This window comes from Pyxicephalus adspersus, chromosome 9, assembly GCF_032062135.1.
Source record: "Pyxicephalus adspersus chromosome 9, UCB_Pads_2.0, whole genome shotgun sequence".
In the NCBI taxonomy this organism is placed as follows: domain Eukaryota; kingdom Metazoa; phylum Chordata; class Amphibia; order Anura; family Pyxicephalidae; genus Pyxicephalus; species Pyxicephalus adspersus.
Window position 1 is genome coordinate 45,673,810 of NC_092866.1, and position 72,089 is coordinate 45,745,898.

The 72,089-nt window shown below is 38.5% G+C and overlaps 1 protein-coding gene across 1 annotated transcript; it reads right to left on the reverse strand.

Annotated features, from left to right (window-relative positions):
* Positions 1–12,967: 12,967 nt before the first annotated feature.
* VWCE (von Willebrand factor C and EGF domains) lies at positions 12,968–55,952 on the reverse strand. The gene is made up of 29 exons (XM_072421534.1): positions 55,422–55,952; positions 53,202–53,296; positions 52,336–52,425; positions 49,495–49,497; positions 44,588–44,713; positions 44,380–44,496; positions 43,295–43,417; positions 42,224–42,352; positions 40,627–40,657; positions 39,813–40,236; positions 37,125–37,215; positions 36,962–37,044; positions 36,354–36,441; positions 35,186–35,271; positions 34,487–34,604; positions 32,333–32,418; positions 31,413–31,509; positions 30,095–30,177; positions 28,730–28,820; positions 28,579–28,661; positions 27,817–27,907; positions 26,962–27,044; positions 24,717–24,792; positions 23,844–24,641; positions 21,566–21,648; positions 21,054–21,152; positions 19,789–19,912; positions 16,868–17,040; positions 12,968–16,121 (listed from the first exon to the last, which is right to left on the reverse strand). The coding sequence occupies exons 1-28, from the start codon at positions 55,526–55,528 to the stop codon at positions 16,961–16,963; spliced, it is 3,585 nt and encodes a 1,194-aa protein (XP_072277635.1). The 5' UTR covers positions 55,529–55,952; the 3' UTR covers positions 12,968–16,121; positions 16,868–16,960.
* Positions 55,953–72,089: the final 16,137 nt, after the last annotated feature.

Sequence of the window (72,089 nt, forward strand, 5' to 3'; positions counted from 1 at the left end):
CGAGTTCAACTCCTCTCCATAGGCGCCTACATAAAAGCTTCTGATGCCTGATCGGAGAAGCCGCTCGCGTGTAAATCCCACGACTATCTTGCGACTGACCGCGCGCGAAGCCATCGGACTAGATTTTCCCACAAAAGTCACAAGCACACACACGTTCTTTTGTTTGCTTATGTATACGTGTGTGTGTATATATATATATGAGTACAATGTAACCTAAAAAAGTAGCACTTACCCAAAAGAAGATGAAGCATTAAAAATTCTAATTGACCTGTAATGGACTGTAGATACGCACAGAACAGAGAGCAGGTGTGCGCTATTTAATTGCTATGATCTCACCATTGACAGCTTAACAGATCCTCCTTAATCGCGCAGCTGAAATCTTATCGCCTTAATTGGCAGATTCGCGCCCCCTATTGCTCATTATTATCAAGGCAGGAATCCGGCTGGCAGTGAGGGGGCGAGTGTACGAGTGCACTCGACTCCGGACCGCGGAAAACTGGGTCGCTGGAAGCGCGAACGTATGCGCGTCAAGCGAGCGCGGATTTTATTGATGAATCAGGGCCAATGTGTCTTATAGATGGGGCCATCCTTTTCACCTATTGATTTTTAAAGTTGGTAGCACATTTTTCTTACATAACGCCCAGCAGCTGCCGGAATTATTTACTTTCCTTGGTGCAGATCCTATCCCTATACCAAATTGGCTGGAGTTTCCAACGGAAATGAGAACACTGCAATGTAGCTCTATTCGCCGCACCTTTCCCAGACCTCCACAACCACCTAGGAGCCTTTGCAGGCCACCCAGGATTTCCTTTGCATCATCAGAAAGCTGAAGTGTTCCTTTGCCAATTCTAGTGTTTACTACGCTGGTCCCTTATGGCCACAAGTGGCCTCAACCACGTTTACCTCTTTTTTTCAAGTGGAACGGTAGTTCTGTGCCTGTGCACATGCCTTTGTTTTCTCGGCTAGACTATCATGCCGTGCTTTTTCCAGGTTTTCTCAAAGGGACCCCAATGTTCTTTGCACTATATTTTACACACGGAAGAGATGAAAGGTCCTCGTTGTGACTCTGTCCTACCTCTCTTGGGGATTGGTAACTAGTCTCCTCAAGCTCGATCCGGACCCCGGAAGATGTTGGAGGTTGTGAGTTTACGTTCTATGTTGGGACAATCATATGTTTATTGTTAATATACGACGACTATGGTGTTCTGGTAGCTATTGCACTGATATATCTAATTATTGTAAGTTTACATAATTCCGCCCAAAGCAGGGAGATCCTTATTCTCTTGCTGTTGCCGCTACTTTCCTCCAATAGGGCGCTCCGCTTTCACAGGGAAGTTTTGCAGCAGAGTTCCTTGTGTAGTACTACCCATATATTTTTTCCCCTATTCACCTTCCCCCACACTAGTCCTCTCCCCTCTCCCGACCTATTTTTCTGGTCTCTTTGAGTCTCTCTTCTCATAGACCGGTAAAAAAGGCCAGAATATATTTCTAGCGTTCTTCATCTGTACTAGCAAAGATGAAAATAGTGTCTTTAAAGGCCACAGGGCTTAATTCCCCGACCAAACATTTCCATTACACTTACTACCATTACCTGCACACACTGTCATGTAGCATTTATTCAAGAGACGTACTTTCGGCATGACAAGGTACAAAATCTTGAAAATAAGTGTTTTCAGTTGTCCTACCATGGTACTTCCCCGGACTCTAAGTCCAGAGTTGCTAGCATTCTTATTTCTAAATTACTGCCCTGGACCTTAAAAGACATGCGGTCTGATTATGATGGTGATGGTGAAGGGCACGATTGGTATACGGTTATATACTTTTGTTAACAATTATGCGCCCAATGTTGATCAAGTGTATTTTGTGGAAGGAGTTCTGGACATGGTGGAGGATTTTTGTGAAGGGGTGACCATTTTTGGCAGAGACTTTAACCTTGCTCTTGACCCTAGTAGGGATGTTTCTAAGGGCACATCTCACTTGCCGTTCTCTACTCTCAGGAGAATTAAACAACTGCTACATGCTCACCAATTGATAGATAAATGGAGGATACAATACCCTACCTAGCAGGATTACTCCTTTTATTCCCCGGTTCACAAAACGTATTCTAGGATAGATCTCTTTCATGTGAAATATGACATGCTCCCGAATGTACATTCTTCATCCATAGGTACTGCCACATTTTCTGACCATGCCCTGGTTAGCACAACTCTTGCATCAGACATCCTGACACCTAGACCCTGCTACTGGAGATTAAATGAGGACCTTCTGCAGTCTCTAGATAATGGTCTGCTAATTGAAAAAGGACTGCAGGAATATTTTCTTTGTAACTCCCCATCAGTTCAAAACCCAATTGGTTGTATGAGAGGCACACAAAAGTGTTATTAGGGGCCTCCTCATGCAGCTGGGACATAAAGCTGAGCTGGGTGACCCAGCAAATCTGGAATAGATCTGGTCCAGAATTGAAAACATTTGCTAACAAACAGCTAATGAGTTTCAGGAAATTCATTCCAGGTTTGCCGGATCACCCAGCGTCACTGATGAAAGTGTATTTTCTCCAGCCTTGGAGAGCTTTAATTTTTTTTTAAGGCCATAGAGCTAAGATAGAACAACAGGCGAAATTTAATGATCTGCTGCAGGAAATATATAAACTAGAAATTACTCATAAACCTAATCACATTCCAGATCTGGAAAAAACTATATCCCGAGTTTGGGAACGCATAGCTTCTTGGATATAGCATTTGGAAAAGGCTAGAGCACAATTGGCCAAATGTAGAGGCTTCTTTTATGAGTATACAAATAAGTGTGGGGCAGCCTTAGCCCGAGCTATCAGAGCAAAGAGGTCACAGTCCTATATATCTAGTGTATCATCAGGTTCCAGGTTCCATACACCACTCCTCCAAAGAAATAGCGGCTTCCTTTTACCATTTTTACCAAAAATGTTATCATTTGAGATCCCCGAAGGACCAACCGCCACCAGCCAGTGTGATTAAGGATTATTTAGAATCCTCTGGAACTGTTGGAAGCACTAGATGCTCCAATTACCCTGTCAGAGTTACTATCTGCAATTTCTAAAGCTGCGACAGGTAAAGCCCCAGGCCCGGATGGCTTCACTCTTGCATATTACAAACGGTTTCTGACTCAACTGGCCCAGCCTTTTTTGCCTGCTTTTAACGATATTTCTGATGCAAACCCCCTGCCGCTTGACACACACATTGCTCATATTACAGTAATTCCTAAGCCTGAAAAAGACCCTTTGCTTTGTTCCAGTTACAGGTCTATCTCGTTGTTAAATGCTAATTTAAAACTTTTCTCTGGTGTTATAGCCAGTAGATTGACCCCTATTCTGCAATCTCTAATACATAATGACCAAAGTGGCTTTTTACCCTATCGAGAAGCTAGGGATAATACAGTCCACACTCTCAATAAAATCCATCACGTACGATCTAATAAGATACCTATGATGTTCCTCTCTACTGATACAGAGAAGGAATTTGATAGAATAGATTGGAATTACCTTAAATTAATGCTGTCACATATTGGTATCCACCAGAGGCTGCTCCAGTGGACAGTTTACTCTAATCATGCTCTAATCATAATCTGATCCATTTTCTATTACAAATGGGGGGCAATGAGGCAAGGTTGCCCCCTTTCGCCCCTCCTTTTTATATTGATGCTTGAGCCTTTTTTTAGGATGCATTAGGTCCAATCTGAATACTGCAGGTGTCTCCATAGGTGACTCTTCCTATAAAGTAGCGGCGTATGGGGACGATTTGTTATTCGCCTGTGATATCGCCAACAATTTCCATCCCTAATCTACTGAAAGGACTAAAGGACTATGCACACATCTCCAATTTTAAAATCAATTTGCAAAAATCAGAAGCCCTAAACATCAAGCTATCACACAGATTGGTGTGCTTTACCATTTAAATCAGTCGCCCAGTTTTTCATTTAAATGGGCAACGGGCGCTAATAAATATCTAGGTACATTCATCCTGGTGGACCTCTTCCTTGCAGCTACGCTGAACTTTCTACCACTGCTCAATGTGATAAGACATGACCTACAGAGATGGAGACAGAACACGTTCTCCTTGTTTGGGCGCTGTAACATTCTTAAAATGAATGTTATGTCCCAGTTATTGTACTTGTACTACTGCAAATGCCGCCGATCCACTTACCCGCCCCACTGTTGTTAAAGTTCTGTTCCAAATTTATATGTTTTATATGGGGTAATGATTCACCTAGGATCAGTTTCAGGGTCCGGATCTCTAAATTGCTTGGAGGTATGGCTTTTCCAGACCCAGTACTCTACCATGCGGCAGTCCATATGGCCTGCCTGATTGATTGGTGTCGGCATAAAGATATGAAGGGCTGGGTTAAATTGGAAGAAGCTGTTTCTCCGGTGCCTATACATCTAGTGGTATGGTCGCCTCCCGGCGCTATGGCTCCAGTTAAGAGGCACCCTCTGCTAGGGGAAACGTTGCGTGTGGTTACAAAGTTTTTCAGTGACTTAAAGACTGAACTATATCCTTCCCGATGTCTACCATTTTAGGCCATCCAGCATTCACACCTAGTTTTGCTGACCCTGTTTTTCGCAGCTGGAGACGTTCAGGAGTGGAGAGAATGAGGCAGTTTCTCTCTTCAAGTTGCTGGGCATCGGAGAGAAAGTTTCAGGAAGATTACTCGCTACCTGATCTTGGCCCCTGGAGATCACTTCAACTCTAACATTTTTTGGGCTCTTTACCAGCCCCACACCGGATTAATAGATCTCTTACGATCCTAGAACAATTGGGTGTAGCAGTAGGACCAGTAAGGGGAACTCTGTTGTATTCCTACCAAATATTACTTTCCCAATATTCTGGGGGTACACCTGGTTTTGTTGAGAGATGGGAAAGAGAGTTACAGTTATCTTTCTCAGACCAACAAAGAGAGCAATTACTTTACTTCGGCCATATGGCGTCTATTAGTAGCCAATACCAAGAAACTAATTTCAAAATACTTACGAGATGGTACAGAACGCCATTGGTCCTGGCTGAAATGTACCCTGCTGTTAGCCCTCTTTGCTGGCGCTGTCAAAGTGCCCAAGGAAGACTATTGCATATATTTTGGAACTGCCCGCTCCTGCAATCATTTTGGGCAAATGTAACAGATATCGTTAAAACACTGACAGATGTGTCTATTTGGGATAAACCAGAGTTGGCTTTGCTCCATGTCTCCACCATGTCCAGAAAGAAATATAATGCATTCCTTCTCTGTCACCTTCTGAATGCTGCAAAAAGCTGCATTCCTATTTTATGGAAACAAACAGGGTCCCCAACTATTAAACAATGGATAAATAAAGTTAATGATGTTAGAACTATGGAAGATTTATTTGCAACTGACGAGCAGACTAAAACTAAAAACACACGTATATGGTTTAATTGGGAACAATTTATTTGGTAAGCAGAATATCTTACATGTGAGTGATAATTATGCAGATTCTTTGGTAAAGACTTTTTATAATGTCTGAAAATATGTATTGCTGTAATAAATATGAGCTATGCATTGTACAATGGGTAGTTTTCTTTTCTTGAGAGACTTGTACCCTGCCCCCCCAATTGTCCATCCCTCTTTCTCTCCCTGCTTTTTACTTGTTTTCCCTTTTCCCTCTTTTTCTTTTGTTCTTTGAAAACAGTTTTAAAAAATGTTGACCTCCAGGTTGCCGTCTTATGCAGATGTCTCATATCTATGGTGTTTAATATATTGTTGACCAATAGTCATCTGTATGTTTTGACATGCAATTTTCTGTAATGTTTACTGTTGGTTTCTTGGATGTCAGTTAAAAATAAAGTTTAAAAAAAAAAAAGAATGAATGGGAGTGCAGAACTTCCAGGGATCCCATCTTCACGCATCGCAGGAGGCCCTTGGCTGCTCATTCTGCGCATGGCCGAGCATCTCAGGCATGTGCAGAAGGAGCCCTTTCATCTATAGGGAAAAAATTGCCAACCTCACACATACGCAGATCAGCAAGTTTTTTCCCAATCTACATCACCCGATTTCGCGCCTGCGCAAGATGAGATCTGGTGATGTAGGAAGAATAACAGGGAAGAAGTCAGGAGAAGATGGCGGCTCCTGGCGCTCCCTCTACGCCAGCCGGAAGATTGAAATCGGGATGACATGGGACCTGTTGGAAAAAACCTCCCAACGGATCAAATGTTTTTGTATACAAACTGCTTTAGCTTTAATAAAACTATGTAATATGAGTATTGGTAACTTGTTGTTGTTGCTTTGTACTTTACATTGAGAGTGAACTGTTGATGCACATGTAAAATTTGCGTTGTATTTGTTTGATATATCCTGTAATGTTTGTCAGGAGTTGCCAACTCCCAAAGCTAGGCAAACATTACAAAGTAAAGTCAATAGTATTGTTTAACCACCTGGGCGTTTCACTGATGTCTAGATTTCTGTACCAAAAGTGGTACACTGTTTTTCATGAAATTTTTTTTTTAAATTGTAGACCTGTAACTTACATAAATATGTCCGAACAAGGGTCTAGTAGATATCATGAATAAAAAACGTTTAAAACACACAATCATGTAAAAAAAAAAAAATTACTTTTAATAAAATTAAATAAAAAACACAAAAATCAGCTTAAACAAGAACACATAAATAAATCAAAAATACTGAAAATGCAATAATTCGGTATACTGTATAGTAATATATTTTTCTAAAACACCTCCCTAGTGTGGTAAATTTTAAAACAGAGTCCAACGTCACATACCTATAGACAAAACCACATAAATATATTTTGTATTGGATTGGATACAGGACTTTGTATTGAATCCAATACAAAATATTTGAATTTCCCGCTACAACCCCCATCGACGGGCGCATGCACGTACATCATCAGGAATCGCCGAGGGACGCGTACGCGAACGCCGGGTATTCTAATTCTTTCCGAACTTCTGTACTTCCATGCAAAAAGTGTTACATTTTTGGCATGGAAATTTATTTTAGATTGTAGGCTATAATTCACCGAATTACTCAATAATTACTTATAATTCACCTAATTACCGCATAACTCACCGAAATATGTCCAAAATTTTATAAATTTAATGATAAAATTTTTTTTTATAAAACATAAAAAAAAAAATCTTTAAAAAAAAACTTTAAAAAAAAATAGTGTATAATGTAATTTAATTGTACAGTAGCCTAAATTTATATATATAATACAATTATATATATATTATATAAAGATTTCTTTGTATTGGACTCAATACAGCTTTTTTGTATTGAGCTCAATACAAGGTTATTTGAATTTCCCGCCCCGCCTCCCGCACTGACGCATGCAGCGACGTCACCGGAAAACCCCGGAGATCGTCACTGCACTCGCCGGGAGAAGACAGAAGAGGACAGACGTGTCTGGAGGAGCTGCGGGGACCAGGTAAGTATATTCTTTCAATTGTAATCTTTCTCAGGTGGGTAAACAAAAATTATATTGCAATCCGATTGTCATACATTGTATGACAATCGGATTGCAATATAATTTTTGTTTACCCACCTGAGAAAAGTTCGGGTTTAACACTTTTTGCAGGTGTTTTTACCCCGAACCAAGGTCGGGTTTAACGGCCAGGTGGTTAATAAATACACTCATACCATTGGAAATATGTTTACAGAGTATTGGGAACAGACTCTGCAGAATGGAAAACAAGACATTTGGAGAGCTTCAGGTAACGCCCTTTAAAAACCACCATCTGAAACAGGTCCAAAAACATGTCTCAAAGCTATAGGTGTTGAAGACTGTTAGAAATGGATCCTCCAAGCAATGCTTGTGTAAACTAACTAGTCTTAAATGGAATCTCTGAGTTACGGCTATGACCCGTGACGAGGGACGAGTGACACGATTACCCTGGGCCCGGAATGATGAACCATGCTTACTGATGTGCCTTCATGTATCTAGCTAAGTAATAGCGGCCAAAGGTTCAGAGGTTGGGAAAGGGAAAGTTTCTTGACACGTGTTCTAGCAACCAAAGAGTTCTAGGAAATATAAGCTAGAACAAGTTGTATGTTAATATAATTTAAGTTCAGGAGAGGAGTTATTTTAGTTTCCTAATGATAGAACCTTTAAAGCTATCTTCGTGAAGAACATCTAATATGATAGCCTTGGACACCAAAGAGAAGCTCAGACTCATTTTTTAAACATACTATATACAGTAGAAGGTTGAATATAAACTGTAAAAAAAATGTATTTCAGTGAAAAGTGCACAGCGGAGAATGCACCCTCTTCTTTAGGGCTGGCATTTGGGGAAGGCAAATTGGCTAACTGCCCAGGGCACCTACAATCCTAAAAGTCCCCAGGAGCTTCCCTTACTTTTGAAAGCCCCCCTGCTTCTGAAGAGTTTTACTATCTTAAGCTTTTACAATGGCACCAGGCTCCTTCTGTCTTCCATGGTAACTCTAAAGGTTTCCTGACGGGGAGAGGTTTACTACTTTATCTGTAAGTATGATGGGACTGAAGAGGATGGCTTGTGCTTTCATGTATAGAGCAGACTAAGTTACATGTATGTGTGTGTAGCGCAGTGCTGTATGTATGTTTGTGTGTAATGTGCAGACTGTGTGTATGTTTCCTGTTTATTAAAAATAAATAGAATTATTAAGAAAAGGGGTGCCCACGCTTTTTTGGCTTGCAAGCTACTTTTAAAATGACCAAGTCAAAATGATCTACCAACAATAAAAATGCTAAACATATATTTATTTATATGCATACCAAGTATTTGTGTATACCAAGTACACAGAAGTGACTGAAGCTAATGAGACATTGAATGGCAGAACATTGCCCTACGAGACTATAGTGACAGGAAATGTACAGCTCATCTGTCATAGGAGAATGACGTGCTGCACAGGAAACCGCCCAGCACTGCTCCTCTCAGACTGCCCTCCCACTCTCTCTGCCCCCCCCCCAGTTACTCAAGCCTTCTTACACAGAAAGACATCCCCAGCATTCCTATAGGTGTACAGCCGGGCTGCTAGTAAACAGCAGGGAGGGGTAAGGCAGGGCTCTGCAATCGACTCAGGTTGCCTTTGTGATCGACTGGTAGATCGCGATCGACGTTTTGGGCACCAATAAATTGGAGGCTAAATGAAAGTTTTTTCCACATGACAATTTTTAATTTTGTTACCACTCCACTCGCAACTGTTTAGCAGCTTGCAGCATCCCCAGCTTCCCTTTAGTCATACACATTCTGTCCATTTCTGCCTCCTAAGCAGACTGCTCATGGTCACGATTCTATCCCAATATTGGTTGCTACTCCTAATAAATCTCTCTAGTTTTAGGCTCTGGTTGCTGGATCTTCAGCGTGTTCCCTTTGACTTTACCCATCCACACTCTGGATCTTTTGATACCTGACTATGACCCTGCTTCATGTTTTGCAGCTGCCCTAACCTTGGCTGGTTTCAAACTTGATTCTCATTTGCTGCTTGCCCTGGGACTGTCTTGACCTTGTTTTTTTTTCCAGCTGCCTGCCCCTGACACTAGCCTGCCTGTCCTTACAGAGATAACATCCCACCCAGTACCTGATCTCTGTCTGTCTCTACACCAAAGCTATCTCTTCTGCTCACTCCCGGTATGGAGAGCCTGAGGGACATAACCTGGTGTTCTCCCTGCAGCAAAGTAGTCTGGTGGCCATTTGGGTTACAGGCCCTTGTGGGGTGTTCTGGTGAAGACCAGGAGACACTTAGACACCCCACCCCAGTTAATCTTGTGGCACCTGTCCAGGGCGCATTGCCCTAACAATTCTTTAAATAATTCATGTTTATATAGGTATCTTTATTTAAATATAATAACTCAAAAAGAGAACAACTGAGCAGGAAAGAGGAACAAGTCAGGTACTATGAATTGTGTTCATATTTGTGTGTGATTTAAATATAAATCTTCCATTGATGCAATGTTGAGTTTTTAGTCCTATCAACTGTCACATGGGCAATATTTATTTCTACAGATGCCAGGACATTTTTAACTCTCACTGACCCTCAGGCATGTTTTACTACCAATAATCACCAGCCCAGAGGCATTTTTTTTCCCATGGGTGTCGGGTATGATTTACTTTCAATGAACGCTGACACTGGAGCATTCATTACTCGCTGTTCTGTTAATTGGTCCTGCTCCAGTTGCTCACACATAGTAGTTAGTAGCAGGCATCTTTTCATTCCTGCTGCCATTACATAAATCTATACATATGTATATACCGTGTTTCCCCAAAAAGAAGACACTGTCTTATATTTTTTTTGGCTCCCAAAAACACGCTAGGTCTTATTTTCAGGGTAGGTCTTATATACCGGTATATATTTTTTTTAATGAAAAAAACACCATATTCATGTAGAACAATGTACATTTATTCATGTACGAAACCACGAACAAACAAATGTAACAAACCTATTCAGGTGCAACAGTCTACATGTATTCATGTTTTTTTTCTGTGCATGTGAGAGTTTTATATGGTGACCCAATTGTAAATTAAACTCACTCTATAAATAGTGCAAAGAGCAAACTGCAGTATGCCTAGTAAGCATTTCAGAATGGATATTGTACTGGCACATTTTCAATACAGTGATTCATTGCTATTGGTTACTGAATTCAGCATTTTACTTCTTGCACTGTTATTAAATCAGCCTGTTTGTCCTTACAAACCTGTAAAATCAGCACTCAATGGATGTGGCCGGGGCAATGATTCCTCACATTTTTCTTTTTTTTTTCATATAAGTTTTACACGTCTTTTTATAATTGTGATGGTTAAAATAAAAAAAAACTTACCTTATCGTAAGACGCGAGCCCGAGTTCTGGCTTCTGACAGGCGAAGTGCATGTAGTATCACTCCGCCTGTGACAGGAGCCGGAACTACAATGAAAGCATCGGCTTGTGCGGCTCCGGAGTGTGCACTCCCGCTGCCTTCACAGGGAAAGAACTCGGTGAGTACTTTTTTAATTTATGTATGCTTTTATTTATTTATTTATTTTTATTTTTATTTTTCTCCTAGGTCTTATTTTCGGGGTAGGTCTTATATTAGGGCAGGTTTAGAAAATAGTGCTAGGTCTTACTTTCGGGGTAGGTCTTACTTTCGGGGAAACGCGGTAACTACTTCCTCAACCACCACCAACGAGATGCAATAATAACGTTGTACCAGTATCTAAGTAGTGAGACCCCTAGAGACCATACACAGCATATAACATATTGCTACACTCACATTGATTACTGACATAAGAGATTTATTTACTGGCAAGGTGGCATATTTTACTTCCACAGTGGCAGGACTTTTATTTTACTACCACTAACACAAGAATTTTTATTAATTCAATGCCCACCAATGTTTTATACTCCCATTCATGTAGGGCATTTTTCATACCCTCTGCCTACAGTCTGGCCTCCAAACAGTATCACAGTCAATGAACTGGTTCTGTTGTTTAAAAACATTTGAGGACTCAAATTAAAAGTAAACAGAAAATATACAAAGAATACACAGTGATCATCCATTTTAGTTGCTATACATACCTCAAACACACATGCCACTTATTTTTAATTTCTTTAATTATGGATTACCACTCACTGGAATGTTGTGACCTAAATTCTTAGACGGTACAAGCTTTTTATTTACTCCTAGCCTCACCATTTTGCTGTCTCTTTGCCAGCTATCTGCACCTCTGTTTTTCTCTGTAACTCCCATGGTGTAATATTACAGATATACATCTTGCAAAATGTTTAATTGTTTTAATTTAAAAAGGTAGAAAAACACAAATGTGTATGTTGTTAAGTCTGTCCATACCAGTGTTCAGTATTGCAGGCAAGAGATTTGATTGTTGCCCATAACCCCAATTTATGTGAAACCGGCCTTTTCCAGAAAACCCAAGAAAGCAGAGACATTCATAGAAAAAATGTATATGCTTAAAAAGCACACACACAATTGATCCCTTACTAGTAAAATTTTCATTTTATATATCTAGCCGAAAATTAAAATAATGTGTGTGTAACTCAAAGGCGAAGAAACTTTTCCCAGAGTGACATCATGATGCCAGAACCTACCTACTCCCCTTCCGCAGGTCTGAGCCTATGATGGGAGAGTGACCAGAGACACAACACACCCACCACCCTGAGCCTGCCATCCATAAGAAAAACATGGCCTTCCCCTGACTCTGCTGAGGGGTGCACCAGCCAGAGCCGCAGACCACCAAAATGTTCTTGTGGACCACAGGTTGGGGGCCGCTGCCATAGGGCACCCATGTATTTAGTAGCACTCAGCTCAACCCTGGCAATCAACTATTTCCAGTAATGCCAAGCAGCCAGATATAAAGCAGGATCTAAGTCAAGAGGTGATACGCACATGTTCAGTTCTGGTCTAGAATCCAGAAGCATTTGTTCTGTATAATAAAGATATATGAAAAAGTATGCCTAATGACCATACCTTATTTACTCTTTAAAGTAAATATTCACTTTGCTGAGTAAACCATATCTGATCCATTATAACATTTAACACAATTAAAGCAAATACAGTAGGTGCGTTGAGCAAGTGTCATCTTTGTTCTCTCTATCCTTGTTTGCAACCTCAGTGTAGACTTTATTAAGTGTAAGAGAATAGGAGATATATCCCACAGGAAACAAAATTAAATACTACTTATAGTAGTTACCAAGCCAATTAGATAAACTAAGTATGGAAGAAGAAAGAAGTGGGTTTTTTCTTCCCCTGAGTAAGCCCACTGAGGCGAAACGCGTTAGGAATAGGACCGTAATCTTGTGTTGAACATTTAAGATGAATCATAAGTAGCATGATCTTATCTGTTGTTTATTGTTTACAAATAAAGGATTTTAAGAGTTATATTATATAAACTTGCCGTAAAATGCCACTTCTTTCTTCTTCCATACTTAGACTTTATTAAGAATAGATGAAAACAGTTCAGCCCTTTTTTTATAAATTACTATAAACATGAAAAAAAAAAACATAGGCAGTTTGTGGCATGAATTTTAATAAGTGCTTCATGTAATATGTTTCCATTTATTTTACACTTGACGCTTCTTTTATCATTCACGAAAATAAAATATATGGGTAAAGTTATAAATGAAATATGCTGTTTCCTGATTGAACAGGTAAGTTTTTACCTATTATAGCAGCGGATACAAACTGTTACAAGTATCCTGAGCATTTAAAAACAATGCTAAAATAAATATATCTATTTATTTATCAAAGTAAGTAGAATAATAACACAGGTTAGGTAAATTTAAATATGAAATACCAATATGTGTTCTTTCTTTTTAAACATTTTAATGAAAAAAAATCTGTCATACAATAAATAGGAATAAACCAACAGGGGAAACCAATGAGTTTGTTTTGCTGGTTAGTATTTACAATCTCGGTTGTTCTACAAACTTGGGCGCTTGTATGAAAATGTTGGTTGGAACAGAACATATAAGTAGAGAGTTTTTACTCCAAAACAATATGATCTTTGTTGGTCTGGAGGTTCAAACTTTGCAAAGATGCGCTGTATGTATGCAACAAAAGTTATTTTAATGCAAATTGTTTAACCAGTTTTGGGCACTTTTTGTGCTGAATAGCTAATAAGTGGGTTGGAGACTTTGTTTTGTATTGCTCGGTGTTCTTTGCTGCTCCACTATAGATTAAAGGGAGCCATATGCTGGTCGATGGGTGTATGACCAATTAAATGATCAATAACTTCCTAATATTGATCATTACCCTGAAATACCCAGAGCTGGATTATTCATATGGCAATCCTGGGTAGGTGCCTAGAGTACGCAGATGTCCAGAGGGCCCAGCTACAGCTTTTACACTCTAGTTCAGTTGGTGAGTTCTATGTACCTCCCTGTCACTGCACAAATGAGGATGAACTTGTATGTAGTTGAAGTCTTATGGGGGGCATCCTTTTTATAGTCAAAGTAAATAAAGAAGCATTGTCTGTTTCCATTTCAATCCTCATCAGTGTACTTGAAAGAATGGGAGGTCAAATCTTTCACCTTGCCTACAGTCCCATTCTGGCATCTCTGTTGTGCACCAACTGCCAGCCTAATTTAATGCCACTCCATTCTCCCTTACAGATAAATTAATGTTAATCAGTGCAGAACACTCCCTAGCACATTGCAGCCAATGGGAGTGCTTTCTGTTGTTTATAATACCAACAGGCAGAGTCATGTTGTTACTGTGAACAATGGGAAGGACTCCCATTGGCTGCTGGTTGTTTAGAAATGTTTCCCCCTGGTTTACATTAGCTTGTTGGAGGGGGTGGGAAAGAGCAGTGCTTGATCAGACACTGATTAGGATTGATCTGGTGTGTAAGAGATTTAATGTTTTAATGATCCAGCATCCAGGGTATGTCTATAATAAGGCTACCATACGGGAGCTACACATACGTACAATACAGTTCTGCCATTTAAATCTTATTTCCCTGAGGTGCATTGCACAAGGCTACACAATCTTTATGGCAAACTATCCCTTAATATCTTATTTGATTCATCTATATACTGTATGTCTCCCAATGACTAATGTAAACGTTTGGAGCAGTGTTTCTCAAACCATGGTTCCTAGGGAATCCAGGCCATGAACTAGGGGTTCATTGAGCAATGAGCAGTTTGTGCCTCTCAGGTCAGTTTAATTGATACCAATGATCTATTTTGCTATCTGTAAGAGTGACCTTTTTCCCCATGGCCAGCAATGTAAGAGGCATTCTTGCTATGGACCACCACACTAATGTAATGTGAGTGTGTATATAGTAATTATACAGACCTGAGAGTTAGTTCAAGGGGTTACCCAATGTTAAAAAAGGGTGAGAAACACTGGTTTAGAGCATTTAGAGTGTATATATAAGCAAAACATTTTTGTAGATTTTAAACAGGAAAAAATAAACCAACGTGCAAGGGTTCTATAACATTACCAGCCTGTTGCTGCCAGATTTCCTACACGCTGGACTGCTTTGCTGCAATGCATTTGCTTACAGGCAGGCATCAGGCAAACTTTCAGCCCCTGCAAGTGCTACCACTAGTCCATGCACCTTTGTAACTGTGCGACAAGGATATGGTGGCTGGCAATGTTGGTCCGGTGGCATGGCTGGCTCATACTGGAGACAGAACTCAGCCTATGATTCATAATGTTACTGTGCAGCAGCCTCATACTGTTCTGGTTTGTAATTCTCCAGTAGCACATGAGAAGGTCACAGTATGTCAGAGAGATCAGAGACCTGCTGGTTGAGTTGGGATTAGGCACACAGCATCACAGCCTCCATCTCCGAGAAAGTTCTGCAGACGCCCACTGCTACCAAAGGTTATAAGCACTAACTACTATAAACTTATTTTGGCTAAACGTACTAGTATTACATAGTTTTCCCATTAAAGGAATACTCTCTTACATCATCTTGTTTCCGACAATAACACACCTGCATTAACACCTCCTAAATGAAATCCAAATAGAAAAGCAAGAAATCAGAGCAAGGTAGTAGACTTAGATCTCAGTAAGCTAGAAAAGAATCTAATATCATTCATAAGGAACTATCTAATACAACAGTCTTACCTTACAGTCTTATAAAATATATAACACAATCTTACATATACTTGCTGTTTGTAAATTAACCTGAGGATTCTGTTAGTGGTTAATCTGACAGTGTTGGGAATTTTCGCATTGTTTCGTATTTGTATCAAGCCTTAGCGGTTATTGGGTAGAGTACGTGTCCAGTCCAGCAGCCATATAACATATCATGTTGTACAGTACAGCTCTCCTGGCATGATATGTTATCAATAAATGGCAGTAACTTTGTTTTCCAAAAGAGACACCAGCCTTGGTTTTTGATGGTCCACTGGATTGGTATTTGCACTCACAGCAAAGGTCTGTAGTTGAATTTTCGGTTGTGAGTTTAGCTTCTCATCAAGCAGCATAGGAATAATTATACATATATCTCTTTATCCAGTATATCTCATAAATTTATCAAATATAAAACACAATATAGTCTTTTATCATTAAAGTAAACAGTCTTCCAGAGAGAAAGATAGCCTTAATATAGAATGCCTTTTAATGACTGAGCTTTGTAGAGAGGAAAGGATACTCTGTGTTGAACTGTGCCGTGATATTCTATCACCTTTCTGACTCTGTAGCGGATCGCTGTTAGAAGATAAAGAATATAATGAGCTTGAAAGTATGATATTTGCATGTCTGAAATAATACATATGAAGGTATTTTACATTTTAAAAGGATTTTTTTTAACATCCAATTCATTAAAGTAAGGCAGCTGGATCACCTTTCTAACCCCCCCAGCATGTGACCAGACATTAAAGGATCATCTGCCAGTATGTTCATTATGATACTTTCATTAGAATACTGACTCTTCCTTACCATACTTACCCCAGCTCCATTTAAATACTTCACAAGTTTATGTGAGGTCATGTATAAGAATTTAATAAAAACTTGTGTCAGCATGCTAATATTTAAATGGCTGGATTAACTGCTTAAACAAATGTTTTTGTACTGCTTTTTATACTGTTTATTTTAGTCTTATTCTGTTTAAGTTTCTTTGTACCACTCACAGTGCCAATAAAATACAAATAAGAAATACCAAGTTTTCATTTCCATTTTTCATAAATATAATTTGACATATTGACAAATTGAATTTTGATGAGAACAACTTTGCCTTGCCTTAGGAATCAAGGTCCCTTGTTACCAACCTAAAATCGTATTAGCTGGCAACCTTATTCATTGGCCTTTCCAATAAAGCAGTGAAAATTTCAATAACACAACCATTTGGATTTCACATTATCAAAGGTAGTGAAGGATGACAGCTGTGTACCTGCTCTCGGCTAACAACTATTACAAGTTTAAATGGCACTCTACGTTTGTGGAGTCTCTCTTACCATATGAGTGCTGAGGAAGCTTCGAGAAGCTGGATTCACAAGATGGTAACAGTTCTGGTATCTTCCCTCCCAGTGATCTGGAGCTTGATGTCCTTAAGGACTGGAATCTTCATCCCAAAAGTTTAATGTCCCATCAATTACTAGACGTACTAAGTTTGTCTGAGGTTTGTGTTCTAAAAACAAATATAGATTAAAAATGGTAATATGAGTCTTACATTAGTTGTTTGATATATTGGGCCCGATTTATTAAAGCTCTCCATGACTGAAGAGGATGTACTTTCATCAGTGAAGCTGGGTGATCTATTTTCCAGGTTTACTGGATCCAAAGCCTTGGAGAGCTATAATAAATCAGTCCCACTGTGTGTAATAGTTGCTGATATTCTAAGCATATTTGTATATAAACTAATCACATATTACACTATATGGGCAAAAAGTAGGTACCGTATTTTTCGCCGAATAAGACGCTCCTGTATATAAGACGCACCCAATTTTAAAGGAGGAAAATCTAGAAAAAAAAGATTCTGAAAGATTATTCCCCTTCTGATCACTCATATGCCATTCATACTGGTATTCCCCTTCTGATCACTCATGTGCCATTCAAATTCCCTTTCTGATCACTCTATGCCTTTCAAATTCCCTTTCTGATCACTCTGTGTCATTCAAAATTCCTTTCTGATCACTCTGTCATTCAAATTCCCCTTCTGATCACTCTGTGCTTTTTTTCCACTGTACGGCAGTTAGGACAGGGAATAGCAGGTGGCGCTGTGCCGGCTTCTTTCGCTCTGCTTAACAGACAGGAGAAGACACGTGCTGCTGCCAGAGAGAAGAGGTGACAGACGCTGCTGCAGCCAGAGACACACGCAGGATCGGGTATCGGGTGAGTATATTATTTTAATTATTTTATCACACCTTTGTTGTATAGGACGCACTAACTTTTCCCCCCCAGTTTTGGGGAAGAAAAAGTGCGTCTTATACGGCAAAAACTACGGTAGGTACTCCTTTGATTGAAGTGTTTCCAGTGACAGGTCCATACAGGAACACTTTAGGCAACTGTAAACTTCCAAGCTAAACTTCCAAGCCTGAGGCAACAGTTTAGGAAAGAGGTTCTCCATTTCTAGAATGACTGTAATCATGAACACGACCTTTAACTTGAAGCCAGATTCATAAAAAAAGGGGTTTGGTGTGAAGGAACTCTAATTTCCTGTCCAGATCCCTGACCTGAACCCTATGGAACATCTTTACGATGAATTGGGACTCCAACTGAGAGTTAGGTATCCTCTTATAATGGAAACACAGAACCTAGCAAACACTCTTGATTTCACAGGAACAATTCCAAAAGAAATACAATACCTTTTTATGAATAAAAATAAAAAACGAAGGTGCCAAACAAGCATGAAGTATGGCAAGTATATGTATTTTTTAAATGATTTGGAGGGATAGCTATCTTTTCAACTTGAGTTCCCTGTAAAATGGAGCTGAGTATTGCAGGTTTAGTTCTGCTTTAGGCGGATATTCAGAAACAAATTCAAAAATACAAGCTTAAAAGCACCAAAAATGGAACTTACTAGCACATAGAAGGCTTGTACACATTTTAGAATTTTTATGGATTTTACAGGTGCACATTGGTGGACCTTAAATAAATTATACCTAAATTGTCAGGTGGTGCCAGGTCTGTGCTGCCCATATTTGTTTTCATAGATTATTTATATTGGTAAAGACACAACAGGTCAACCACAAGGAAGCCTAGGCAGGAGCCCAAGGCATACTGGATATCCAGAGGACCGGGAGATACAATCTTCATGCTGGAAACCAGGGGATTGCATGAGTGGTTGGAGATGTCACTTCGCAAGGGATAATGCATTGGTATGCATTTAGTGTCTGATGAGGTCAGTACAGTACAGAGAGTGTATATAGGACAAATTTTCTCCACCTATTGTATTCTTCTCAATGGCAAACTAAGGAATGGAAGGGGGAAACTGCTAACATGCCTAGGTCCCCATTCCGATGGATATGTCCAGACACTGGCCAAATCTACCCAAAACCTGCCACTAACCTAGTGTTCTATTGGAGATCTAAGTGGGTTCTCCTACCTTACCCTGTTATATTTGTTTACTGAAAATCATCATGTTTGCTACCTGTACATTGTAAGGCTAATAGAAATCTTACATAGACAGCTTCTGGAAGCTTAGTTTCTATTGTCATATGCATTTAACCATACTGAAGCAGGAGAGCTGTCAAGACCACAACATTGTTTTTCTGGGAAATAAACCAATGCAGTTACATTCAGTGGAACAGAAAGATAAGGGATAATAAGGGATAAAAGAACTTCTGTAGTCAATGGAAGAGAATGAAGTCTGGTCTTACAGACCTGCTAGGGATTTCAGTGCGGCAAAGGCAGCATTTGCCAGCCCATAGAAGGAAGTTGGGGGATCTTTGGTTTTAGGGGGATGTGTACTATGTAATGCAGAGATATAAAAATAAATTAATCTGAATTGTATGCACACATTATAAAGATGTATATATAATTTTTAATAGCCTGTGGGTAAACAAATAGCCTGAAAAGTCCTCATTGTTGGTTATTCTTCCTTATTCCTATGTAGATTGAATGCTTTTTTTTATTTTGCTATAATTATTGGTTGACCTTTATCTATACATGAATGCTAAGTAAGAATCTTAAAAGCTATTGTAAGGGTATATCAGTAGTTTTACTTTAGCTTTTATTGAAAAGGATTATATGACCCTATTTAAAGAAGAAAAATACAATTGTTGTTTCAATCATAGCCTAGATTGGTTACCAGCCAAGTCTAGATACCTGAAGACAAATGTGGAATTACCCAATGTGTACTCCTGCAATTACATAGTAATAAACCTTTTATCACATAATAAGACATGAATTACTGAGTTACAAAGCACATGTATACCTGACTCTGAACTCTGAGAAGTTCCCTCTGTGGTGCAGCCAGGATTAGAGAAACAAGTACGGCATTGTAGAAAGATATTCTGACATTTACAGAATGTCTGGCTCTTATTCTGTTCTGAATAATTCTGAAAAATAAATATGTATTGTTTTAAATTTGGACTCATTCAGCACAGTTGTATATGACAATACACTTCTTTCAATAAAACACCAATCTGCTGCTGTTGCTGCTTAGTGAAAATTTCCTTTGAACTACAAAGTGCTCAGATTTCTTTTCTTTAAAAATTCTATGCTACATGGGAGCATAAATCATTTTGCTAGTGCAAGATTTATCAGTATGGTTAAAGACAAACTCCATCAGATGCATCAGTGAAAATCCCAATAAGCCATAAATATCTCAATCCACCACTCAACCTACATTACACATTTTACTTAATTCACTTGTAACTAGTGCCATTAAAACTTTCACAGTAACTGACACCATGCTGCCTAATAATATGTTGAGACAAACATATGTCCTAATTGTATTTAATAAAATAATGTACCTGTTCCGACTTACATACAAATTCAACTTAAGAACAAACCTACAGTCCCTCGTTAGTAATTGGAGAATACCTGTATTGTGTTTTAAATGTGGCTGTCTATCTTAGTTAGTCCACCAGGTGGTGCTGATAACAAAAGGTATTTACAATGAATTAGGAATAATGTTCAATTGTGAATTGAATCCCATGTTACAATATTTCTATATCCTTATTATAGGTAAGGGATATGCAAGGAAATGACTCATGTCAAGTCAAGTAATGTAAGGAAGCATTTCATTTTTCTTAATTTTTTTACCTGCTGGTTGGTGCCAAAGTTTCTATAAAGTCCAACTCTATGTATATGTTGATTTTAAAAATATAATAATCCTGGCCCTTGCTGCAATACTCACCTCCTCTCTGCATGGTCCCTGGCAGACTCACCACTGTGAGGTCCAGTGATAATTCTTCAAGTCATTCAATCAATTTAACAAGATTCTTAAAATCTGTACATTATTTAATAAAATGAAGGGGGAGAGTTCTTAAAGAAAAAAGGAACTGGTAACATGGAACTGACTTTCTTGTTATCAATAACTCTTTAAGAGAAAAGTGTATTCTGCATCCGAACTCTTTAGGTTGTACCCTAATAGTAGTTTTCTGCATTACATTTTACTTAATTCAACCATTCATATTACCCTTGCTGAGTTGTTAATAATAATATTAATAATAATTCCATAGAATTAGAGATTACCTGATTGGTAGAGCAGGGGTCTTTAAAGAAGTGGTAACAGTCCTGACAGCACAGTCCTATGGGGAAATAGGCTGCAGCTCTGCAGTAGATCTCTGATCTCTGCAAACAAATATAAATATCAGTATGCATATTTTATTATTTTACATTAGACCATTTAAAAATTAATTTAAATTGTAACAAAAATGTTTTGCCTAAAAAAGAGATTAAGGGCAAATCTATGCTTTGACCAAGCACAGTAAAGGGTTCACTTCTACCCCCAAAGCATAATGGTTTTAGGTAATTTAATAATTTTGCTTTTATGTTTTATTAAGCTTTTTGGTAGTTGACATCTTTTAGATTTGTAGCATTTTATAAATGTTTTAGAGGGTGGATCTATGACTTTAAATAAAACATAGATATTTTGCAGCAGTTATTACTAGGAAGAACTAAAAATCAACAGAAAAATAAAAAAAAAATTGTATAAATTATGCTAAATTGGTGGGATCTGAACCCCTTTGTTAGATAAGTTTTACCAAACATTCACACTGCAGGCAGTAGTCCACATCGGCAACATAAATGGAGCCATTGGTATAGCTGAGACCATTTAAGGAGCAATCTAAAAAAAAAGAAATGTTACCAAATTTCTTACTATATCATTATCCAGTGAAATGCAATATAAAAAATGCATCAATATTTTTAAACTTTAGCATATTATATTATTATTTCCTATACCACCCCGCTCCTTATATTTTCCTAATGGCAATCACAAAACAATCTGGGAATTACAGCAGATAATCCCACTAAAGAACAAATTTGCTGTGAATGATTCGAGCACATTTTGGGAATTCCCAGTTGTCAATATTGATCCTGCAGTGCCATCTAGTGGTTGTACATAGTACTAGCACTTGTGCACAAATGTTGGCACATGTAAGATTCTACATTTAGTAGTGAAGAAAATGTATTTTGCAGATGAATGGCAGGACATAGTAAATATTTGACACTGACAATTTTCATTGTCATGATGTTTCTTATTATTTCTCCTAGGTGATATGATTAGCAAATATAAATATGCATTAACAAAATGTACTTTTTGTAAAAAAAAAAAAAAAGAAAAAAGTAGGAAAAGGTAGTATGAGAGTCCCTGTACTTCTAAAGGTGAACAAAGTAAAGTGCCAGGGTTCTGAAGTTGTCTGCATCGACAGTACAGGGACTCTCATACTACCTTTTCAGAAACGCCATATGTGAAAATTACCTCTAGGAACACCCAATATGTAATTGTAAACTCCTCCTACACATATTCCAGTACAGCTTTCATTAGGAAACCTTTTCCTTTGCTACTTATCTCCTAATTTAGAACTTTTGGTTTTGCTACCTATATTCCTAGAAGATACTAATATATCAATAGGAGTAATCCAAACTACCTACTACTCTATGCTGCTATGGAATATTATACTCCCAACTACATCATTTACAATCATTCAGATTGACAACTATCCCTACTCCCATCTATGATTAATGACCCATCACCAATATAAAGTCTCTATGAATTCCCTGAAGAAGCCAAACGGCGAAACGCGTCAGAAAAAAGCACACAATCTTTCTGTAATATCACTTAATTCATGGACCATCAATTGTATATCATTTGAACCTACTCATGTATGATTTAACATCCAGCTCAGTTAGGCTTTGTGTAGCTCAGAATGATTCTTTGTACTAACAAGTAATTAATTTTATGTTTGTACCACAAAAAGCTGTCCTTTTTCCCTTTTTTTTTTGTATATATTATTCACTGACTTGGTAACTAATTAATTATCTAAATAAGCTTCCCTTGGGGTCTTGATCTATCTATCTACACTTACAGGATTTTTAATGCACTCAACGCATTATATTCGGCATTAACCATCATTTCGATAATTAAACCATAATTTATTTAAACATTAAAGATTCATGAAACATGCAAAACAATTTGAGAGCTCCCAAAAGTTGGAGCAGAGACATGAATGAGGATTGTTAATTACATGAAAATTCTCATGATGAAGACTAAATTAGACAGACAATAGATGAAGAGAGACAAATATACATTAGCCTTTCCCTTAATAAGTGCATGACTTCTGTGGAGTGTAAAACGTCATTGCAACAACTGATTAGTCCAGATAGGTTGTTAATTGAAGGACATATATCAATACATTTTGATGTTTCAATTTGTACTGTGGAAACAAAACCAGTGTAACGTGTTGAAACTAACTGGAACAAATGAAATAAAATTAGGATACCAGGTGAATGTCTTTTTTTTCATGTATTCACTCACTGTGATCTATACTGTCACTTTCACTATGGTGTTTTTCAAATTGTATTACACGTTTCATGTATTATTAATGTTTGTATAAATGATGGTTTTATTAAGAGAAATGATGGTTAATATAAAATATTGAGTGCCTTAAAGGTCCTATAATTTCTCCCATCCAATTATGTGTTACTTCCCCCATCTCCTAGATCGTAAGCTCTTCAGGGCAGGGTCTTCTCCTCCTGTGTCGCTGTCTGTATTTGTCTGTCACTTGCAACCCCTATTTAATGTAGCGCGCTGTGTAATATTTTTCTGTATAAAAATCCTAATAATTATTATTATTATTATTATTAATATTATTAATAGTCTATGGTTTTATTGATACAATATGGATGTGGCACTATATTACTATAGTTTTTTCAACATTAAAATATTGATATTGAAACTTGCCACCTTGCCCATAATAAATAAGCCAGATTTGTTTTCGGTATTGTTTAAAAAACAGAATTTTGTCAGATGAATCGTACCTGTTGGGTGTTGCAATTCATAATTTGCCTCCTTAGCATCCTCCATTTTTTTTAATGGATTTTTTTCAGCATCTACTAACTGGTAAACATCAGAATGCCTTGTTGAAGAAACATTCATCTCTGGAGCTTTGGATGTATTTACAGTTGCATAACTGTCATTCATTGAAGGTGATAACGTTCCATGATCTGGTGAAGTGATGAGAACTTTAGCAGAAGTACTGGTGACTACTTTGGCTTGGGGAGAAGGTAAAGAGATATATTCCAGGGGATGGTCAGATGTAGAAGTTGTTGCTGGATATGGAGATGAATCAGTTTCAGTAGCAGATGATGGAGTCTGGATATCAGGAGTTGAGTTAGAAGAAAAACTCTGATGTGACCAGCTTGAGGTAGGAAGGTTTGTATCATTAGAAGTATCTGAAGAAGAAACTGATGGACCAGAAGGTGATACAGAAACTTTAGGAGAAGTTGGAGATACATGCACATATACTTTGGAGTTCTTTTCAGGGGACACCGGATGTATATGTAAGTATGGCACAGTATTTGAATTTATTTTATATTGTACAGCAGACATTGATTTTGAGTGAGATGTGATATCAGTGGTTGCAGAACTAGAGACAGGAGAAGATGAGACAGTGGAAACTAAATTCTTTCTCGTAACCAGCTTTTGTGATAATGATAGACGGCCAAATACTGGAGAGTTTGTGGCACTTTGTATATTCAGTGGAACATTGACCTCCTGTAGTCCATCATCCTGCTGTGGATATTGTAGTTGCCTAGTGTTAAAGGCTTCTGAGACTTCTGTAAAATACATAAATGCAATACATGGTGAGGTCTAGACTTTTTGTGATGTCTTGTTTAGTATGGTGGACATACCATTCAGACAGTCCTGAGTCTTCTGCTCACAAGGAGTACAGGGACCTTCCTTCTGTTCACACTGCACATTCCCAGCCTATGGGAAGAAGAATTGAACATCTGAAGTTAGGTTTTGTGGGATAAAAAGCAATGAACATTGTGTTCAGCATTGTATTGTATTACAACCTACTGATTGTTTGAGTCAAATGGATTGCACTGCTTTGTAATTTCCATAGATTACCATTCCATTTTTAATGTGGTGACTTAAAGTTCTTGTTGCCATACTATTTTTTTCAGCAAAAGTCTTTCGTAAGATATGTGCTTTTCTTGTATTTGATTAGACATATTATTTACCTGTAAAAACTTCCCCTAATATGGACTTTCATAGAGTGTTTTAGGGTGCCATTATCTAAGCTGTGGTTTTAGATGCCCAGTGGACACTAAAGGCAAAACTAAAGTGAAAATAAAACAAATCACACCTTTAATCCCACAGATCCTTCGTTGGCGCTGGACCTTTCCTCGATCCTGCGCAGTCCTAGAATTCCTTTTTGTCCCAGCATGGGAGTAGGGATGAGTGAGCGAGTTTTTCAAATTCGACCTTGCGGCAAATTCGGCCGTTCTCGCTTGCTGAATTTTAAGTGAGAACGACCCGTGTAAATTTACAGATCAAGGTCGAATTTAAAAAAAAAAAATAATTTTAAGTGTGCGATCCGCGGCACTGGAGGTTAGTTACCTTCTAGTGCAGCGGATCACACAGCTTCTTGAGGCAGACGCATTCATTGAGAATATCCCCGGCACTAGGGGTAATTAACCTCTAGTTCCCCAGGGATCGCAAACAGGAGGAATCCCCTGCAAATCCTCCTGTTAAATTTTTCTAGATATTCCGATGGTTTCGCGAAATCGGTTCGCCGAAATTTTGCAAAACCATCTGAAGTTCTAGGTACATTTTGCAAGAATGCCAAAGGCATTCTCGCTCATCCCTACGCAGGAGTTTGGGTGATGAGAGAGCCAAAAAGAGAGCCAATCTCACTGCGCATGTGTGAGATCAGTATCTCCTTCCCCTTAGTGGAAAAAAAATCCCCTTCTGCACATGCCGGATATCAGGCACCCAGAGAATACCGAGATGTAAGTATCCCGGGAGGCTTTGCACTCCCATTTAGTCTTGATCACGTCAGCAATCAAGACTGGAAAGGACGGCGCAGCACCCTTTCCTTTTTTTAAAAAAAAAAAAAGAAGAGGTGTTGCACTTAAAAATAATAATACAATTTTTGCTTTACATATAAGGGTTGTCTACCCTTTTATATAAAGTGAAAATGTTGAGTTTAGGTCCGCTTTAAGTGACATTATATAGCACAGTTTCTCAATCAGGGCTCCTCCTGAAGTTGCTAGGGGTTCCTTGAGCCATAAGCAATTTGGACTTCCCAGGTTGGTATTACTAACATCCATGGCTGCTGTATGGAGTTGTATGGGTGGAGGAGCCAGGCATATGTACACAGCAGTAAACACTTCAGAATAGGAGAGAACTATGATATGCAGGGATCGATAGGGCTGTCCTAGGAAATTGATACTTCCTGGCGCAGTCATATTTTCAAAAAAGTTCAAAGGCAGAGTCCAAAAAAATTGATTTTGAAAAAAAAAACACTACAATAAACATTTAAAGTTCTTGTATTTTCTGTTGTTATCTGGAATTTTTTGGTTGGTTGGTTCTTTAAAGCAGGACTGAATTTACAGATAAACATACAGAATGGAGGAAGATACCTTGAAATAATCAGCATATAAAATCCAGTATGCCCTATCTATATTATAAATTGTACTCACTTAAAGAAATGTGCACTAGCATTCTGTTTTAGTCTGCCAAGCTTTTGAGAAATTGAATGAATTCCAAATCTCAGTGCTTGCAAAGACTGTTGAAGTCTTTAGGAAATTGCTGACACTGTGCCTAAGGGTTTGGAATGTGGATGTGATTTGCAGTGCTTGAACCTAAGTATTATTCCTACTTTAAACACATAATGATATCTGTAAATACTTCTAATGCTTCCTTGTGTATTCTCTGGATCCTCCACCAATCCATAAATACCCTAGAAAATGCATTTGATAACATAAATTTAACTGTAGCTTAATAGCTTGATGGTCATATAAATCCAGTTAAAACTGCAATGGTTCAACAATATTAGTTCACTGCCTGGAATTTTCCATACATAGTTAAAAAAACTGGCAGCTGATGTCACTTCTATCTATGTGGAGAAACCAAATGGAAACTACTTACATAACAATGGCACACAACACAAGGGTCTGTCTTCAAGATATATGACCCTCCATTCTCCAACACCTGTCCTTCAAAGGCACATTCTGGTATTGTGCGATGTAAAACAATCATGTTAATTATTAAATTATTTAATAATTATATATTATTGAATCATATGATAACAGAAGATAATATGATATCTATGGTGGTTCTCATTTATCCAGGTCATGGTATAGCTAGTAATAGTTAGGCACATTCATCTGCACTAGAAAGTTGATTTCACTGTGAAAATCCTATTTTCATTATTTGGGAAATTTTTGCAGTAGCTCTATTGGAGCTCTATTTAGAACTAGAGATGTAATGGTAAATCATCTTGGATAAGTTAAACATCCTTTGAAATATTAGAACGAGTCAAGATGAATTTGGCTAACTATTTCTCGCTGTGGATGATATCTTAAACAACAGTATAAAATCTTCAATGATGGACGCACGGTGGCTCAGTGGTTGGCACTTTGGCCTTTTCAGCGCTAGGTCCCAGGTTTGAGGACACTATCCTCATGGAGTTTGTAAGTTCTCCCCCTTTTTCCGTTGGTTTCCGCTTTTCTTGCCACATTTCAAAAAGGTCAGGTTCTTTGGCTTCCCCTCAAGACTGTATTAAAGTGATATGACTATGATAGGGGCAAAGGATTGTAGACCCCTTTACCCCTTTAAGGTACAGTTAGGTTAGTGACATGACAATGTTGGTGCTATATAAATACTAGTTATTAATAATAATAATATTAATAATGCATAACTAACTCCACATATAAAACATAAAAGCTTAGAAGTTAAGAACTGCAGAATAGGAATGCAAAAATTGATAATTAGAAAAACTACCTTCACAGGTGGCACAACATTCTCCAGGAAATACATATGGATGAGAACAAGTAGAAGAGCAGGAGATGGCTTCACATTGCACTTCTCCATCCTGGTAACATACATGACACATGATAAGTTATTATAAAAACAGACTGCACACTACAATGCATGAAATGGTATAATGAATCATTATCATTCAATGTAATATTTGTGTAATAGAAAGGGCTTAGAGATGACTTTTTATATTTCAAATTTCTGTATTGTAGAGCAGTGGTCTCCAATCCTTTCGGACCTACAGTCCACTAAACTTATGGACTCCAGACCACGCATGAGCAGGAGCCATGTGTCACTCAAAGGGGAAGAAACTTCCCCCAATGTGACATCATGATGCCAGAAGTTGCCAACTCTCCCATCTCAGGTCTGAGCCTGTTCAGAGACACAACCCGTCCACTGCACTGAGCCTGCAATTTGTACAGGGGACATGGTCCGCGGCTCTGGCCGGTGTGCCCCCCCATGCAGGGTCCGCAGACCACAGGTTGGGGACTGCTGGTCTCTGTGCTCTCGGGACCCAGCTGTCAGATGGCCCAGGGGTTGGGGACCCCTGTTGTAGAGTATCAAACAGCACCCAAGAGAAACATTGGCTGTGAAAATCTCATTTCCTTGCCTGTATGAAATGCCATTGAAAGGGGGATCATAAAGCGTGCATGCAACCATTAAGCATGGGATTGGATTGGTCAAGATCCATTATTTGCTTTTCCTTTCATAATTTGTATTGCTTACCTGGCAGGTACACTGAGTGCAGGGCTCACTTTCTGGTGAAAATGTCTGATGGTTTAATACTTTCCTCCCTTCGTATGTGCAGTCTATGGTGACACAAACATTAGTATATGAAGAAGGTAACAACCAAGAAAAATATCTGGCAAGTTCATACCTCGGCACACAGGACAACACTCTCCCTCATCATGGAAGGGGTAGGTGCAATTGGGTGCACATTCAATAGGAGAACAGGCTACTGTGCCCATCTGAAAAGAATAACAATTAAGAAAATACATCGAGTATAAGTATAAGGTCTGATCTTCTCATCAGATTTCAACTGCTCTGCATTCCACAAAAGTCTTCCAAGAAAGAAAATAACATAATTCTCACCTAAGGCTCTGTGCACTAAAGATAAGTAAGGCAGGTATAATTTTATTTTATTTTATTTTTTTGGGTGGAAATTAAACCGTAGGTGGAAAGTCAAAGAAGGGGCTTTTTGACATATCAATATTGTAATATTTGATATTTTTGTAAACAATAGAAACTGTATTTATATGCCAGAAAAGCCCCTCTTTGTCTTTCCTCTTACGGTTTCATTTCCATTTCCATCACTCTGGGCTGGCATTAGATTCTACCCTCATTGACACTATGGATAGGGGAGAATCCCTCAACCCTACCTAGTAACTCTTCTTTTTGGGTTACCAATGGACCTTCAATTTAAGTGGAAGGTCTGTTTTAGAGAATCAAATCTAGAGACAGCAAAAAAACTGTGTTTTCAAGAGGCCATCTATGGCACCCTTCATATTTATTTTAGTACAGGTCTTCTTAATATGACTGCATTCTACTTTCTACAGGTAGATTCATTTTGGCACACAGATTCTGTCCCTGGTTTTCAGTTACCTGGCACATTGACACATTCAAGATAGTCATCAGAGCTATTCATTCAAGTAGCTATCAAAGCCATTTTTTTTCATTTATTGCCATGATAATAAGTGTTCCTAATAGGGCCAAGGTTCATATACGGTTTACACTATGAAGTTATGTTGAGATTAGGAGTGCACAAGAGACTGCTATAGTTTCTGGTGTCATAAATTCACTGGGATAAATTTCTGCCAACACAGTAAAATGTTTTTATATCTATATTTTCTAAAATGTCAAGAAGAGCAAAGACCAAAATAACAAAACTTTTTTTTAGAATCCAAGTCTAACTAACCATATGTTAGACTGTAAAACAGTGACTACATAAGGCTAAAAAAGAACTAGTAGACCCTACTCTTATTCTATTATTGCTGAATGCTATTAGATAGTTACATGAGCAATTAAATGTTTTTACCTGTGTGAAATGTAATTACTAGATAGGCATCATCTCATTAGCGATACATTGATTACAGAATGCAGAAAATTAGGTTACTGGCAACAAGGTACTCCTTGAATTTAATAGCTGATATTGTTTTTATATAGCATGAGCCTAAGTGGGCCCTGAAGACTGGGTTTGGGAGATGCCGCAGCTAACATGGGACAGACCCCAAACACTCCTTACCAGACAAATGCAGGTGAGACATGGATCAGAAGTGGATGGAAAGCTCTCATTATTCTTGTATGTTCTTCTCCCATATGAGCAACCTTTAAGATTTTAGACATCAATTATAACATATTTTAAGAATTTTACAAATTTTCAGCTTTCAGCTAATAACATTCATTACATCAACAGTCATTATCTTGTTTTAAATTTATTCTGGAGGCTCTGGGCTGTTCAAGTATTGTCAGGAAGGCTGACTGTGAACATGGAGGAGGGGGGACACACCCACTTTTTGGAAGTTCCAAGTTCACTGCGATCATGTGACTGCAAACAAAAATGTAAATGTATGGAAAGTGCAGGGAAGACATTTAAAGTTTAATTGAGATTTTTCTAATAATTATTTTTTTAATGTAAACTTGGATTCTGACAATTTGTTGCAAATTTGGAAAAAAGGGGGGGGGGGGGGAGACAGCCCTTTAGGAAATATAGTTTTGCCCCACCTCACTCACGTGCATATGTGTTTTTGGGATGGAGCCCGAAAACAGAGAGGATGTAGTAACTGGGGTAAGAGTGCATGTTGGCATTGTTGCAGTACAAGTAGGTACTGTAGATGGTGGGTTAGGAAGGAATATAGACATTACACACTCTATATTTTACTGTACATATATTGAACACTAACCACTACAATTATGACACTCTCCTAAGACAAATTCTAGTACTTGGTAAAATGTTTTCTTTGATCATATAGACACTATTGAAGCAATGTTATACATGAATTATGGATTGAAATACTTACTGTATCTCTGTACTCTTTCTAAATGTCTTTTTATCTTGAATATATGTAGATAACCATGATAATTAATACCCCTGATGAAGCCAAATTGGCGAAACGCATCGGGTTAAGACACCACACGGTTTAACACAAAAACATGACAAGCAACCAATAATGCTGGTACTAACCCAGCTACTGTACTTCTACCATTCTCTATGACAGCATACTTTGTCTAGTACTCTGGAATTACAAACACCCTGATGAAGAAATCAGGGGCGTATTATATTTGTTGTATATTTATAGCATGTATGATCTATTGAACCTTGTTCTGTACTTTTTATCTAGTATAAAAATTATTTGCCTTAAAAAACACCTAATCTATGGTTTCTTTAACCTACACTCCACTTCCTCTGTAATTTGTTATGTGACATAAACAAACTGCAACCACCAACAGTTTGTTCTACAAGATCTTTTATAAAATGTGGTCTAAAATTTGCATTTGAGGTGGCAGGCTATGAAATATATATTTGTCACTTTACCCCGAATGGCACATTTCAAGCTCATTACCTGCTGAGCAGTCAGGACAGCACTGTCCGGGCACAATGATAGGATGGGGACAGGTCTCCACACAGTCTGTTTTCTTGCACACAATGGTACTGTCTGCCTAAATTAAACCATAATAGATTGTTAAAAAGTAATGTGAGTTGTTTTAACACATACAGTAATCAGTAAATATTAGATATGGGACTACTGTAGAATAGAGATTATAATATAGAAGGAAAGGCATTTACTGACATCATAGCATTGGTAATATGTGGGAATTAGGAAATGCAAGCTTAGCTAAACTCTAACTCAATGCAGTGCAAAAAGAATTAAAACTGCAGCATTCCTCCAATACTTTCTCTACTTTGAGGCCACACAATTTTCTTTCCTAAGGGTTCCACATGTGACTTCTGCTCCAACAAACCTTTTTTTTTGCTGGTGCCAAAGCAATTAAGTCAGTGTTACTATAGCTGACATAACATTGTATCAGCAGCCACAATATCAGTATGGGGCATGACCAGTGGTAGAAGTGCCTGGGAACATTCCAGCATTAAAGAGAAGAATTGGGCTGAAATTGGTAAGTTTTAGTGTGTGTTAGCCCCAACAAAATCAGCACAAACTTGAGTTGTTGTTGGAGATTTAAACTTACCTCCTTTCAACCTAAAACATTTTTAGTAGTAAGTGGGAGGAAATATATCTGATGAAATCCATTTTACAGTAAAAATGTGGAGGTTGCTAATCATTTCCTTTGCTATTTGGAAAATTCTGGCTTGGCATACAGAATATTTTGTAATGTGTATTCCTGACCATAATAAAGAAAGAAACAACGGTATATACAAATCAACTTTGCATTTCCTGTATGCCTTAATTTTAAGATTCTTGCAAAGGCTTGTTAATTACTTTTTCTCTTTAAATTAAAGATTGCTTCCTACTTTGAATTTTACCTGACAAATGCAGATTGAACAGGGATCCCCAGGAGACCAAATCTGACCAACTGGAATTTCAATTCCATTGTCATCAAATGGACATCCTATAATATAAAAGCAACAAAACAATTTATTTCAAATATACCAACCAAAACATCAAAACCAACTTCGTAATATATTGTAGATTCCCCTTGTGTCACCAAAACAGCTCAGACCCATCTAGTCATGGACTCCACAAGACCTCCAATTATGTTTTCTGGTATAGACCCAAGACTTTAGATCCTTTACTTCACACTGCTTCTGCTGGGCTGTCCTAATCCCATAGGGCATCCTGCTAGCATTTCTTCCCCAGATAAACAATGCACACACATCTGATCATAAAAATTATCTACAAGAAAGTGTGATGTATCTGATCAGGTTATCTACTCCTATTGTTTCATGGGGAAGTTGTGACACTGATGTGCCATTGTAAGTGCTTTTTGGTTGGGGACAGAGATCTTCTGTTGTGCAATCCTATACACAGTAAAGGTGCGTACACACTTCCAATTTTTATTGTTCCAATCGAACGACAAACGATCGATTGGGCAAAAAATCGTTCGTAAAAAAGTAACCAACGACGCCGACGAACGAGGAAAATTGTTGGAAACGAACGACCGGACCGGCGGATCGGATTGGACGACGATCGTTGAACATCGTTCGTGTGTACGGTCGTTCGTTGATCGTCCATGTTCAGAGCATGCGTGATGAACGAACGTCCATTCACTTTCCTGTCGTGCACATAGTTCCTCTATCGCTTAAACGATCGTATCTATTGTGTGTACAATATCTACGAACGATCGTGTGGTTACCTCTATGTGCAGGATCGGTGCTATACGATCGTTCGTATATATCGTGCAGGAACGTTCGTCGTTCGTTTTCGGACGATAATAATTGGAAGTGTGTACGTAGCTTAAGTTGTGCCGTGATTTTAAACACCTTTATCTTATATCCAACATTTAAGCTGCATACACACATGCAAATTTTGTCCTTAGAAAGGATCTTTCACGATCCTTTCCAACGACTAAGGACTGCATGATGCATGAATGAATGTTGTACATACAGCACTGTTCTGCTCTATGGAGAGGGGGAGAATGACGGAGTGGAACCCTGCTGCGCGCTCTCCCTTTTCCCTTCGCATTAGGATCGTTCGTCATCCATCGTCTGTGGATCCACCAGGATGGTCGTTCAGACTATGAACGACAGGCACTGTACACATGCCAGATTCTTGTCCAATATCAGCCCTGAGCTGATTATCGGGCTAGAACCATTGGACGTAGTTTAAGTTTAAGAACAAGTGTACGTAGCTTAAATTTTTATCAATTGTAGCAGTGATATCAGACATAATGAGATATTGTTCTCTCCATGTGTGGTAATATGCCTTGGACACTCATGTCCTGTTTCATCATCTGGCAGACTACTATATCTGTCAATAACAGATATCGTAATGTATTGGAATTTAGATTTCAAGCTTGAATTCCAAGTTCTGATCTGAGGTTGGAATAGCTCTGGTCTGAGTTGAAATAGATTTCAATCACAACCATCTGACCACCATTACCTACTACTTTATGAAACATATATGGACATCTATCCAAATATTATTGTTTCCAGTGAACTATACAGGTAATGCTACAGCATGCACTTTTGTCCTTGTGGCAATAGTTTGGGGGAGGCCGTCATACTGTCTGATCCCACACAGGAGCTACTGCTAAAATTTAGCACTACTGTGGCCTTCATGCAAGTCAACACCTAAAAGATATGAACTGAAAGGATTAGTATGGAGGAACTTGAGTGGTCTGGTCACCTATTGATCACCTTTGAAAGGAACTAGAACAGTGACTGTGAGCAAGATATTTTCATCTAACATCATTACCCAGCCTCATAAATTTTCCTTCAGCTAAATGTCCATACATTTCTATAGATATGCTTAATAATCACATGGAAACCTTCCCAGAAATATGGAGGCTGTTATAGTCACATGAGGGAGAAATGTCACAACAATGGCCATGGTTTGAACTGGGATATGTAACCCCTCAAGTGTCAAGTCAGGTGTCCAAAACTTTTGACCAAATAGTGTAGTTCTTAGGCCAGCTGCACCTGAGAAGGGGGTAACATGATTTACACAGTATCACTCACCTGTACGCGGTGGTGGCTGCTGACACTTGAAGCAGCATTGTCCGGCCTCCAGCACCCAGTCCTCTCTAGGGCACTCAAGAGTGGGACATGGTAAAAATGAGCATTCTACTGCTCCGTTCTAAAAAAGCAAGATAATTGCAAAAAAAAAGGAATATTAGATAACTTTCATTGGGAACTTGTCATTACAGGTAATCACCGAGTTACATACCAGATAGGGACTGTAGGTTTGTTTTTAAAATAAATATGTATGTAAGTTGGAACAGGTACATTATTTTAAAAAATGCAATTAGGGCAGATGTTTGTCTTAACATATTATTAGGCAGCGTGGTGTCAGTTACTGTAAAAAAAAACCTAACTGTGAGGATCACAGGATCATAAACAAAGCAAAAAAACTTTATGGAGGCTAGACATTTATTAACTTCTGGAGCAAGCTGTGCTTTGATATGCAAAATGAAAAAACAACTGCAGAGTTTGTCTTGGTCATTAAAGTGTTACAAGATGTTTCAGAACAGCAAAAGACTTCTTCTGAAAGTCATGTGGATGGCCCCCCACACCCATCAAGCATCCTTATCTAGGAGTGATCCATATGTCGGATGTCCTTTACTCGGGGACTACAGAATTTTACAGAAAAAGCAAGAATATGTATAGTGAATAACAATGTTGTACAAAAAGCAAGAAACAATTTGGAGCCCTCCAGACCTGGCACAGACATGATGTGCATCCATTTTCATCACGACTAAAAGTGGCGCCATGGGCGTAAATATTTCCTTGAAATTCACAGCCATCTAGACGTAAACAGAATTTAAAACATTTTAACTACCACATCGCAACATTGACAGTTGTAGATATGCATTGTAGATATCCATCAGATATCTAATGACCCACCATTTGGACTAGACCACAAAAACACTAATTATTGTAGTTTTTTCCTAATTATGTGCTTTTTTCCACCAATACAACACGGACACCATGGTGATACTATGGGCTCTATGTAAAAAAAAAGGAAATCAGAGTGGTTTGCTCAAACAATTTCTTGTGGGAATCTTTCAGGTCTATGTGTTTCAATGTCAATAATTAATTCCCACCAAGGAAAGATTGTGATGATCAAACTAATTCCTTAGCCAACCCCTATACAATTACAAATAAACAAGTGTTTTAAATTACAATTTAAGAAAGGGTTCAAGAAAGCAGTTTGTTTTTTGAACTATAAAGGGTATTGATCAATATTTTATGAATGCTATACAAAGTTCAATGTATCACAAATAAGCGCTTGTGTATAATGGGTGGGTTTTTTTGTATTCTTGAACAGGAATCTCAGAAACTAACGCATTTCGCCCTTTAGCTTCTTCAGAAAATAGTGAGATTTGAAACCAACAATGTTTAAGTAATTTCCACAAGCCTTTTATATGAACGTATTCATGGAGTTGGAGAGGGATTTCCAGTAAACCTTGTAAACTGAGATGTGCTTCCTAAAAGGAGGGGAAATGTTCTCTTTACAAGTTGCCAGGTTTAAATGTTGTAAGAGTTAACTTATTCCAACAAACATTGTAGATGTCACTTTAGTGCAACTGTGACATCCCAGGGGTGCTCTGTACAATTCAACTTCCCAAAAGCCTATTTTTAGGTGAAACATTCATTGGTTGAGCACAACTAAATGAATGTCAGGTGAAGGTAAATCTTTAGAAGTGAATAGATTAATAATATGTAAAGAAATAGCTAAAACCCTTAAAATGTATTCTTCTTGTTTTAACGTTAAATTTGCATCCAGTTTTTAATTGTAAACCAAAGTCTTATATTTGTAGGCAACTTAAAGACTCCTACAATGATATCATATCCTTCTATTTTATAGAAATACTACTATACAGACCTGGGCATCGCAAACAGCAATCTGACATGACAGGCTCAGTGCATGTTACTGGAGGACACACAGGAGGGATACAGGTGATATTTCCAGCCTAAAACACAAATCAGAACAATTATAACATCATACAAATGAAAGTAAAATACATCCATACAATAAAAGTTATTGTAAAAAATTCTAGAAGATATAACTGCATACGACCTTTAGTAATCTTTAGCATTTGCCACATCTAACAATAATTCAAAACATTTTTATATGACAGAGTAATGAAAAGGAAGGATTTTAAAGGCAAAAATATGTAAACTTTTTCTAGATCACATTTTAAAATCCTAGAATCTAAAAACCATTGTAAGGGTATGGAAAATGGTTATTAAAGATTAGTACTTATAAATTTACCTTCAAGACACTTTATTAAACCTCATTGTTACGAGATTGTGTCATTCAAGTAATTACAAAGTTGGGTACATCCACCCCTCCAAGTACATTAAAAAAAATATATAATGTTTAATTCATCTGATGCGTTTCAAAGAGAATACTAATCATATATTTTTACACATATGCAGAATTGTAGATGATTTTTATAGTAATGCATTACACCAAATTTATACTCTTACCAGGCAGATACAGACAGTACAATTATCGGGAGTAACAGGGAAAAGTTCTCCATCTGCTCTCAGTTTTCCCTCCAACAAACACCCTGCAAGAAACCAAAAGCAATCAATATGTGACAGTAGAGGGAAATTTAAAGGCTATGTGGGGGAAATGTTACATACTCACCATCACAAGATGGGCAGCAGCTATCAGGGTGTAAGGCTGGATGCGAGCAGTTTGGACTACATATCCTTCTATCACATGATACTTTACCTTCCTGAAAAGTTAACAATCAATAAATCTAAGTCAGACTAGCACCAAGTGACATTTTCCTTAATTTTTGTTAAATAAAATCTAAAACTTTTTTTTACACATAAAAAATTATTGTCAGTCTTATTTTCAAATGGTAGTGAACAGAAGCATTAGAATGCCCATGCCCAATCCACAGAGAAAAATGTTAAATGGGTCAGTATTTTCTAACTTTTTATATTTTTTACAACACTAATTTCAAACTTTGGTGCTGCAGTGGTTAAAACATAAGCTTTGCCTTGCTGGTATGATGTTTATATTTCCAAACATGACTTTGCATAGATTTTGGATTCACCAACAAATAAGGTTTCTCTAGATACTCCAATAACATGGTATTGTTATGATTAAAGCTGAACTACGGCCTTACTGTCTGTCTTGCACAATTGTACAAGCTCCTCTCCTGTACTTAAACTGCTGAGTCTAATTTCAGTGCACACTGTAAGCTTTTCATATGGGGCTTTAGAAACTATAACAGGAAATGAAGAGCCTGCGTTATTTCCTGGCTGGTGCTTCATCTAGTTTTTTTCTCCCTTACCTTACGGTCCCCATCTGACAGCCTTCATTTACTATTTATTGTTCTTCCTAGTGGAGCTACATGGTTAAAATGCAATTGTCTGCCTTTATGTCCCTGGTGTTTTCCAATAAAACAAGTATGGCTCAGTCTTGTGTCTGGCTTCATTATGACTGGTAACTGGTGCAGCACTTTTCTAGCATATACTCCACAAAGATCAGTTTGAGGTCAGTGCTATATGAATATTGGTAACATGTAAATAAGTATATCAGTATGCAGTACCTTAAGTGTCAGTATGTCACAATTAGAAACGCCATTGCTGTACCAAAGCCTGTTTCTTGTACCTTTGAATCTGACTGTTGGCTTTCAGGTAGTTCTGACGTGTTTATTTTACCTCCATTATTAGTAGTATTATTATTATTAATCAGTATTTATTTAGAGCCAACATATTATGCAGTGCTTTACAAAGTCAAAGGGGCTTACAATCTACTGTCCTTACCATATCCTTGCCACATGTCAATTAACAAAGTCTACCGACAATTCTTGAGGGAAAGTCGAATAACTTAACTGCATGTTTTTGGGATGTGGGGGCGAAACCAAAGTACCCTGAGGAAACCCATGAAAACACAAGGAGAACCTGCAAACTCCTTACAGATAGAGTCCTGGAAGAGATTCGAACCTGGGACCTAGCGCTGCAAAGGCGAGAATGTTTGCACCAAGATAATTGCTACTGTAAGACAATCTAGTGTTGCCCTTGACATGTACTGATAACAATATTTAAAGAAACATCCACCTATAAACATTTCTTCATCTTAAACAGGCCACATCCCTAACATTCATAGGAAAAGATATGCAATGAAAGACATCATTTTTAAGCGGGACATTTAAAGCCAGTACCAACCTTATATTACAAACATAACAAAATTTTATTAATAATAAACATTAAAAACAAACATCATTTCAAATACATAAAACACAATAAAATCGTGGGTGTATATAATGACCTCTCTTTACAGAATACCCCCAAAGGATTAAAATTCAGAATTACTTCTCAAAGCTTTTTATGGGAAAAATACGCTTCTTCAGGCGGAAGGAGAGGAGAAGTCTGATGTTTGTACATCCAGCAGCCCTCCTATTTAAAATTGTTGCAAGGAAGGAGGTGGTTATGGTGGCAATGGTATATTCAAATCCAGTTTAGCTAATTAGTGAGTAATCTCTTACAATTTTCAATATAAATCACAGTGATCCTAAGTTTCATGTCCTTCAGTCCTCAAACACATATAAGAACATACAGCCCAACAGCACAACCATGTTCCTATTCCATCGTCTTCCCCTTGCAAGTGAGTCACGCTGACTCACTTGCGAGTCAAAATGATCTACCAACAATAAAAATGCTAAACATATATTTATATATATATACTACACAGAAGTGACTGAAGCTAATGCGACATTGAATGGCAGAATATTGCACAGACACTGCACTACAAGACTATAGTGACAGGAAAGCTACAGTTCACCTGTCATAAGAGAATGACGTGCTGCAGAAGAAAAAGAACTGCTAATCTGTACAAAGTATCTTAGTAATTGAACTCTGACACCGAGAATGAACTGACTTGGCCGCCCAGCACCTAAGACTGCCCTCCCTCCTTCTCTGCCTCCCTCGCCCACTCCCCACTGTTACACGCGCCTTCTCACGCACACACCATTCTGTTTTATCCGCCCCGTTCACCAGGAACATAACTCCTCTTGGACCGTACGGAGACTCAAGGGACCAATAGGAAATTGTCCTGAAAAGGACGCAAAGTTCCTGGTGTTATCTGACGAAAGACATCCCCAGCATCCCTATCGTACAGCAGGGCTACAACCCTTTATCATCCCTAGATTTTTACCTGAGGGGTAAGGCAGGGCTCCAGTTGCCTTTGCAATGCAAGTGTTGGGCACCTCTGTCCTAAAATATCACTTTTGGTTGGACTAGTTCTTGAAGCACAAGAACACATCAACATAATAGATAATGATCATAACAACACTTAGTACTTTTGAACAATGACACTTACCAGGCAAATGCAATCCAAGCATCCCGACTCTGTCCAGGTGCTCCCTGACAGCTGCAGCTCCCTGTTATGCCAACAAGGCACATTTGAGCTCAAAGCAGTAGACTGTCCAGTGGGCATCATTATATTTTCTTTTAGTGGCATGTGAGACATTCCTGAGGATTTTTGTGAAAATGAAGAATGACCCGTTTTGAGATGTTGAGGTGGAGGCACCGGATCAAGTTTAGTTGTTGTGCTTGGTTGTATTGAGGTAGACTTGGTGGTAAACATTGCTAGTGGCAACGTCGTACTGGCCAGATCTGTCACAGGAGCACTTGTTGTTGGGGTTCCAATGCTTTCAGCCATCGGTGGAGTTAACTTGAGCGGCATCCAATCGCTGTTCACTGCCTGTAGTAAGCTTGCAGTCTGAGTCTCAAAAGAAGTAGCTCTAAAATGTACAAAGACGAGATAATAATATTCTTCACCTATGACAAATATAGAAGTAAGTCTTATCTAGTGTTGTGATTAATTTGTATTTTGCCTAAGCTAAATAAATGAGTCTTATAAGTTTGCCAAAATTTTTCAACATTGAAAATGTAACTGATGTCTTTCTCCACTTTCTGAATTGTGTACCAATGTCATAATTAAGAAGTAAATACTTTGAGAGAGACTGGCTTGTTAAGGGATGAGAAGCTGATCTTCATAAAAGATCTCCCTGTAGTCACAAATAATGCTTTAAAATGTTTTACCTGAGCAGCCACCACTGACTGACTGAAAACCAGCAGGGCAGGTGCAGATATATGACCCCAGTGTATTCATGCAGCTGCCAGATGTTCATAGGGTGGTGTTCTCTAGGCACTCGTTCACATCTAAAATACAACAAAATCACATATGGCGCTATTATTGGTGACAACAATCCTTATATTCCAAAGGTTAAAATAAAACTGTAATTTTTTATGCTTTTATGTGCCTTGGTCAGACTTTTTAGGCTCTCCATTAGAAATTTCAGGACCCTATACTAGGTAAACTTCCAGGGCCCTCTACTACTGCCTGATTTATTAAACCTCTCCAAGGCTAGGGAGGATTCACGTTCAGCAGTGAAGGGGGATGATGCAGCAAACCTCGAATGGATCTGGTTCAGAATTCAAAACTTTTGCTAGCAAATGACTTTGAAGAAATCCATTCCAGGTTTGCTGGATCACCCAGCTTCACTGCTAAAAGTATATGCTTTCTAGCCTTGGAGAGGTTTAATAAATCAGGCCCACTATGTCTAAAAATTCCAGCACTGCAAAAATCAAGCCCTGATCTTTTGATCAGCCCTGATGGCAGCCCTTAGGTTGATAAATATGTCCAAAAGTTTAAGTTGCCACTGAAACAGATATAGCTTGGAAGTCTCCCAACTGAGATCTCCCCTATTGAGAGAGACCTACTTTTATTTATTTTTCAAGACATGAACTAGAGAAATTGAGCATAGACAGCACAAAATAAAAAGCAAAGGGGTTGTGAACTATACCATAAACTTTGCAGAAAATAATTTAGATGATCTTTATATTTATATATATATATATATATATTCTTTTGACATTAATAAAAATCCAAAACAATATAAAAAAAAAGAAGTAGATACCCAAATATTATATTAGGTACAACAATAACTACCTCATACTTATTATTTATGCTGTAAATCTTTTCTTGGCATCAAATAACCAGGTCAACAACACAGTGGATAAGATACCACAGTAACCCATAGAAAGTTTATAAATATAAAAAGGAAAGAAAGAAAGAAAGAAAGAAAGAAAGAAAGAAAGAAAGAAAGAAAGAAAGAAAGAAAGAAAGAAAGAAATATCAAATACACCAAATAATTGATAATATATATTAAATACATCAATAATGATTGGTGATGTGTTAATAATTTATTGAATCTGTAAATTAAATTGTGCTAAATAATCTACATTGATGAAAAAATGTATTTATCTTTATGTGTTGTAGATTTGGATCAATTATCTAGCTATCTGTATATTTTGCCTCAGCATACTCCTGATGAAGCAGACTAAGGAAGCCTGAGAAATGCGTCAACTAGAGTGTAATCTCTTCTAGGGGATGTAATTATGTTATGATTTTAAAATAATTGTTACGTTTGTATGAATCGTAATGTTGATATGATTTAATAAAGAAGGATTAATGTTCTCTTATTCTTTTGGTGTATTAATATTTAGTTAGATGCCTTAAAAGTCCTGATTATGTTGGTTTGATTTTGCCATTATTTGAGTACCTGGATGTGGCACAATGTAATCAATAAGGTGATTTGAACACAGGAGCTTCTTCTATTGTTTTGGGTTCTTTGGAAGAGCTAAGTGAAGTTTAAGATCTCAAAGTCTTGCATGTCAAAGTAAAGACTATATACACCACTATAGATTACTACTACAAATACTTACCAACACAGGACACTCTGTCTATGCTAAGAACAAACCCAGCTCGGCATGAACATAAGAAGCTTCCATACGTATTGTGGCAAAAGTGCTGGCAAAGATGAGATGACCCTAGTCTTCGACACTCATTGATATCTATACAATAGGCAATGACATTGAACAATTGAACTTGAAACTGTATCCATTAAGTTGCAGCATTATTATTAGTAATAGATGTGATTGGTATAAAATACAGAGCATTTTGTTTTGCTGCATTTTGGTGTGTTTGAACTAGCTGATATTTATCTTTGTTATAATCTGTAATGCAAGCTATAAAAATATAGCAAATACAGCAATGGATTTTTTATTAAATCGTGGTGCCTATTTTTTTTTTTTTACAGATTTGTGCAGTAATCTAACATGGAACAACTTCTACATTTTGCCTTTGTGCAGTACTCTCTCTCCTGATGCGTGGATGGTCTTGTCCTGGATGGTATTTGCCCTCTTGTATTTCTTAGCAGATAGTCTGTAATGGATCAATTAGAAAACTATCTACAAGTCTGTTTTCTGCACAAGCTATATGCATTCTAATGATGATGTCGTTGTTACTTTTAGATAACGACTTTTGGTGTATATTATTATACAGTATTTATATGGCACCAACATATTATGCAGCACTGTACAAAGTTATGTCACTAGCTGTCCCTCAAAGGGGCTCACAATCTAATGTCCCTACCATAGTCATATGTCTTTAATATAGTCTAAGGACAATTTTGGGGGACTCCAATTAACCTAACTGCATGTTTTTGGAATGTGGGAGGAAACCGGAGTTCCCAGGAGGAAACCCACTCAAACACAGGGAGAATCTGTAAACTACATGCAGATAGTGTCTTGAGTGAGATTCAGATCTGAGACCCAACGCTGCAAAGGCCAGAGCACTTACATCTGAGCCTCTGTGCTAAACTTTAAGCGAATAATAAGATATATTTTTAAATACTTGTTTTGTACCCAGAGTTCAAATTTAAATGATAACTAACTGAACTCCTAAGAACAAGGTTTTTAAAAAATGAATAGACATGAGTACTATTTTTTTCTTACCTGCACATGTGTGTCCATTGCTCTGCAGAGTGAACCCTGTTCCACACATACACCTATAGCTGCCATGAACATTCTTACATCTGTGCTGACAAACCGATCGCTGTGTCAAACATTCATCAATATCTGGAGGTTAGAAGAAATGCTACAAATTGAATAGTAATCATTTTGAATATAATTACAACAATATTTGATTATACAAATATACACAATAGTAATAAAGTAAATCTTAGTAGAAATCTAAGCTGTCTGTAATAATATTTTGGTTCAAGATTTAAAGTATTTGAGCATTTTTTGAGGTTTAATGCAAGTCTCATAACCAATTTCAAGTGAATGTTTGGGGCATATCAGAAATGTGTGCTGAGCATTGGTGGATCATTTCTGCTAGAAGGACTAACATAAAAGTAAAATCTAGAAGGCTTTTATATGGAATAACAAGGGAACCAAAAAGACCTCCACTGAACCTGTAAAAAGCACAGTAGAATAAAAGGAATATATGTCCCATCATATACTGTATCTATTTCTCTCTCCCTTTTTTAGAACAGAGGAAATTCATTTCTTATTCAATCTCTCATTCAGTTCCTGATTACATTCCAGAATTTAAAATATTATTACATTTTAACTCTTTAAAATTAATGATGTGGACACTGTATACAAGGTTAGACTGGCCCACTAGAGGTAAAGACCTCTGGTAGGCCCTAGATTTGTTTTTAAATTATTTTTTGTGCATCACAAAGGTGGTTATAGGACAGCCACTTGACTTCTAGTGGTCCTCCAATGGGTCCCAGGTCCCCAGTCCGACCCTGATTATATACCAGCATTTTCAGCCTAAACGTCCAAAATAATAATTATTGGCGTGGAGACTGTATGCAAGGTTAGACTGGCCCAGTAGAGGTATGGACCTCTGGTAGGCCCTAGAGATATGCTCTTAAATTATTTTTTTGTGTGTCATAAAGGTGGGTATAGGACAGCCAGTTGACTTCTGGTGGTCCTCCAATGGGCCCCAGATCCCCAGTCCAACCCTGATTATATACTAGCACTTTCAGCCTAAACATCCAAAATAATAATCTTGTAGAAGATAAACTCACCCAAGCAACTGCTCCTATCAGTAGCAAGTTTCAGACCAGGTCCACAGTCACATACAAATCCTCCTTCAGTATTCAGACAAGTGCCGTCACAGGAAGATGCAGCACATTCATTGATGTCTGGTACAATACAGGTATGGTGAAAAAACTGTTCACAAAGGTACAGTGTATCAACTCAAATCTGAGAGTAGAAGAGAAAATATGGGAATACCTGTGCAGGTGACTCCATTTGCTGTTTCTGACATATGGAATCCAAGAGGACACACGCGAGAGACATGCTCACAGCCTCCATCATTACAGCTCAACTCACAGCCATATTCTCCACAAGGCCCAGAAGCTGTAATAACACAAATGATGGAAAGAAATGATGATAAATCATATCAGGAAATAATTAATATCAAACCTTTTATTGAGCTGTTTAATCTGCCCTGCAATATGTATGCATTACCCTTTTCCTCTTTCTACCTCCAAATAACACCTTGCAAAGGAATCCTGACCTATTTACCCAATTCCAAAAAATGTATTAGTAATGGAAAGTGTTTAAGCTATTGCTACTTATAGATGTTACCATTCCCCAGTTTCCCTGAATGGCATTAATGCCATAGGCTTGTAGGTAAGGAATAATTACAAATACTTTTGCTTTCTCATGTTCTTGGCTGTGGGTAGGCCTTTGCAGTCCTCCCATACAACATAGGACTATCTGTCTTGTATTGTTTGCCATGGCATCAGAGAGCTGTGACCAACCAGGCAGCAAAGTAAAAAGGCCTTGGGTACTGGGTAAGTACAGGTACTCCCCAGGTTACATACAAGATAGGGACTGTATGCTTGTTCTTAAGTTGAATTTGTATGTAAGTCGGAACATGTACATTATTTTATTAAATGCAATTAGGACAGATGTTTGTCTCAACATACTATTAGACAGTGTGATGTCAGTTACTGTATAAAATCCCCACTGTGAGTTAATCAAAAACAAAGAAAAAAAATATAGAGCCTAGACATGGTTTGTCTTGGTCATAAATTAGTTACAAGAGGCTGCAGAAAGAGCTCAGTCCCCTAAGATCACCCATAACCTCAGATGTGTTTAGCAAAAGATTTCTTCTGCAAGTCATGCAAACCGCCCCCTACCCCCATCATCAAGCCTCCATCCTGCATATGAGCGGGCAGGGAAGCCCTGATCATATCTAGGAGTTGTCCGTATGTCGGATGTCCTTAACTCAGAGACTACCTGCAATTGTAATTATTCCTTCCCCACCTTATATTAAGTTATAAAGCAATCTGAAGAAGTTGGGCTTTAATGAAAGTACAGTTATTCTTTAAAAAATTGCAAAGTAAATTGACCGATCTATAGTTTCTTTTATAGAGAACTGAGTTAGAAACAGCCTTGACCGTAATTGGTGGGAGAAAAAGGGTTGCTGAGTTCATTCTATTCTCTGTTGTTATTTGTTTTGGCTAGGTTCGGCTTTAAAGTGTACATAAAGCAAACCTTTTTTAGTTTTGGATAGACTGGGGTAGGGTTAGAACTATTTTTTCTTTTTTGCAATCTGTGTTCCTGATAGGGAGATTTACCCTTCTTGTGAGCACATTCCCCAAGACAGAAAGTATATGCTACTTGTTACGGTATGAGAACTTACAATGGGGACATCTGGTCTGGGAACAATAGTCTGAGAGGGCAATTCTCACATTAAGATTTCCTCCTTCTTCCTGTTGCATTTTCAAGATGGAAAATAGGAAGAAATCTCCCTAGAAGGGCACAGATAGCAAAGAATAGGGGTACAACCATTTCCTACTTTGCCCTTCCCTAGATATAAATTACATACACCCTAATGCTGAGAAAACTCATGAGTTTATGACAACTTAAGTGTCATTAAATGTGATATTTGAACATCTATATGTTTTAGGACGTTGGCAGGGAACTTAATATTCTTCCCATTTGTTTGAAATACACTTTGCAAAAAGGTTTGAAACTTACCACCTATGGTGTTGGGGTGCTTTATAGGTAGACATGTGCGTCCATTGGCTGAGATCTGATACCCCTAATAACACGTGCATCTGTAGCTTCCAATGTTGTTCTTACATTGCTGATGACAAGGGTTTAGCGACTGAGGCCGAGAACATTCATCAATATCTTGCAAAGGAATAAAACAGTACTTTAACATTAATCTTACATTTGTTTACATAACAAGAGAATATGCCACATTCTAGGTCAGGCAGTCTGATTGCCATCTAGTAATTTAGGTTTTCATTGTGGAGAGCAGCAACCACTATCCACTATATATTGTAAAAATACTTCACGCTGCGACCTGCAATTTATGACCCATTCATAAGATTTATAAGATGTGTGATCCAGACCTGACTCACCGAGTTCTTTCTGCAGTGTTAAATAGAATTAAGGTCTAAACCTCCCCTCTGTTGCAACAGATTTGGCAAATTAGAAATGCTATGTGCAGCTCGGTGCAGCCATGCCAAGAGTAGCTGGAAGAAAATCCTAACACCGTGAAGATGCCAGCAAGGAAACAAGGGGAGGTGAGTCTAGTTAAATAGCCATTTTGTTTTTTTTGCAGAAGAGACATACCTGGTCCCTTCTGAAACAAAGAACCTGACTGCTCACAATTTTTTATTTTTAGGTTAAGCACTGTGAAATAGAGGGATTGTTTTATACACACTTGGCATTACTTCGGGGCAAAAGCAGCTAGGGTAACACATTGGGCAATAAAAAGCTGGGACCAACTAGCAGGACTGCTATCAGAAATTTCTGGACCCCATACTAGGTAAATTTCCTGGGCCCATTTTCCCCATGTCTAAAAATTCAAGCATTGCAAAAGTCCAGATCCATTCTTAGGAGATGGAACAAAAGTACCGCTTGTTCCTCCCTGATGGCTGTCCTGCCAGCTAGTTCCATGCCCTTGACAGGTCAAATGGCTTTTTCCCCCTTTCACGTTAATTGTATAATACACAATATAAAAATTTTTGGATGTGAAACCCACTCTTTTCCTGATAAAGTACAGAGAATAATAGAACATGAACCTAACGTATTTGTGTCTGGCCAATACAATGCTCCCTGGCCACGTTGTAAAGAGGGGTGTTGGGTGGTCTTGGGGGAAAACAATACAGCTCCTATTTCATTATTTTTTATTTTATTATTATTATTTAACTTATATTACACTTTATATTGTATCTACCTAGTGTAATCCTAAAGAAAGAAGTCATGAGAAACCTTGGTTGTCATAAATTGCATTTTTTTGAGAATGAGTCACTGATAAATTAGAATTACTGACTTCACGTAACTCAAAACTTGACATAATTGACAGCAAATTAAAAAGCCATAGTTTTAGAATCAAGTCAGCAACAGTAATCTATATGCTTCTCTCATAACAGATTTCCATTATGGATCCTTGAAATGATTGGCTCACTGACTTTTTTCCGTTAAGGGCTACAACCTTATTTGCTTATTCTATCCAATCCTATCACCCTTGTTGCCTTCTATAGAAAATAAAAAATAAGACCCTGCCCTTATGGCCATTTAGGTGGAGTTGGGGACTTGGGCAAATATTCCTCCACTAAAGTCCCTGAGCAACATACAAAGTCAGGGAACATCAGCCAGCAATTCCATCTAAATCAACTTTTTCATATTGAGAAAAAATACCCAACAAGTTAAGGCTTTTATGCAAGAAAATGTAAGAAAAAAATAAATGAAAGTTCCACTTTAATTAGCTTTTTACCTGCTTAACATTTAGGCTGCCATTTAATGTGATCATGTCAATATTTTCCATTAGTTCACAGGTTTATTATGACAAATATTAGAATGCAAGAATGACTAGCCTCATTTTACACTTGCTAAGAGCAGAAATGGGCCAGTCAACTGTTCCAACAACTTTTACATGAAATAAAACAGATCTCCTGTGTATTTAATAAAGTGTCATGTACATAACACTGTGATTAGTCAACCTATTAAAATGTATGTGGGCATATTAGAGAAGATGTTGGAAGGATACCCAGATATTTGACCTGTGTTTTTTCCCTTCCCTGGTGTTCTCATATGCTCACCCATTATACGCTGATAAAGTTTTAAAGCTGAACACAAATAAAATACATGAATGAAGCTGTTTTTGCCACCAAATAAATGTTTTCATGCCCATCCAATGATTTACACACACAGTCTTGTATGGCACGGCAGTAGACCGTTATTTTTTCTATACAATATTTAGGCAAAGCCAACATGTCTTCTACTTGTCCATAGCCTGGACTAGACAATAAAGGGGAAAAACACTAGAACAGTAAGCTTATCTGTTATTTTGCATTCTCCTCCAGTTTGCATGCGACTTATCAGCACATAAACTAACTGCTTATGCTGTTTCTCCCAATCCCACTGTGTGGTTTGCTATACAGGGGGCTGAAGTCAAGCCAAATTCAGTTGCTTACACCTTTTGTGTTTTAAAATCAATACATTCAATGATGTATTAAATACTAAATACAGTATAGTCCTGCATTAATTTATCTTCTACATCTGCCAGGAGTTCAGCTATGAAATCACACTTTGCTCATCACCAAATTGTATGAGTCATTTTTGCTATTACTATATGTGTTTAGAAAATTGACCTTCTATGTGATATAAATGTTTCCATTTTTTACTTTTCTGATCTATGTTGCCAAACACATTTATGGAATTCACCAACTTACCGTAACAACTTTTACCATCTTTTCCAAGAATGTAACCATGAAAACAGGTACATATAGCAACACCATTGATCACTTTGCAGCCTTGATCACACAATACTGATAGGCAACTGGAAGAAAATCCTGCAATACAGAAAATAAAAAGAGTAAAGTGTATCCAAGTAAATTACATCTTCTAAAAGCTAAGCCAACCAACATATAGGTGAAGAAAATAGACAACCCTTGGTTTTAAATCAGTCTGCCTAATCTATGTGCAGAATACAGGTATTCAAGAACCAAAGGCTTTTACTATCAACAGATCAAAGCTCAAAAGTTATATGCCTGAGGATACTTTAGGTTAAGTAGTTGAAGGAGAAATCACGTTAGTGCTCCATATTTACTGTACCTTTAAAGAGTATCTGAATAGCTGTTAGATTAGTTTTATAAAAACCTCAGGTTACACACTTTCTCAAACTTTTGAACATGAAGGAACCCCTAATTCACGTTAACAGTATATTCTGTATCTGAAACCCGGGACTATTCTATACTCCAATGTTATTTTCAGTTATGAAAATGGAATAAAATAAATATTTATATATTTGTTTTATTCCATTGTATATATCCATGAAAATAGTAGAGTTCCATTACATTGGTACTGATTGGTCTGAAATGACCACTTACATTTATTGTCAGTGGAGAATTTCTCCCTTGGTCCACTGGTCTGGTGATCAGTAAACGTCCCTAATACACTGGTGGTCAGTGCGCAGAATCCTTTTACATTGAGGATTAGAAAAGGGTGCTAATACACTGGTGATTGGTGGTAAGATACTTTTACCTTGGTGATCAATAAACTTGTGGTCAGTGGAAACAATTCTTCCCACATGACCTTTGGTGGTCAGTAGTAAGAATGCTCCTTACTTTGGTTGTCAATGGATAGAATACTCCTCTTACAGAAATTGCTTTTTTTCAAGGTTCCCCAAGCAACCTCTGAAGGAACCCTAGTTGGCAAAGGCTGGACTTTACCCTCAATAGGTGCTTCTGGCACTGGGCAGCAAAGGTACTTTTTTTAAATAGCACAGTCACCAGAATTTTTTTAGCACCCCGTAAACAAAGTATAATACGTACTAGTGCAGTAGGTGAAGATCTATGCTCTCTTGCATAGTTATATTGGCTAAAGTTACATCATCATCTGATATAATTTAGGGTGTCCTAGAATCAGCTGATATCTTGCTATGAGGCTCTCTTCCCCATCTTTTATAGCACTACTTTGTCCACTCATGGAAGTGGTGACGAAGAAGTTATCACGTGGAAACACAAAGCACAGAGGGGAACACAAGCAACACTAAAACTATGTCAGATTCTGAAGATTAATTAGCCACTGTTGCTCTATATAAGAGCTAAATCCAGTTATAAGAAATCAGAAAGATAAGTATTATAATTTGACTTTAGCAGGGTGTTTCTTTAATCTTTTCTGCTACAGAGTCACTTAACAGATGATTGTAATCAAGGTATGAATTGTACAAGTTCTACATTTGTTACAGTGTAAAACAGGTGCATTTAATTTGTATTACATTTGTTATATAAACCAAATATAGTTAATGTGTAAATCCAGGAATTTACATTCCAGGAAAATTAGGTTTATGAGTTAAACGGTTCCGGTGGTAAATGCCTGGTGGAGCAAGTGTTTTACTGTGGGTGACCTCATTATGGCATGAAAAGTTGGAAACAACTGGACCATATTTATTCTATTTATTTATTAATTTATAAGTGCCAAAAATGCTGTGTTTTACAGAACATAAACTATTTCTATCACTCATTGTACTGGAGAAGCTTGCAGCCAAGTAGCCATAATGCAGTCCTACCTACACACATTTAGAAAGAACAGTATTGATAGAATATTAAAGGAGAGTTTCATATTGATTGAAAGTAATGACGGGTTAGATCTGGTGTCAGGTTTTTATGGAGGTTTCCCTATGTTTCCTAACACATTTCAGGTTGGCATGAACTGCCTAACACTCTTGCTTGCAGCAATAGGGTCCCAGATTCATATCTCAGCAACATGGTTGTATTTCTCCCTGTATTTCCTTGCACTTCCCGAAACAGACTTGTAGGTTAATTGGCTTCCTGACAAATGGGCTTTAGAATATTTCAGAGATATATGACTATGATATTGACAAGATATGGGGGATAGCTAAAGGTGAGAAGACAACTAAGAACACATTTCTATATAAATAATCCCTGTAACTTTATTACAAGGCTTGTAAAATTCTTGCAGGGGCAGCTGCTAGGAGCTCACCACCAACCTAGGAAAGTCTCCCGGAGCTACATTTCCAAAATCACTAAATACTTCCCTAACACACTGTATGTGAATAGCCCCCTGGGGTTTAATGTACCAGCATTGTTTTGCTGGGAACAACATCAATTATTCATATGGAGTTGGACTGTAAAACTGGTTTAGATGTATTGCAGTATACTCATGATTGATGACATAGTTGTCCTCCTCATATTATGATTATTATTCGTATTATTACTAATATTATTATTATTATTATTATTATTAATATTATTATTATTAATAATAATAATAAACAGGATTTTTTATAGCGCCAACATATTATGCAGCACTGTACATTAAATAGGGGTTGCAAATGACAGACAAATACAGATGCAGGAGGAGGAGAGGACCCTGCCCCGAAGAGCTTGCAATCTATGAGCTATATAGTATTTGTATCTGGTGAATGGCAGTTAGGCCCTAGAACTGTATAGAAAGAGTAGGGCACATTCTCTTCCATTCTTGCAAATTTGGGGTATTTTGCATCAACCCCAAAGAAGCAATGGAGTGGTAAGGAATGTTATTATTAATGGTGAAAAAAGAAAAACACAAGTCATACTGATCTAGGGGGTTGAAGATAAACTAGACCAAGGTGTTGTTGTTCTTGCCACGAACCCACACCATGTTTAATGTAACACCACTCTTGGAAGAGGGAGTTACAATAAACTAAAATGTTAAAAACTGTTAAAAATGGCAACACCAGATACTTGCTATTACCTTTATTAAATAGAAAAGTCTATGTTGTGCACCTCTCTGTATTAGTTATACTCTGTTCCTAACTTTGTAGTTAATTCCCGCTAACATATAATCAGGTTTTATTTTTTTTTTATCATATATATAGTTTCCTACCTTTGTCTTCCATTTCCTTTTCATACTCTGTGGCGTAGTGATCTGAAATATAAACACACTTAGATTCTTGGATGAAATGAATCGGGGAACTAACACAGGAGGTCTAACATCTTTTATCTCATTACCAGTACAGGTGACACCTTGATGTCCATCTCTGCAGGAACACACATTAGGGGCGATACAGTATCCACTACCACAGCCATATGAGCACAATGCTACAAGAAGAAAGAGAATTGTCAGGTCTGTAGAAGATATTAGCAGGGCATAACTACTGGGATCAGCTGCTGGTGTGACCTCAGTAATCTAACACTGCACCTTGCAGAGTTTTTTCTCACATTTGCCGCCCATATTTCATGAAAATTTGGCACATTGGCTATGGTGGACATGTTAAGCATAAATAATAAAAAATAGAATTATTTAAAAAAAATGTTTGCATCATTTTGCCAATGGTAAAAACCTTTAATATGTCACTCAAAACGAGTTTTAAGGAAAATATTAAAGCTGTTCATGATGGATACGATTCATTTGTAGGTTGCAAGAATTTACATTACTGTAGACAATAATCTCCAATGATTTTAGGCTTCAAGATTGTAAAGCTGAAATTTAGGCAAGCAATTAAAACACAACTGAAATATATGTAAAGGAGCAATTTTACTTTTTAAAAAGTTGATAATTCTGTGTGTCCAGGTGTGAACAGCCATGATATAAATGCATATACACTCCTTACAGACAGTACAGTTTGGTTCTTGAGGCAGGAGAACAGTTTGGTTGTGATTTCTCCACCCTCAGCCTGCTGCTTATAGGTTGAAGAATCAAGAAATGAGACACTCATGCTTGGCTTCTTAAAGGCTACAGTAGTAGGTGGTGCTGGAATTTCTATGATATCTTACTGCTGGATTTATCAAAAGGTAATAAATACCAATAGATAATTTAACCGACTGGCTTCTTCCAAAAAGTGAAGTATAATTTAAAAATATGAAATCAGACTTACGCTGGAGGCATTGTCCAGTGCCCGGGGAGATTGTCCATCCTGGACAGCATACACTGCCCATACCTGAGAAACAAACATGAGGTCCAGAACGAAGTCTACAGAGGAACAAAAAAAAATCAAAAACAATAATATCCACTGTATTTAGAAAGCTGGAAAATTATTTAAATTTAACATACACTAATATTGTTTACTAAATAGGTATTTAGATGGGTATAATTTCTACTACTATTCCCATTTCTCGAGTAGATATAAGTCCATAACATGCACTCTAGAAAGTGCCTGTGCTCATATTAGCATCTGCTTTCAATCTGCTGGAGCCTAGACTGTACCTTTGTACCTGTGTATGGATGATGCTTTGATGATGCACATTTGCTAATCTGCTACCACGAGTCAGTGTTGTCCTGGAAGCGATGTGAGTGTGTAGCCAAGTCATATCATATTAAGGAACCATATTACCTGTAGGACTATCACTATCAAACCACAGCTGATGTTTTATCCATGATGCATGCCACATGCTGCATGCCATGGCCCTCTCCAAAATGCCCAGCCCACTGAAGAATTTCAAGCTCATGGGTTTTAGGAATTCCAGGTCTAATTATCAAAGGCAGCACAGCTTCACTTCTTTTACTAAGCTGTGTTCTCACTATCCTTAATTAATTACTCTTTATATACTCTATACTCACAAATACTTGTGTAAAGGATACATGTACTAATAATAGACTGTCATTGCTGAGATCTCCTTTTGGAATTGCTAGTTATCTGGATTTTTCATTAAAAAGCATTTCAATCACCGACTTTGAACACGCACACAGATTGGGTGTTCTGACTTCACTACTTGTATGCTGGTTCCAGATTAGGGGCTCAGCCAGTAGCCAGATACAACTAGATGACTAGTATTTTCAGAATGCAGCCACAAATCATTTCCTACATATTTCTCTCAATGTAGCATTTACTAAAATGTCAACAGATCTGCTTTACTTCTAAGAGTTAATCCTAACTTTCAGGGATTTGTAACCAACCAATCAGTTTCATAGCTGGCTTTGGTATGAAGTTGATCTCTGGGTATATAAATGACACAGGTGGGTACTATATCCATTATTAAATAATTAAATATAATTTAAATAGTGTAGTTTCTTGAAATGACTCAAAATTAGCCTTTTCCAATATACTATACAGTAGACAAACAGGTTACATAGTTAGTTTGGTTGAAAAAAAACATAAGTCCATCAGGTTTAAGCTCTAGGGAAATGAACATATCCCAGACAAACTCTATAGTAATAATTGATCCAGAGGAAAGAAAAATAAACTTACAAGCATGGTTCCATGTGCTCCAACAGGGGAAAAAAAATTCCTTGATCCCATGAGACAATTGGATGTTCCCTGGATCAACCGTCTCTGGTGTTGTTCCTTTTAAACTTTAACTTTTAAACTTTAACACCAATTTATATTCTGTGCTCACGTCCAATCATGTTAGGTACATGTTTATAGCAAAGCACAGAGAGGAGACTTCATCAGTTTCTTTCTGTTCTTTCACTGTTCAGTTAGCAGGCTGTTGAGAAGAAAAGCCTTCTACAGCCTATAACGTGTATAATCTGCCCAGCTGTGTTGTCTAGTTAGGCTATGGTAATCACAATAATAGATGGACAGAAATACAAAGATAAAACTACTCCCTTACATTAATGTCACGTGTATTTAGATGTTTACCTGGAGGTCAGCCTTGAACATGCAATTTAAAAGGCTGATCAGCTTCCCTGTTCATGGCCCCAGTTTTCAGATGTTATCTTCTCAGTGCAGTGTAAAATAGTACAACGGTGTAATACTGTGTAAGGATATAGTACAGAAAAGCCTTTTTACCTCTCAACCTTTTTACCCCTGAGGAACCCTTGAAATTATTTTCAGGTCTCAGGAAACCCATGGCAAACCAATTTATTGGGGATTTGCCACATTCAGTTAAAATAACATCAATGTTCATTTACCATGTAAAAGGACCACTGGCCCTTTCACATTGGTCCTAGAACTTGCAAAAATGAGGTTACATGGCCTCAGTTCCAACTTCTGGAAGAACCCTGGGGTTCCACAAAACCCTGGTTACGAATAGATACTCTTAGTATCTACTCTTTAGTAGTGTTACTATAATGCTGTCAGTATTAGTACGCATGCCTGTGGATTCCTCCTTTACAGTCACTGTTTCTCTGAGTCACAGCGTCTGTGTCAATATACCTCTGTGCTGTCAGTGCTGGCGGCTTCTTCCTCCCGTTATAAATTCTTCCTTCTCTTCCAGAAGTGAGGAGGAGTATGCAGGACATCCTCATCCAAAATGGGATCATGATGCGCGTGTGAACCAACCCCAAATCCAGTGACCAATAGTGAGTGGGATCTCCCTGTGCTCTCCTTAGTCTTTTGTTCACCTCTTTAAAGTCTTCAAAAATATTGCTTTGCTTTGTCTTTACTTTTTGGTATCAGCTTTGCCTTACAACATGTATGTTCCTCTCTGAAGCTTTATTTATGTCCGCTTTTCCTTCTCCTGTCCTTTAATAATCTGCGTCCCAACTTTTCCCCAGACTTGTCGCCTGTCTTCCTTGCTTTGTCGCCTGTCTTGCTTGTTTCACTGTTGCGCGCTGCTCTTTCCTTTGACTCATTTATCTGAGTTGCTAACAGCGTGCCATGGCAATCTATCACTTTCTAAAACTCTCCATCCTCCCTCTGTAGCTCTCTGTGCTTTGACTCACTTTCTCCCTCTCCGCTTTGCTGATGGAATTGATGGGATAGGAGCCCCTCACATCATACTAAGAAGGAAGTGGCCCCACAGTGACATCTGGGAACGGATAGAAAGCTTTGCCAGATGCAGATCTCTCTATCCGCTCCCAGATGTCACACTCTGTGATGTGCCAAGATTGCGTGTGTCTATCTGCTCTCGGCGACTGTGTGTTTGTAACCCATGTGTTTACTAGGCACTTGTGTGTGTGACTTTGTATATCTGCAAATAAAGCCTGCAGGGGCTATGTTCTAAACTTCCTGTATAAAAAAAAAGATCCAACCTAAACAAACATTTGTAACACTCCAGTTGTATTTATGTTTTTTTTCTTTGCCTTTTTTCAGAACGAAAAACACATGGATGGCTTTAGATCCAGCCTAGCAATCTGTGATGGGGTCCGAAAAAAAGACCTAGACAGACACGAAAGGTATTTTGGAGGCACTTAGAATTTGTGTTATGAGAAAAGCTTGTATACTCCTTAAGAATTAATAGTTCCAGTGAAGGGGATCCTATAATAAAGTGTTGTGTCAGAGAACCCAGCACAGAGACCCAAGATACTATAGAAAGGAGCGCCAAACCAGTATAATTATTAGTTTGATTAAGATTTATTCATCCATCATGAGGTTAAAACAACCGACAAGACTCATCTGCTTTTTCTGTTAAACTAGTTTGACAATCCTCTATATGTTACCTATGAAATAAGAACTGTCTGGATTATTCCACAGCAACCAGTTAGACATAAAAAAAAGAAAAAAAAATTAATGTAATCACTGGTCATCTAAACCAATCTCCATCAACCTTTTTCCCCTAAGAAAATTACTTTGAATTCAATTTATTGGGAGTCAGTGGGAAAAAGTATCTTACATTGGTGACCCCTGAAACTAATGCCTCCTTAGACTATGTTCAGATTGGCCATGTGGTTGTGGTGCCATTAGCACTTTCCCATGCCATTGAACTGCTGCAAGAAGCTTCCACCCAGAGCAGCACCAATAGAGAATGAATGGAAGTAGCAGTGAGTGGTACCACTCTGGGGAATGGCTGAACCTCATGACATTTCAGTGAAAAATAGAATAACACCTCTAAAGATACGTGCAGCAGCTGGCTTAACCAAGTAGTGTTGGCCCTAGAGCTATACAGGCATCATCAAATGGGAAGACAATCAGCACAGCAGCGCTTCACAGCTCGAGGAACCCTGAGAACCCCAAGGAAGAACCCTGGAGTTCATAGTTACATAGTAGGTTAGGTTGAAAAAAGACATAAGTCCATCAAGTTCAACCACTAGGGAAATAAACATATCCCAGATATAAAACCCTATATTACATAGTTGGTCCAGAGGAAGGCAAAATAAACCCCTGGTACAATTAGTTCCAACAAGGGATAAAAGTTCCTTCCTGATTCCATTAGGCAATCGGATGTTCCCTGGAACAACAGTCTCTGCTATCTCTGTTTCACAAAGCCCTGGTTGAGAATGGCTGATCAAGACATTTCATACTGAATATATTTTGAATAAATCAGCAAAAGTAAAATGCAGGTTTTGACATTTTATCCAAAACATACATTTTAAACAGGGATTCACACCTATTCATTACTTAAGATTAATGTGGCAAAGCATACATTTTGTTGTACATTTTACACGGTAATCCATGGTATTGCACCCTGGACAGGCAAGTGAACACAAACATTTCAGCACTCTACAGTACAGAGATAGAACCCCACTACGCATTTTGGTGCGCTAAATTGGGAAAAAAGGGTTCCTGCCCAATTTTTCATGCATTGTGGTGTGCAAAATACAGCACATACAAGTCCAATATTGTGATCCTCTGATCTCTGGGAGTGGGGATAGGATCAAGTACAGCACAATGCCTAGAATGCTTCAACAGAGCTCCTGATCAGATGCTGATTGTCTATATACTCAATATGACTTAAATACAGCTTGGGAACTTTCAGCTATTATTTACCAACAGGTGACATCACTCTATGTTCTATCAAGGACCTAAAACTGGGTTACTTAAGACTGGTCTACTGGTGACCATGCAGAGAAAAATTAAGGAAATATGGACGGAGAGTTGCCATCCTTCACCGGGAAGTATCCTATTAGAATCCTAATGTCAAGGATCCCCAAATATTATTTTAACATAAGCTGCAGATTTAAAAAATGGAAATAAAAATCAAGTAAAATGGTATATATAAATTTTAGGTAATTTGGTTTACATATAATTTAGATTTACTAAGGTGTCAAAGACTTAACTAAACCTATTTAAACAAGCAGGGGACAATTTAGATATCCACTCTGCATTATGACACATGTTATAACAGACTTGCACTATGTATAATTATGCAGCATACCACCAATGCAAAACCATGGATAGTGGTGTGCTGGAATGCAATTGCAGCTATGCAACAATGGCGCTTTTAAAATCACAATTAAAATAGCACAACAATACACAGTGGTACACACATGAGGCACAATACTGCCAAGTGTAGGTTTAAGGATGGCCTTAAGGTTATGTACTTCAATAATCAAGAATTGATCACCAAGATTTCCTAAATCATTTACGCTTATGCAGTCCCATATACTATATTTATCTGCTATGTTTGATTGATGGAGTTGGGATAGAGTTAAAAAAAAATAAATTGAATGCTGTCAAAGACAAGGTATACTTTTGATTTGATGTAGTTTTTGAAAACAAATGAAAATGGGACAGACCCATTCATAAGTGTGTGGTCACTGTTTATAAGAATCGGTGCTCCAATCCCCCAAAGTAGAGCAAATTAGCTGAACATAGGCAGGTTTATCACTGTCTGCTATATTGGTGAGCACCATACCTGACTAAAGCTACAATAATACTCTCTGTCAGATAATAGTCACCTGAGTTAAACTGTTGCACTTGTCTTGGGACAAAATCTGTCCAGCAGTCCCCCAATGTCGCTTATCGATCCACTAACCAATCAGGAACAACCTCTACTCACTACTATGAAGGAGAGCACAGTGGGGTGCCACTCACTCATTCTCCTCCTTCCATTTTCCATAGAATAGAATGGTACACACAGCATTCATTCATTCATCTGTCATTGGAAACAGTCCCGAAAGATAACTGCCAGTGACAATTCTCTAACGTCCATCGAACGTTTGAAGGTTTAAGACAGCCCTAAAATTATTGCCACCATGAAGCAATGGGTTGAGCAGCAAAAGTAAACCAAGGTGTAATATTTCATTTAGTATAAATATTTGCCAGCTTTACAGAATTTTCAACTCAATGTATGTAGGCAAATGACGGTTATGTCCCCATTTTGCAAACCTTGTGCAAACATTTTAAAAAGATAACTAAAACAATGGTGTTCCATGTATATTAGCTTCACCAAAAAACAAAGGGAAGAATTTAGAAACATTTAGAGGATGGGTTTGAAAAGGAATGATCCCTTCAAACAAGGGACAGTTGGGAGGTATGCATTTAGGTTTTAGGAGTTGGGCTTAGAACACATCTTCGGTTGTCCTCAACCGACCCATCAGATGCATATTTTGATCGGAAATCAGTTTATTGGAAATCCCGAGGCACTGAACACATGTGTATGATATTTTGCACTTGGAAAGATATTCAACTTCACTGATTGGTATTGCACAGTATGACTTGTGAACTTTTTATCAGTATTTATTATTATTAAACAGGATTAATATAGTGCCAACATACTATGCAGTGCTGTACAATAAATAGGGGACTAATACAGACAGTGACACAGGAGGAGAGGGCACTGCCCCGAAGAGCTTACAATCTAAGAGGTGGGGGAAGTCTCACACAATAGGAGGGGAGATATGGAGTGATGGGAAGTAGTGAGGGTTTCAAAAGACAGAATAAGAATAGTAGGCAAGTTTGAAAAGATGGGTTTTAAATATTCTTTTAAATGAGCAGAAAGTAGAAGCAGGCTCAAAAGGATGAGGAAAACCATTCCAGAGAGTAGGAGCAGCTCTAGAAAAGTCTTGAAGCTGTGCGTGTGATGAGGTTATGAGTGAGGAAGACAGTAGTAGGTCATTGGAGGAGTGAAGAGTTTGGCTGGGGGAGTATTTTTCTACCAGGTCAGAAAGGTAAGTGGGACAAGAGCTGTGTAAGGATTTAAAGGCAAAGCACAGGAGCTTGAATTTAATTCTAAGGTGAAATGGAAGCCAATATAGAGAGTAAGTCCGTAGTAGGTCATTGGAGGAGCGAAGAGAGTGGCTTGGGGAGTATTTTTCTACCAGGTCAGAAAGGTCAGTGGGACAAGAACTGTGGAGGGATTTGAAGGCAATGCACAGGAGGCAAAGCACAGGAGCTTGAAGATTTATCAACACATTCAGTGGTCTATCCACATCCCATTGGACACCCAAAAATCAGCAGCTTACGTTCGGTCAGATTTCTCTTCAGATTTATTTCTGCATCAATACTTGGATCAGGAGTAGGGACTGGTACACGTGTATGGGGTCTAACCATGGATTCACTTTGGGGAGAGTCAGTGCACCAAACCACCAATCCAGAGAAGTTTAGCTGAACAGAGGCAGGTTTATTGGTGAGCACCAAACCTGCCCAAAGCTTTATGCACATGTCAGATAATACTCGCCCGAATGTTCGAGATATATACAGCAGTCCCCCAATGTTGGTCTCCAATCCACATCCGATTGAACACCCAAAGCTGCTGATTTCCTCTCAGACTTAATTTTTGCATTAAAACCTGAATCGGAAGTGAAAATTTCTCCATGTGAATGAGGTCCATGAATGAATTTTTATGCTTGGTTCACTGGTTCTTTAAGGTCATCACTTGTGTATTAAAAGGAGAATGCTTTGCTGAGGTCATCCAGATCTACTTGAATATAATTTATTTGGTCCCAAAGGCTTCTGCTGCCAATGGAAATAGAAAATGAATTGTTGTGTAAGTTTTATTGGTCATCTCAGTTCACATAACACACTGATGGACTTGTATGTCTCAGGGGTGGGGACACTATCTGCACTTGGCTGCAAGGTTTGTTATGGTGGAGAACAGAGTCATCCCCTCCCCCTGCACAGACCCCCCCCCCCCCCCCCCCCCCCCCCCCCCCCCCCCCCCATCCCTGCACTCACTTCCATGATCACTTTTTACTATTTGTTTGCTTGGGAACACATCTGGAACAAATCAGCAGTCCATTGCTCTAGGCACTATCCTTTGTGCTTGTTGCAGACCCCATAACTTCTGCACTCAACTGGTAAAATGAACTGCAATCTTTGCTCGCAGTGTTTGGATCACGCAGGGTCCACACAAGAGGCTTTTAACTAAACCTACTTTCGGGTTTCCGGGATTGCAACCCCCTTCTTTCAAAGACACAAAACAAAACCTTGTCTGTATAGTGGTATCTATACAGACCGAAAAAATGGGTGCTATTTATCCTTGTAACTATGCTAAGATATTTCTGCAGATGTCTCTGGCAGCAGACATTAAAAGGCTCTATTATCTAGAAATAAAATAGAGGAAAATCAAGGTTACGTAAGTTTACAATGGAAATGTCTCTCGTTTCTTTGAGAAATATAGCGGCAATTTAGGAAAACAGCCAAATGTAGAGTTGAATTACATTTTTAATCTGAATTTGTTTTCAATAATTTTCAATAAATTTTTTATTATTAAATATAAAATGTTACAAAGCCAAGATAAACAAATACAGAATTGAGTACAATAGTAGTTGGTTCTGCTTTTGCTTAAAAAAAACTTCTATAAATAACATTGGTAAAGTGCATACACATACTTGCACTTAAACAAAACAAATAAAAAGAACAATAACAATAATTCCCCATGAAAAAGATCACAATAAAATGACAGTAAAACAGTGGTACATCGCACAACTGACAAAATAAGAAAGATCCGAGAACCTAAAAGGCATTAACATTCATGCCCATATGTTACCATTACCAGCTAGTCAAGGAACATTGTGGTATAAATGATACAGAATATTGTATCCAGGGATCCCAAACAGAGATAAATTTCTGGTGTGAGTCGGTGGCAATTATTTTATCTTACAATTACTTGCTATTACTCGCTTAGCAGCCGAAAGTACATACATACATAATTGGTATTGTTTATTGGTAAGCTGAACCGGTTTAAAACGGAGTAGTGCCAACCATGGATCCTTGGGAATATATATTTGGAATATCCCATTCAACAGCCTAAATTCTCTGCCCCAGAATTGAATGGCAAAAGAGCATGTCCACCAGGTATGCAAATCCCCCCCCCCCCCTTCTGGCAACCCCTAAAACATAACCTTGAACCGTGGCCTGGAAGATTTCTCAGCCGAACGGGTACCATGTACCATCGCATCATAACCTTGAATGCTGATTCAAGAGTCGTAACATTCCCTGAACACGTGGCTATTTTAGACCAAGCACGAGTCCACTCTTCAGCAGGTTGTTTACTCTTCAGGTCATGTTCCCAGTTAGATATACATTTAGGAAGATGGGGGCTTCCCATCTTATTCAGCTCATTATAAATTAAGGAGATCTGTTTAGAGGCCAACGGAGTCTGTAAACAAATATGTTCCAGCATTGATAGCCACAAAGGGCGGTCCTTCTGTTGGATTCGAGAAAGAACACAGTGACGCAGTTGTAGGTACCTAAAATATTCCCTACCTGAAGCATCATGGTTATTCTGGATAGTATTCCAGCTAAGAACCCCAGATCTATCTACAAGTGAAAAAACGGTGGAATAGTTATGATCAGACCACCATTTAAATGCAGTTGGTGACTCCCACCCTGGAAGAAACATCAAGTTATTTTGAATCGGGAGTAGAGGAAGAAATGGGGACATTAGTCCACTGGAATATTTAATTCCATCCCAGCAACGAAACATATGTCGCAAATGTGGGGTTGCATTAGGTGACCTTTATTTCCCAAGGATTCAAGGGAACACCCGTATGTCCATAGGGCCGCAAATATGTTGCCCAATTTGGACCCACAGGGGTTCTCTGGATCCAGCATATGGAGCACATATGGGGGCTATTATTATTATTAATATTATTAAACAGGATTTATATAGCGCCAACATATTACGCACAATAAATAGGGATTGCAAATGACAGACTAATACAGACAGTGATACAGGAGGAGAGGACCCTGCCCCGAAGAGCTTACAATCTATGTGACTTGCTTGATAGTATTTTGCTATTTCTTATTAGCTGTCAATGTTTTCTGGGGTATGCATGTTTTTTTGCCGTTCCGAACAAACAATATTGATTTTTGTGGATCCCGCAAAACGGTGACTGGAAGTGTCCGAAATAAGTATTACAGCTTGGGTAAGAAGGTCATCTTAACTGAATTAGATCTCCCAATCCACGATAATAATAATAATAATGGTAAATTCGTCCACCTAGAAAGCATGTCTTTGAGTTTGGTAAATAAAGTTTTAAAATTTGTCTCATATAACTGATTATATTTCTATGTGAGTTTAATACCCAAGTAGTCAAGATACTTATCTGACCACCTAAATTTGAATGCACTCTAAATACCAGTGAGGGTAGACGGGGCAAGTGTAATGTTCATAGCCTTAGACTATTTCTCATTATTCACCAAACCTGATACCTGAGCAAATTCAGACAGAATCATTACTAAATTTGGAAGGGAGACAGTAGGCTGAGTAATAGATAGCAGAATATCATCAGCAAAAAGATTCAGTTTGTACTCCTCCCCACCTACTGCTATTCAGTGGATATTAACATTAGATCTAATCAAATGAGCCAAGGGTTCCAGAGCCAGTATGAAGTTATGAAGTTAAGGTGATAAAGGACATCCCTGACTTGTGCCCTGTCTTACTGGAAATGTGGAGGAATAGTAGGACATACACCACACCCTAGCAGATTGGGAGGAGTACAAAGCAGACATCCATGCCATAAACTGCGGTTGAAAACCCCATCTTGGAAGGATATAAAATAAATAATCCCATGGGAGAGAGTCAAACGCCTTCATCCATTTAATCTGAATTTTTATTGCTGTACAGACAGTTTATTGATATGCACACCTCAACTGAACGGGGCATACATATAGGTTCCCAATGGTGCTTCATGTGTCACTTCCAGCCGGTGTAATGAACAAGAGATCAGAATTTTGGTACAATGGACAGGGAACTGAACCAAGAAGCAGTTCAAAAAACTAGGAAATTATGATTCATGGCCAGTACCCCTAGACCCAGGCTGCCTGCCAGCCATCTCATAATGGATGTCTGACCGATTCCTGAACTCAACCTGGATAAAACAGAACTCATCATCTTGCCCCCTCAAATTCCAAATCCCCTCTGACATATTCCTAACTGTTAACACTGTTATTCGTCCCTCCCCTCAGGCACATTGTCTTGGCGTTACCTTTGATTCTGCCCTCTCATTTACCCCCCATATTCAGAGCATTTCCAGGTCCTGTCACTTTCACCTACGCAACATCCCCAAAATCTGCCCCTACCTGTCCCCAGAGACCACCAAACTCCTTTTACACGCTCCTATCATCTCCCGTCTGGACTACTGTAACATCCTCCTCTCTGGTATTCCACTAACCCGACTCTCTCCTCTACAATCCATTATGAATCTATTATGAATGCTGCAGCCAGAGTCATCCATCCTTCCCACCACTCCTCTTCTGCTGCATCTCTTTGTAGTTCATTGGCTTCCATTGCACCTTAGAATTAAATTCAAGCTCCTGTGCTTTGCTTTTAAATCTTTACACAGTTCTTGTCCCACTTACCTTTCTGACCTGGTAGAAAATACTCCCCTAGCCACTCTCTCCGCTCCTCCAATGATGGACCAATGACTTCCTCACTCATAAACTCATCACACGCAGGGCTCCAAGACTTTTCTAGAGCTGCCCCCACTCTCTGGAATGGTCTTCCTTGTCCTATTCAGCTTGCTTCTACTTCCTGCTCATTTACAAAACCCCTTAAAACCTATTTTTTCAAACTTGCCTACCCATCTTCTTCTGTCTTTTGAACCGTCCCACCACTTCATATCTCCGCCCCTATTGTTTGAAACTTCCCCCACCTTCTAGATTGTAAACTCTTTGGGGCAGGGTCCTCTCCTCCTGTCTCACTGTCTGTATTTGTCTGTCATTTGCAAACCCTATTTAATGTACAGCGCTGCATAATATGTTGGTGCTATATAAATCCTGTTTATTAAGAATAATATTAATAAAAACAATAATAGTAGACTTGTATGATAATAATGGCTCCCCAAAGATAAAAAACTCTTTGGCCCATAAAGCACTGAACCTATGTACTGTATTTTCCTGGAGTTCCATTTTAATGAACACATTAGTTCTTGCTCTGTAAATATGAGCAAACCAGAATATGCTAGCTTAATGGGTCGCCATTAAAACTCTACACTGAGAAGATATTAAAGTGGAACTGTGGGCTGGGGGAGCTGTGGCAAAGCATGACATAATGAGCCTGATTCAATAATGGGAACATATGGGGTCCAGTTGCACATTGTGAGCTCCAGTAATGACAGCGCCGTGCTCTTGTGACGTTTCTTCCACACCAGGGGACTTCCTTCTTCAGCCAGAGGTGACAACTCTTGCAGATGTGTGATGGAATTTTATTGTCCAATTATCTGGTTATGCTTTTTGGCATCTTTTTGACAGACTGTGAATAAAAAGTTAACATTTTTTGGAGGCAAAAGCAGACATACAAAGTCTCTTCTCCCAAAAAACTCTGCCTGCTAGCTTTTTATTTTTATTTATTTTTATTAGTATCATTTATTAAGGACACGGATACATTTATGTAAATAACAAAAGCACATGATTGTCCTTTTACATAAGCTTGCTGTAATCTACTGCACAGTAACACTCAAAATGAGAATGGCCATTGTCTTTTCAGGTAAAATATGTAATTTTGTTCAGCCGTCTTTGGAATACAGGCACCTCTGCTATTGAACATTGCCAGGTCCCTGACCTTCACTGCAGTTGGCAGTAACGTTTGGTCTAGGATAGAGGTGAAGTAAACATTTAAATGTAATGCATGGATTATTGATTTCATTCTAACTATTGGATGGATATTGCTCCTACCTAAAAGGAGTGCAGATGACGACCCTCAAGGGCTGAAGTTGAAGACTCCAGCGTGACTTTCCTAAACCTTTTTTTTAAGGGGGAATATTTGAAATAACTTTTAGCTCTTAGGGAACCCCTTCTATAATTATTATATCCACTACTATGGTCTTTTACATTGCTGGCCAGTGTTAGAAATGCCACCCTTACAGATAGCCAAAAAGACTATTGGTGTCATTTAAAATTAACTGAGAGGTACAAGTTGCTCATTACCCAAGGGATCCCTATCAACCTCTGGAAGAACTACTGAGAAATACTCTTCTAGAATGTTTTATTTACTTAAGCACTCTGGACGTCTACGTCAAACCCATTTGACGCACATAAATCTAATATGATTAAACTTATTAATTTTGTGAACTTGGTTAGTGCACACAGTTTCCTTCATTATGCATTAGACTTATCCATCCTTTTTCATCTAGATGTCAGAATGCAAATTTTCCAACACATGAATAGCCAAAATATCTCTAATATACAGTATGTCACAACATACATGAGTATGGCTAAGTTACAGCTTCCATCAGGAAAGGAGTAATAAACTAAATAAGAGCCTTCTTGATATACCACAAACATACCATAGCATTTAAAAAATACTCTCTAAGGTGTATACACAAAAATCATAACCAATTGCATAGAATGCATTGGCTGAGAGAAAAACCCATGTAAGTTGCCCTGTACAGAATACTGGTTAGAAATGTTTAATGTTCAGAGTGCAGGGGTCAGGAATGTGTAACATACAGTGCAGGGGTCAATATTTTGTGTAACGTACAGAGTGCAGGGATCAATATTTTGTGTAACATACAGAGTGCAGTGGTCAATATTTTGTGTAACATACGGAGTGCAGGGGTCAATATTTTGTGTAACATACAGAATGCAGGGGTCAATATTTTGTGTAAAATACAGAGTGCAGGGGTCAGGAATGTGTAACATACAGAGTGCAGGAGTCAGGAATGTGTAACCCACAGAGTGCAGGAGTCAGGAATGTGTAACATATAGAGTGCAGGGGTCAATATTTTGTGTAACATACAGAATGCAGGGGTCAGGAATGTGTAACATATAGAGTGCAGGGCAGAATGCAGGGGTCAGGAATGTGTAACATATAGAGTGCAGGGGTCAATATTTTGTGTAACATACAGAATGCAGGGGTCAGGAATGTGTAACATACAGAGTGCAGGGGTCAGGAATGTGTAACATACAGTGCAGGGATCAATATTTTGTGTAACATAGAGTGCAGGGGTCAATATTTTGTGTAACATACAGAGTGCAGGGGTCAGGAATGTGTAACATACAGAGTGCAGGAGTCAGGAATGTGTAACATACAGAGTGCAAGAGTCAGGAATGTGTAACATACAGTGCAGGGATTAATATTTTGTGTAACATACAGAATGCAGGGGTCAGGAATGTGTAACATACAGAGTGCAGGGGTCAGAAAATTGTAACATACAGTGCAGGGATCAATATTTTGTGTAACACATAGAGTGCAGGGGTCAGGTCTTTGTATTGTACATAGCATATGTTGTGCATGGATCAGGAGAACTTTCATCTTAATAAACAGAATCCCCTGTGATTCATTCCACCAGCATCCAAGAAGTAACCACTATGAGACATTTTATCAATACACACCCACATACATACCTACATACATACACCCAGCCACTCATATATACATTTACCCATACCTACATTGCAATACATACACACCTCCACTAACAAACACACACCAACATTTATATTACCCTTTTTTCTGACATGGCTGGCTGTCCCTCCATTCAGGCTAGCCTTATAGGTCTACAGTGAAGCATTAGGGAATCTAGTAAAGTATTATGGAGATATGACCATCTCCTGCAAAAAAATGTTTTGCTGATAGTACAAATTCTTTTTTTTTTATGTAAAATGTTTTTGTTTGGGATTATCGTATGTGGCCACTGCCAAGGAGTGAAGGCTGAGTTTACACCAGCAGTTTTTTAAGTGGTAGTGCGTGTTGATAATACTTAAAAAAAAAATTTACCATTGGAACACAAGGGTACTTTTTTGTTTACTTTTTCTTTTAGGTGGCTGTTTGTGCTTTTAATGCTTCGCATTTGTTAATATGATACATACATCATACAAGGGCAGTTTGGTACTCCACATCCATAGACTCAAAATGAAATGAAATCTTTTACTGTTTTTGCAAGTGGTTAAAGTGGTTTTATTAAAAAAACAAAAAATCATATAAAAAAACAAAAAATCATGCTTTGCTTGGTTTTCAAACACCTGAAAAAGCCAGGCGGCTATTGCCTGCAACTGCTGCCAGCCACCTATTGGTGGCTATTAGGCACCTTAAAGTAAACCTCTTCTGTACTTTCCTGAGCAGAACCAATATGCAGATCAGGAGAGCTGACTTTACTTGTTGCATGCTTCTTCCAGATTCAAAAATCTTAAAGGATTCTGAAGAGAGCTGCAATATCTATCCAATGATCAATATTCACATATTTTCTCTATGTATATATCCGGCCCAACAACAAAAACATACAAACAGTGCATCTCTGTAATAGGTGCACATTAGTACATGTTTTATCCCTACAAACCCTCCATGTTGTATCCCTTGCATGTAGAGAACAATAACTAGTGATCTCCCCGATATCCAATGTGCTTCTAACTTTCTGTATGAGCTGAAAACACAGTTCCTCTGCAAATCCCAGTTGGTGTTGTCAGCTCTTCCTGCTTTACTCCTCTATCCCCATCACTCTTTGTCCCCTTCCACCTTAATATATTGACTTTTAAAAAAGAAAATTACTGCTACCTGCCCACCTGTGTAGGAAAATAGCTCCTAAGAGATTTAGATTTGTCATGTTTTGGTCAATAGGAACCAACCCCCTTGTGGAATTTTAAAGACAATGTTTAAAACATAGTAATGATGATGCAAGGAGAAATAGATATAGTTTTCTCACTACATGAACTGAAAACTGAAAGTATGTATTAAGGTATGGTAACACCTTAATACAAATTTTTAGCTTATGCTCGCTGGCCTCCCTGAGATCTGCATTGGGTGAATTTATCTTGTTCTTTAATTAGCTTCTCCTTTAGGCATTGTTTAAATACTCTGTTTTATGTCCTGTCCCAAATCATAACAAAACAGGATCAGGATACGGCTTGCGGCTGATATATTAAGCTTGTACTATAAACACACAACAAGGATATTTCTGTCTCCACTCTGCATTGTCTCCAGGATTTGCTAAATGTTTCTGTTGGACGCTGGAATTCAAGAACCTTCAGATACTAAAGAAGAGACATAAAATGGGACTTTTCTATCTACTTCCCCTGAACTTTGCCTCCAAATATCTGTGGCTGCATTCACATTTGTATTGTAGTAACACATATCAAACTATATGGTTTCCCACATCACCACAATGCATGTTACTGTACAGGTCTAGGACTGTATTGTAGTGTATGTTCATTTATTTTTAAAAGTATTTTTAAAAGTGTTCCAGCACACACATACAATACCCTAAAACAGTGGTTGCCAACCTTTTGGGCGTCAGGGACCACTAAATTTACAAACTTTGAACTGCGTATGTGTGGGGAGCTTCCCCCAGAGTGAAGTCATGATGCCAGAATCCGCCAACTGTCCAGAAACACAACCCGCCCACCCCCCTGCACCTACGATCTATAAGGGGACATAGTCTACGGCCTTGGCACATGCGCCCCAGCCCCCATCAGAGCCACGAACTACCAAAATTTCCTTGAGGACCACAGGTTGGCAACCGCTGCTCTAAAAGTCTCTCCACCAGGGTTCTCTGGAATCTCAGGTATTCTCTAAAGGCTATTAGGGGTTCCTTGAACTGTGGCTGATTGATCTCCCATTATATGACGCCTGCATAGTGGTGGGGCTAACACCATTTGGTAGAGCTGCATGACTCTAATGATATTTTAGGTGGTATACTAAGCATTACTATAGTGGAGCATCCTTTCCATTGGCCACCAATGACTCTATGCCTTATTTAGCCCCTAAAAACTGGTTTGATCGGGGTTTCTCTGATAGATGAAATCTATTGTAAGAGCTTCTCATGGTTGAGAAAGGCTGATCTAGAACATAGCACACCACAGTACATAAATGCATTTCGGTGTGCAATTCTATTGCCAAAAAAGTGTCGGTGTAATGGGTACCCCCTCCTGACCCACTGGTACTGAGCCTTCATCCCTGAAGCAACACTAAAATTCCTAGTGTTGGCTTGTGTCAAATGCTAGTAATGGCAATAACTATATTCAAAAGCACAAGTTATTTTACCTGCTGAGGCTGTGTAGTAGCATTGTGCAAGGTGATTAGCATTGTACATAGATCCCATAGAGCCTCTCCAAGGCTGGGGAGCATACACTTTTATCAATGTCCTGTGTATCCTCGCAGATTAAGAGGCAGATAAGTGGTAGCAGCTGTGGCCCCAATTTTTTGAAAATTACATTGATAAAGAAGTCTCCCCTATTTGCATTCGATTTGCATTGTATCTACTGCAGGGGTGGGCAAACTTTTTCAGTCAGGGACCACATAATAAAATTTGAGGCCGATGAGAGAGTGGACGGGGTTATGCCATCATGACACCACTGAACATGAAGTCATAATGGCATAACCTTGCCCACTTTCCCATTGCAGATTTGAGCCTGTGATGGGAGAATGTATCAGCCAGGACGTGTTACGCGGCTCTGGGCGGTGCACCCCCCTCAGTGGGGTCCTTCCCCTGACCCTGGTCGGGGTGGCACCGGCCAGAGCTGCAGAACACCCAAAGGGCCAGAAAAACCACTGTATTGGGCAGTAGTTTGCCCATGCCTGATCTACAGGAATAGATCCTCCCCATCAGAAATCAATCATTTACATCAGAGGTCCCCAACCCCCAGTTCGCGGCCCAGTAGTCTGACAGGTGGGCCACGGCTCTGGCCAGTGAACCCACCAGCGGGTTCAGGAGAAGAACCCTGCTTGTGGGAGAGCACTGTCCAGAGCCATGGCCCACCTGTCAAACTAGTGGGCTGCGGGGGACCATGTTTGCAGTATGCATCACAGGCTCAGGGCAGTGGGCTCAGACCTGCACATGCACGGTCCAGGGCTGTACATTTATTGGTCTGTGGCCTGCAAAAAGTTGGGGACCACTGATCTACAATGTATTATCCCGGTGAAGTGACAGGCAGGAGCACATTTCCCTGGTTCACTGCAGGAGAATAGGGCCCCTTTAAGACTTGCAGTTGAAAGCCGTGCTGTTAGTCGCTCTCAGCCGTCCCTCTTCAATACGGTGCAGTTTTACTCTGTGGTTGTTGTGTCAACTGCAGTTCAACCTCAAATGAATTCAACTTCTGTGTCATGCAGTTGAAATTTGCTGCGGTTCAATGTTTTCAAGAATTTGGTGGATAAAGGTTAGCAGTCACAACCACATTCAACCACATTCCAACACCAGTTAGCTGTGGTTGAATGCAGTTGCATTCACGTCAATCAAAGCGAATGGCCAGAAGTAGTATGATGGATTCAACATCCATGGCCACGTTCACTGCTACTGCCTGCGACTACATAAGTGAAGTAGTTCATTGCTCCCTTTCATTCGAAGTGGGGAGCTCAGATGAGCCCAAGGTAGACCTCTGCAGTCAACCGCAGGTCTAAATTTGCAAAGGTTGTAGCTTGGTCCCCCAGACATCCACTGGGGCCTAGGATCCTGCCTAGACTCTGAACTCTTGCTATATTGTTTGACATACCCTGCAACCAGGAAACAAACAACAACTGTATGCTATTAGCTTGTGTACATAAGTCTAAAAATAAATGTCTTAAAAAACATAACCTTTGGAACAATACTTTATATGAGAATTCCCTGCAGGCTCCCAGTAATGGGAGTCACATCTCCATCTTGTGGTCAGCTTGCAGTACTACAGCTCTTATACAACAGGCTGCACTGTTCCTCCATACAGGACCCAAGTACCAGAAGTACATTTGATAGGTGGAAGAGGTCATCCTGCTTGTTAGATTATCATATCACTATGCTAAATCATAGTATTAGCTGATGCTTATAATGATAAAAAAAACAATATTTGATTTGGGGATTGCTTGATAAG

Coding starts and splice junctions, on each gene's coding strand:
- VWCE (XM_072421534.1), bottom strand. CDS start 55,528: ATGATCCCATTTTGGATGAGGATGTCCTGCATACTCCTCCTCACTTCT. Junction 28,821..30,094: donor GTCTCACCTGCATTTGTCTG/GTAAGGAGTGTT, acceptor TATTCTTTTCAG/ATGGGCACAGTAGCCTGTTC. Junction 21,649..23,843: donor TGAATTGCAACACCCAACAG/GTACGATTCATC, acceptor CTTTTTTTTTAG/ATTGCTCCTTAAATGGTCTC.